The sequence below is a fragment of the Cibotium barometz genome, chromosome 51 (genome assembly GCF_041138505.1).
Source record: "Cibotium barometz isolate CiBa-2024 chromosome 51, ASM4113850v1, whole genome shotgun sequence".
NCBI lineage: Eukaryota > Viridiplantae > Streptophyta > Polypodiopsida > Cyatheales > Cibotiaceae > Cibotium > Cibotium barometz.
Genome location: NC_141096.1, coordinates 9,087,018 through 9,159,106, shown reverse-complemented (window position 1 = coordinate 9,159,106; position 72,089 = coordinate 9,087,018). Strand labels below are relative to the sequence as shown.

The window sequence follows — 72,089 nt, the reverse complement described above, 5'->3', positions numbered from 1 at the left end:
CAAGGGCACACACATCCTTCAAGATTCTCTGGTCGCTAGATCTCCATCCACTCTGATCCAAACCTCACATATAGCCCACCCCCTAGACTGAAAACATTTATGTTTTCATATCTTATTTGCTACAACTCGCCTTCCTGCCAATCCTCTTCTCCACCTTTCCAAGACCACATGCCACAAAGCCACTATATAAAACCAATCCCAACCATGCATAAAGAAATTTTGTTGTAGCCCACCCCCAGGATCAAATGGACGAGGCCCGATACGTCTCATAGTATGCTTCAATAGGCTTTCTTTCTTGACCAAGCTGACAAGGCCCGATACGTCTCATAGTATGCTTCAATAGGCTTTCTTTCTTGACCAAGCTCCAAGAACTCATTCATCTTATCCTCTTGATCATAACCTAGGGGAAATAATCTCATTATAGCTTGCTATGTAAAAATATTTATCCATAGCTTGCTCGTTATAACTTGCTATGTAAAAATATTTATCCATAGCATCTATCTAATTCTGTATAGCTTCAGCAAGATTGTTCCCTTGGCTGTAAAATCGGGCATATTGTGATTTATGCAAGCTTTGTAAATATCATCGTCTAATTCTTTAAACAACATGCACACCACATTATGGGTAGATTTCCCTTATCAACTCATGGTTGGTTTGAAGAAAAGTTATTTTTTCTCAAAATTTGTACAACCATTTAAAGCTTTGAAAATTTGACAAGTTAATATAGAAAATAACATCTTTACTTTATTAAAAAGATTTATTACGTCATTAGGGAAGTTCTCAACCCCTAAACAAACAAAACTACTTGTTTGGTCCCATAATTACAAACTTTTGGTGAGGGAGGTACATCCTCATATGATTCACCTAGACAAATATTTGTCTAAGGTAGACTAGCTTTTACCATGAATCTTATATCCTTTCCTAGATTTATCATTTTCACGAGACGATCATGGCTAAACATAGATTCAAGACATAATAGGGTAAATAATCAATGTCTATTACTATAATAAACTTTGTTTCACTTTGATCCCTAATTTGCCTGCACATGAAAAGACGATGATATGGATAGCCAAAATAATACTCTCTATATGTCCAATAAAAGGTAGCTTACTAGAGGTTTATCATTGGCTAAATGCTGAAACGTGACCTCAAGAATCTCTTGCTTCTTGCATGGATGTCGAACTCTAAGCCATTATTAGAACTTTTAACTTTATACACTTAAAATTTTCATAGAATACTATAGAAAAAAACATCATATATTTCATTATATCAAGTTTATTTACATACAAAGAGATTCATAAATCTCATCAATCCTACTCCTCTGCCCAATCATCACCAACTCTCTCTTCAACCCTCATTTAGACAGCCATACAATACTCTCTCCTTGTCATGCATCAATAAACCTTGGTACACAAATCGGGGAGAGGCAAATATCTTGTGTCAAGGAGGAAGTAAATGACAACACGGTAAACTCACCTAAAACTTCTAAAGTTCCTAGGCATAGGCCCATACAACCTAAGCTAGGCTAGCATCCTCATCTTGAATAGATGATAGCTAGAGAGATATTCTCCTGGCTCATTATGTCTTAATTGCAATAAGTGGTAATAGTGTTGTGAGTAAAACAACAATGCCGTCACTCAACCCAGGTCCAAAAATACATCTCCTAAAAATGCCAAGCTAAAGCAAGCATCTCGAATCAATTGTGACCTGATAATAAATTCTTGAATGCGAAAGATATCATATCATCCGCTTGGAAAAATCTAGGTATTATGATTCCTTTTATTGTACCATCTAAAAATAAACTAAGTAAAGTACTGTAAGTTTCATTTTCACAACCATGCTCTTATACCAAATGTGATACACCTACCCCTACTAATAAAAGAGAAACCACAACGGAAGACTAGTCTAAGGGTAGAGCAAACTCATTCAAGGCCTCCATATATTAATATCCTTTTTCTCATAGCTTTCTCACATAGATGGACTCGAATAAACCTTACAATAGGAATTGAGCATAATTCCTCCAAGTAAAGATATCCACTTCATAATTCTCACAAATAAGAGGCATTGGCAGCTCCCCTGGGCTCAACGTGACATCTTATTTCTTGATTATAAAGGGAACGGTTTGTCCTTAATTTTTCTTTCCCATATTTTTTTCCAAGTTTTTAAGTTTACAATCAAGTTTGGTCCGTGTGTTTAGAAAGCACACATAATTCAGGTCCCACGTGACCACCACCTGCTTTCCAATGTTTAAATGCTTTATCAATTTTGACCAATTCTATAGACTCAGCCTAACCCCATCCAATCCCATGGGTTAGCATGTTACCGCCCTCCACTGGGCCTATTGAGCTTGTGTGAACTCACACACCCATAATTGAGATTCCTTTTTCATTATGCACACATACTTAAATGAAAAGTAGGGCTCCCACCACACACACTCCACGGCAAACATTTATTTTCAAATAAATGTTACTTGAAAAGAATAACATTAAACTCAAAAATATGTTCAATACTACAGCATTATGCAAAATATTCATCCTCATCTCTTCACACCATGGTCATGTCCCTCAGACTAAGAAGGTATGTATGTACTACTGAGCTCGAACACTCCTAGACCACTCTGCTAACTAGAGGAGCCCACAACTCTCACATCATCTAAATTCATTTATGCTAAAATCGAGGGAGACGCTTCTGGCAGCCTTACCACTCCTAAGACAAGAATGCTCAAGCCAACCGATCTCACGGGAGCCACATGAAACTAATCTGCACGTCTAGTTCCCATACCTTCCTTGCCCAGTACAACCAGAGTCGTGCCTTGTTGTCCACATCACACTGGCCATGTTAAGAGAATACCCATGTTTGACTAAGATGGGGAAACCGTCTTCATGACAAAACTCACCACTCATCATAGGCATCCACAAGAGCAAACAATTTCACAATGAATACAAAGGACAAACAAGCAAAACATGGTCAATTAATCATGCCCCACTCATGAGCCCATAGTTTGGCTCTGATCATACATCCTTCGGTCATAAATTCTAGGCGAAGGGTCTTTGCCATTCCATGACAATATCTAGCTATTTGAGATTACTTGAATTTACAAAGAGTCCTTTTTTAGAATAACTAACGGTTGAGATTAAGGTAAAGATTGGATTAAAACTCATAGTGGCTTTGCATCTCGTCGTCTAAGATCATATAGAGGAAAATTACTTATTTATACTCATATCTTGTGTGTAAAGTTGAATATACTTATGGTCTTTAAAGACTTACAAAAGGCTCACCTGAATTAATAGGTTCATTCTGTTGGCCAAAAACTTTATACCTTAATACTAAACTAGATTCTTGGGTCCAACTACCCCTCTTTCTCTCTCATAAAACTTATCTGGGTTAAGCCTTTATCTTAAATCTCTACTTTGGTCTAATCTCTAGACTAAGGAGGGAAAATTCTACTTATGAATTTGGTCTAAGGGTCTTGTTACTTGACTTCAATACATAAGATCCCATATCACTCCCTAGAAATCTTGATTGAATCTAAAGGTTTCTCTCTGTAGGTTTAAAAATGAGATTCCCTTCATCATTTTTATCCTTTGTTTTTGACTCAAGGAAATCTCCTAAATTGCTTTCTAAAGGAGAATAAACATCAAGGATTAACCTTCTAAAGATAATATCTTATCTATAGAGAGATAATTTCTAGAAAAATCTTCTCTTCAAGCCATCATTTTTATCCCAAAAACATGTTTACAACCAAGGTTGCATATACACACGTGCACATCGGCCCCCAATGGTCTATGTAATTTTTCTAGGCTCAAAAAACTTGGTACAAACACCAAGAAAAATTTGTACCTCAACTACTGATAATTTTCATCATTTATCCCATTTTATCTCTCTACAACATCACAAAGATTTTAATGTTTTTTCTTTGCATTAATAAAGTGCATGTCAGAGGCAATTGATACTCCTTAGCTCTATAGGCTTGTCACTTTCATCATTTTATTCCACCTCCTAGTAGAATGGGGGTGTAAGCAGCTCCATTCTCACAAAGATTTTAATGATTTTTCTCTGCATTAATAAAGTGCAATTAAGAGTGATTTGACCCTCCTTAGCTCTATAGGCTTGTCACTTTTATCATGTTATTCCACCTCCTAGTAGAATCGGGGTGCAAACCTACTCTTTAGTAGAGAGAGTCCATGGGTTTGTATCTGGTGGTTGTGTCTACTACGGAATGATATCATCCTATATGGATAAAGTGGAGGGAGCCTCCTCTCCACCTAATGTTATTATACTTTTTGGATAAAGTGGAGGGGTTGTTCAAAAAAACCACATCACAACTCTCCACTACAATCTTCCTTGCCTCAAGGTCATTAGAGCCGGTAATGCTTTGATTCCGTATTGTACTTAAGAATATGCACTTGTGGCTCTTTGAAACCCATTTAGTCCTTAAGGAGTTTGGAACATGCATATAATAGTCACATCTAAATGTTCTATAATATGATATTCTAGGTTTCTTATCAGAGAGAGTGGTTGTTAGGGTATCACCTTATTTGCTACCTTTTTGTAGCTTCTGTCACTTTAGTGTTAACTGTCGGGGGTCAATCTGGCTAGGGCAAACAGCACCCCAAGTCAAAAGTAATTATGTCAATGCCTAAGCCCAATGGGTTTAGAATTCACTAGCTATCAGCTAAAACAAAAAGCGCACATGAAACCACAAGACTACTCACTCAGATAGTACACAATGTAATAATGCTCAAGGGCTCTGTATTACTATTAGACTTGTACAATGCTATGTGCTCTAAATTCACTCTCTACCTACTGATCCCTTCTATCTCTCTATATATCTATCTTCTAACTACTTACTTCTTTGCTATCTTGGAAGGATCTTCTTCTTGTCCCTTCTAGCCCATTGCCTACTATTACAAGACTCATTCTGTTAACATACTATTACAACAAAGTACATATGATTATAATGAGCACATGTGTGCAGTTGTCTGTGCCTGACTGTTGGTGTGCCGATATTTTACTGTCAGCCTATGTCTTCTGGCCAATTCTTTATGTCCCACCAACTAGCTCCTATCGGATGCTCAACACCTAGCATGTGTGGTGGCTTTGTGCCAAAAGCTACCTGAGAGGTGGATTGGAAGGTATGATGAATAGGTGGAGGTCGTTGGGGGGTTGACCGTGCTGACCCTTTATTCTGTTGCCAGTATCTGTCTGCTTCATGTGGGCCACATCCAAACCCCCCATGTTATCCTGGGATTGAATCAGATCAAAGATTCTTTTTGCATCAACATGGGATGCTTGGTAATTTAAAGAATGAAAGAATAGTTTAGTAGAGATTTGTAGTCATGGGTTTTTGTAGTCATGGGCTGGGGTCCACTTCTGCTCTGCAGGGCCTCTCGTTCTTCTTCACAAATGTCCGTTTATTCTTCATCTTACCCTGTAGCAACTGCACCATCATTTCAGATTTGCTACTACTGAGGATCTTGGGGCCTGGGATGCGGATCATTCCTCTAGTTTATACTTGTGCGGAGGAATTCATCCAGCTTGTAGGGGTTGATAGACAGTCCCAATCTTCATCTTCATACTATTGTTTGAATTTGCAAGCGAGCAGGCAGCATATTCCAGGGTCCTGTGCTCTGGCCTTCAACTGTTCTGTGCTCTGGCCTTTAACTGTTTTGTTTCATGTGCCTTCTCTCACTGATGCGCCTCCTGAAGATTACTCTTGAAGAGATTAAGCAAACTGCTACCAGAGTATGTTTACTTGATTGTTTGTGGTGGTGGGGTTGCTGATCTCAACTACTGCTTGGTTATCAGTAACTCCTCATGCAACTTTTGGTGTTTGCTTTGTTCCTACATGAGTTGTGTACGGAGCTTTTGCAGCTCCAACACCATTTGGGAAGCTTTCTCCAACCTGGTGTCCTTTATTTGTAGTAGCTCCAACCGGATCTCCATTTCCTTTTTCCCCTCCAGTTTTGTGTATTCCTCTTCGGAGCTCTTTTATCTGTTGATCCGACTAGGTATTCCCTTTAGAGGTGGTGGTTGCGGAGGTGGTGGTGGTTGCTTCCAGTTGTGGTTCCTTGTGGCTGTGCAGAGGATGACCCTCCGTCCCTCCATTTCTACCTCCAGCTCTGTCTTAGTCCTGTGGTGGGATTGGAGGTAGGAGATGGCATGTGGGAGCAATATCATGTATTCTTTCAGTAGTTGTTGATTTTCCTCCCAGCATACTTTTTGTGATGCTATCAGTTTCTCTTCCCACTGCTCCGTGAGCTCTACAGGCATCTGGACTATAGGGACCTCTTCTTTATCCTCCAGGGTCTCTTGTATTCGCAACTTCCCTTTAACAAGAAGGAGCTCCTTGCCGTCTTTTTCCCTTTAACAAGAAGGAGCTCCTTGCCGTCTTTTCCTTCTGCTAGCTCCACATTACGGATCATTTGAGTGGCATGATCCAGAATGTGGGCTTCTTTTTTTGATACTGCATGCTCTCCTTATTGCATCTTGCTTTGGATATCCAGATTGGTTGTTCAGAGTTCATCACCATCTCTAACTTGTCTCCCTTCCTCCTCAGAGTTGTTGCTTCATCCTCTAGTCTTGTGATGGTGCCTTGCTACTACTGCTACTGCTACTGCTGCTCTACCGGAGCGAGTCCTGCGCGGCTGCTTGTTTGCTGATTCTATTGTTAGACTTGGGCGGCTAGCAGCTGCACTTGTGCTTCTACTTGATCTATCTTGGCAAGTCTGTCTTCATTCTCCATCTTGTCCATGACACAGTTTGCAATGTTTTCCAATGTTGTGGGAATGCTTTATGTTGCTGAGTCAGTTGTTGGCCTTATTCTGCTTAGTCTATCACCCAACTTGGTTGATATTTTGTGGCTTCCCCCTTGTGCTGGTTCTTCTGCCACTTTCACTGCTTGGGGATAGTCCGCTTTTCACCAACTTCTTGCATATGTCCTCAAGTTGATGCCTTTGCTACTTCTTGTTTGCCTGTGTATCCTTTTGCTTCTTTGGTTTGAGAGTGGTAATGTCCTGAGAATATTCAAACTTTCTCTTGAGGGAGTCCATTTTGGAGGTTTTTTCTTGTGTTATTTTTGCAGTTTCTGTGGCAGCAGTGTTTCCTCTATCCTTGGCTATAGATTCAATTGTGCAAGGTATTTTTGTTCTGCCTCATTAGCCAGCTTATGCCTATCAACTTCCTCCACTTGTCTCTTCCCGGTTACTTTTTCTTCCAGTCTCTACCTCTGAGACTCCTCCTCTCGTCTCTTCCTCGCTGCTTCTTCTTCTAGCTTCTATTTTTTAGACTCTTCCTCTAGTCTCTTTATCACTACTTCTTCTTCCTTCTACTTATGCACCCTTTCCTGGTTTGCTATTTGATTCAGTATTTTTATGAGGATCCGCTTCAGCACCTGATTTGTGGACTCCACTTGACCATTTTCTTGTTGCAGATAGTAAACCGTTGATTTTTTGTGAAGGATCATGTGCTGCTGAGTCAACTTCTAAATCACCTTGTTGATGAAGTGTCCTCCTCGGTCACATTGCCCAGCTCTACTAGGCGTTGAAACCTCGTCATGATGTTTTTGTATAGGAGCTTGGTTACTACTATAGCTGAATTCTCTTTAAAGGCTTTTACTTCCACCCAGTAGTCAATTGCCCCACAAGGATGTACTTATTACCAGTCCTTCTTGTTGTTGCTGAGGGTTTGAATGGTCCCATGAAATCCATTCCCCACTTTTGAAATGGTTAGAGTGGGAGGATTGGCTAATGGAGCATCCGATCAACAGCTGATGGGGCTGTCCGAGCCACTTACACACATCACATTGTCGACCATGATCCCATGCATCTTTAAGGATAGTGGGCCACCATAAGCCTGCTTGCAAGACTTTTATGCCCGTTGTTTCTCTAAAATAGTTTCCTCCTGATACTCCTTGATGTGCGTCCATGAGGACAGCTATCTGTTTGTGATCTAGCACACATCTGCGAGCCACCTGATCAATTCCTTGCTTGTACAATGCTCCTGTTATCTCAAGGTAGTACCTGCTCCAGAGAGCCAGTTTCTTCTGTTGATCTCTACTTATGTCAGCCGGACAATGTGCCTTCTGTGTGTGATGAACTTAGCATATCAAAGTACTAGCTCCTTTGCATGGGTGCTGGACTAAACAATAAATAGGTCAGCTGCAGGAAATGTGCCTTCTATGTGATAAACTACAGCATATCAAATGTTGGAATTAGGGTTGCAGGAAAGCACACAAAGCTTGGAGAAGAAGAAGCAAGAATGCACACAACACAAAGTGTATTAGATTTTATCTATGTACAAAAGATAAGTTAGCCCTAGAATGATGGGCATATATACAAGCCCGGGGAAAAAACCTCCTAAAGAGGGAAAAAGTGCCCCGGCGTTCCTAAGTGTGTTCACACACATCACTGCCTATATATATGGCAACAAATCCCCCCTGGGAGTGATGGTGTGAACGAGAGCTGGCACTCATGTATAGGGGAGTTCCATGCCCAAAGTAGATCAATCCACAAAGGGGAGCAAGCCCAAAGCTTTGCAGAAAGCGTTGAACTTCTCACGAGGAAGCGCCTTTGTGAAAAGATCGGCGAGGTTGTCCTGTGTTGGCACATAGGCCAAGCTGATCTCTCCTACTGAGAGTATCTCCCTGACATAGTGATAATGCACCTCAATGTGCTTTGTGCGAGCATGAAAAATTGGGTTTCTCGCAACAACTGCCAATGCGCTCTGACTGTCAGTGAAGATAGAGGTGGCAAACTCCTGTCCAACACCCAAGTCAGCCATAAGCCGTCTGAGCCACACACACTCAACCGTAGCTGCGAAAGCTGCCCTGTACTCAGCTTCACAACTCGAAGTGGCCACAGTAGGTTACTTCTTGCTCAACCAAGATATGCATGAGCTACCGAGCATGAAACAAAAACCACTTATAGACACACTTGTGTCATAGCAACCAGCCCAATTTGAGTCCGAAAAAGCATGCAAATCTGGCGGCAACGATCCCCCTTGGGATAAAACAACCCAAGATGTATGGTGCCACTCAAGTAGCGAAAGATGCATTTAACTGCCTTCCAATACTGAGACCCTGGGCTATGCATAAACCTGCTCACCTGTGAGACTGCAAACTGAATGTCCGGCCTCGCAATGCATACATAAATGAGGCAACCAACAGCTGTCTGATAGAGTGTGACATCAAAGTGATCTCCAGCATCATGAAGACTCAACTTCAAACCTGTCTCCATTGGAGTAGCAATAGGCTTGCAGTCTTCAAGGCCAAATCTCCACAACAATGTCTCAATATACTTTGTTTGACACAAAGCAATACCTCCATCACATTGCTTAAACTGTATCCCCAAATAATGATGCAAATGCCCCAAATCTGACATCTCAAAAGAGGCATTCAAATCAGCCTTAAAATCAGCAATATGACTCTCATTTGGTCCTGTGATGAGCAGCATGTCATCGACATAGAGAGAGCAATGATTAGATGTACATCATCCACACGTTTAGCATACAAAGTGCTTTCTGTTGGACTATTCTGAAAACCATGTGCAGTCAAATATGCATGTATCTTTTCATACCAAGCTCGTGGAGCTTGCTTTAAACCATATAAAGCCTTTTTCAACCTGCACACTTTGTTTTCCTACCCTCTTTGAACAAAACCACGAGGCTGCGATACATACACCTCCTCATGCAAATCTCCATTCAAGAACGCAGTCTTTATGTCCAACTGATGTACATTCCAACCATTATAAGCTACCAATGCACAAATGCTACTACGAATGGTAGTCATATGACAAGTGGGAGCAAAGATCTCATCAAAATCAATGCCCTTTTCTTGAGCATAACCCTTTGCAACAAGTCTAGCTTTATAGCGATCAACACTGCCATCTGGCTTTCGTTTCAACTTAAAAACCCACTTACATCCAATGGCCTTTTTACCAATAGGCAAATCACACAAAGACCATGTACCATTCTTCATTATAGCATCATATTCACTTTGCATTGTAGCCAACCAATTTTCTGATTTTTGTGCCTCATCAAATGAAAGAGATTCTTCCTCTTCACACATACTAGACACAGCCAAAGCATAACAATCTGATGCATAAGAGGCATGTTGAAAACCTGAACGAGTACGACTAGACATAGGTGCATCAATTTTACTATCACGCAAGGTTTGCACCAGCCATTTAGGCATACCTCTAGCCTGCTCATTTTCAGCCCTATCCTCAAAAATTACATCCTGTAAATCTGCATCAGAAATAGGCTGATCTATGATGTCGTTTGAAATCTGCATAGGCTGAATATTTACCTCATTAGGACTTACATTTGAATTTCCACCTGTAAACAGAGGCAACAATGTATCAAATACATCCCGTGAGCTCACACCTATCTCTTTGGTACATGATAACAAAGGCTGCACAGCATCTTCCACAAAAACAACATCTCGACTAATCAAGATACGCTTTGACTGCGGATGATACAATCTGTAACCCTTGCTCTCAGCACTGTAACCAACAAAAATGCATTTGACAGCCTTATCATCCAATTTTCTGCGTTGTTGCATAGGCACTAAGGCATAGGCCAAGCAACCAAAGACACGCAAGTGACCAATAGAAGGCTTCCTGCCATGCCAAGCTTCGTATGGAGTAATAGACTGCAAGGCCTTAGTGGGACACCTGTTGAGTACATATGCAGCACACATGACAACCTCAAGCCAAAATGCATGTGGCAAAGCTTGGCTCTTGACCATACATCGTGCCATCTCCATAAGTGACCTGTTTTTTCTCTCAGCAATGCCATTTTGCTGAGGGATATACGGCACTGTACATTGGTGTTTTATCCCACGACTAGCCAGAAATGCATCAAACTCTTTAGACATGTACTCCCCCCCTCGATCAGAACGGAGGGTGTCCACATTACAATTGGATACATTTTCAACCATAAGCAAAAACTGTTTGAAGCACAAAAACACTTCGGACTTTGCCTTCAGTGGATATACCCATGCATGCCTTGAGTAATCATCAATGAAAGTCACGAAGTACAAGTGTTTACCAAATGACGGAGTTTGCATAGGCCCACATATATCACTATGTACAAGTTGCAATTTGCGAGTGGCCCGCACAGAACCATCCTTTGGAAATGCAGAACGCTGCATTTTGCCCAAAATACAACCTTCACAAACATGTTTCAATGGTGCCTCAAGAGGGGACAATAAAGCAACCATATCAAATTTCTGTAAACGCAGCAAACTAGCAAAGTTTAGATGACCAAAACGAGCATGCCATAGTTTTGCATTTGAAACTGCCTTTTCATCAGAAACTGCATTTGCTGAATCTTCCATACACTTGTCATAAGAATTGAGCCTATACAACCCACGAAACAAGGTTCCAGATACAATAATCATATCAGCAAAAGTCAAATCATGAACAGTACATCTGTCATCCACAAATTTGACTACAAGTCCAAGTCTAGCAAGCGCAGAGACAAACAATAGATTCTTCTTTATCCCTGGCACATACAAAGTATCTGAAAGTGTGAAAGCGCTTCCATTTGTAGCAGTACGCATAATTTTACCAATGCCCTTCACTGGTGGGTAAGAAGCATAATTGGCACATGTGACAGTATTCCCATTAGGGACAACCTCAAGACAAGTGAGCATATCACGATGCGAGGTAATGTGCTTTATAGAACCACTATCAAAATACCATACATGAGAGTCAACAGAAACTGCCAAACATGCATCATGTACAGATGGGTCATACTGGCAATACACGCTAAACGCCCATTCTGTATCATGCACAACATTTACAGAATCTGCATTTGTAGAAGCATCCGCTATTGTGGCTGCATTTGACTCTTTCTTCTTTGCCTCTTTAGCCTTTAGCTTAGGGCAATTCTTAATGACATGATCATTTGTCTTACAATAGTTGCACCTGATCTTTTTCTTGCCTTTATTAAGAGCCTTCTCAAACTTATTGTTACTACCTCTGGAAGGAGAAGAAGTTACAGACCTATTTAATAGGAGAAGAAACAGTGGAAGGGACTGCCTTACCACTTCTTCTCTGCTGGGCAGCAATAAATGCCTGATCAACTGCACGCTGCCTAGCCCTGTTTTACCTGGACTACGCTTCTTGCAAGAGCTTGTTGAGTAAAGTATCATGCTTCACAACATCAGGTCTGTCCTCAGTAACTAGTCTCCACGTGGAACAAAAGTCTGATATGACTCAGGTAAAGCATCAAGAACAGTCTGCACAAGAGAATGATCAGGAATAATCTCACCTACAGAAATCAACTGTTCCTTGAGATCTTTAATCTCAGCAAGAAAAACATTCATGTCATCATCTTCCTGCATAATCTTCGATTCTAGTCCATTACGCAGGTAAGAGATTTTTACCTCGTTACGACCTGCATACAAATCAGCTAGAATATCCCAAGCTTGTTTTGCTGTTTTAGCTGAACGAATATGTGGGGTGATGTTACGTTTGATAGAAAGTGCAATCAAGGCATGAGCCTGCGCATCTTTACCATCCCAACGAGCTTGTTCACCAGTGGGTAAAACAGCAGCAACAGTAGAGCTGCTAGAACCTGCAACATCCTCAACAGATTCTACATCCACAGAACCTGGACATACATCCATACCCTGCACAATGTTTCACACTCCTTTTGCAACCAAAACATGCTGCATCATGTATGCCCAAAGTGGGTAGTTGCTGTCTCCATCCAATTTGTCATCAGCAGATAACATGCGAAATACATCATTGCTGTTATCAGCCATGGCCACTGACTGAAACTGATGCAAAAGCTACCTGGTAATGAAGCAAAGACTGAACAGAAAACAACTCGTGCTATGTAGCACGGTCCACAATAGAGTACGTATGCCTGTTTTGCAGAAAACTGCACTGTCAAAATTTCTGCAGAAAATGACGAAAACACCTGTGCAGAACTTGAAATGCAAAAATGGAGCCCGAAACGACCTCAGATTCGATTTCTGAGAACGCCAAACCCTACGGTCTTATTTGCAGAGTATAGAGACCTGCAAGCGCTCATGAAAGCTCACCTCAATCGAAGAACGTGAGTCGGAGGGTGTCAGTGGCGTAGCCCTGGGAGGCGATGCCTGCTCTGATACCAATTGTTGGAATTAGGGTTGCAAGAAAGCACACAAAGCTTGGAGAAGAAGAAGCAAGAATGCACACAACACAAAGTGTATTAGATTGTGTCTATGTACAAAAGATAAGTTAGCCCTAGAATGATGGGCGTATATACAAGCCGGGAAAAAAAACCTAAGAGGGAAAAAGTACCCCGGCGGTCCTAAGTGTGTTCACACACATCACTGCCTATATATATGGTAACATCAAAGTGCCAGCTCCTTTGCATGGGTGCTGATTGAATAGGTCTACATCTGGAAACTCATCAGCCACTCTCTTGTATCTATTCTGCTAAGGAAATTTGCTACTCCATTTTGGTTTCCGAGGATGTGCACGATGGTGAACTGAAATTCTTGCACTAGGAGCATCCACCTTGCTACCTTCCCAGTCAGATCTGGTTTATTCACCAGATACAGTAGGGCTTGATGATCGACATAGAACACAAAATGATTTCCCAGTACATAGTGACGGAATTTATTGACTAAATAAATCAATCCCAAGGATTCCCTCTTATTAGTGGTGCATTTTTCTTGGCTTTTGACAGCATCCAACTAGCACAGTAAATGGGTATGTACCACCCTTCCTCTATCTGCTTGCATCAGCACACTGCAAATTGTTGTGTCTGATGCATCCATGAAAACATGGAGCATCTTGTCCCATTCTAGTGGTTGGATGATCGGTGCACTGGCGAGCATTTTTTCATATTTTGGAAGGCATCCTTTTGCGCTCTTCTATCCATAGGAATTCTACTCCCTTCTTTATTAGGTTGTACAGTGGTTGTTCCATGAGTAAGGTACTTGAGGAATCGGTTGTGCCATTTGATTTAGCCCAGGCATCTACTAAGCTCCTTCAGGTTCTGTGGTTCATTTAGCTTGCTAATGATCTTGACCTTGGCTGGGTCCACAACAATCTCGTCTTTGGACACTATGTGTTCGAAGAGTGTTCTGCCCCTCACCCACCACGAATGCACACTTCATTGGATTCAGCTTTAGCTTTGTCTACCTGCACCTTTCTAGGCACAGGAGTAGCTGGTAGAGATGTTCTCCACACTTCCCGAAAGACACTAAAGTCATCCACAAACACACGCATGAATTTAGTTAGGTAATCATAGAAAATTTCTTGTACCATGTGTTGGAATGTTGGTGCATTCCGGAGTCCAAAGGTCATGACATTTGATGTGAATCATTAGGAAAAAAGGGAGCTCATTCTGGGGCCTTTTACGGTTTGGAAAAATAAGCTCTCAACCAATCAACAGAGGGCCAACGTAACGTTGGAAATTCACAAAAATAAGAGAAAATAGATAAAAGAAACAATACTTTATGTAGGTACAAGCGTGCTACATTAATGTGGAGATTGGTTTTTTATTCTCACAAGATCTTTGGACATGAAGATAGAATCTAGTCTGACATTTTCTCTGACAAGGGCCTTCCCGCTTCCACCTTCCTTTGAACTTTGAAATGTTGTGCTGCCTTTCCTTCGAAAGGTCTACCATTCTACACCACTGCCTCATTGTGCAGCAGCCTCTTCTTATCCAAAACTGCTCCATTGATCCTGTTTGGCTTAGAGTAAGATGTTTCTTGTCAACTGTCTGTCTGCCCAATTTCTCTTTCTTGAAACTTCACTTTGTTATCTTGTTTACATTACTTTGCTGTTGTTACAGATTCACAAGGTCTCCATGGTGAATAAAAACTATGGCCGTTCTTGTGGAAGACGCTCTGTGGATGATAATGCTATGAAGGCAGAATTATACCACACATCATTACCCCGTCGACCTGCTTCTTCTATTTCTTCGGTAGAGAATTCAAGTACAGTCAAAACGGAAGGAACTTGGGAAAGGTTTAGTGTTTCGAAAGGAGCATGGGTGCTCATGCAACCTAGCAAAAGAAAGAGACCCCAGACAAAAAACATTTTCTTGGCGTCATGGAAGGGAAGAGTACGAGATTTTAAAATCACCAGAGGGAAGATATCGGTGAAAGAAGTTTTGATTAAGCATGTGTACATGCATAAAGAACTTGTCTTGCGAGACTATCCAAATGATCTTCTGCAACACAGGCCTAATTGTATATTTTTCTAATGTGGTTTTGTTCTTTATGAGGTGTATGGATTTTTAAGATGAAGCTTTCTTTCTTTGCTTATTGACATTCTTGTGTTATTTTATTTCAGATTTATACCCTTCATCGTATGAGACATGGCAAAACATCGATTGTATTCTGGGATTTATAGATATTTTGCATGGATCGATAGGAGAACAACAATACCAAGGTCAATGTGCAACAGAGCTAGCTCAATCGAGTATATTTTTTACTGATCATTTTTATCAGTTGGCTGGACAATGCTAACACACATGGTGTGTTAAGAAAACAAGATCATCTGACTTATCCTAGTCTCATTAAGCACTGCTATTAGTTTACTTTACCCTATTGATTCATATTGCTTTTTTGCAGGTGCTTAAAAGAAGAGAGAGTTCAATAAAATGCAAAGACATTGAAAATTTAAAAATTGAGATAACACAGACTCCATAAACAAAGGTATTATATTCAATAAAGTAAAATTTTGTACAAAAGTGTTTAATTGTATATGTAGAACATATTCTTGACAACCATTTTCTATTTATCTACAGCCTGATCCAGAGGTTGCTCTACATGGTCCAAGCTCTCCGTATCATCTTTTTTTGGAGAATCTGTTTTCTGCTACTCCATCCTGTCCTGTACAATCTCTTGGTGCTGCTCCATTGTCTCCTCTACTACCCCTGGAGAATCTGTTTGCTGTGCTGCTCCATCTTCTCCTCAATAACATCAGCAGAAGCAGGTCCTTGTTCCTGTGGCTTCTCCTCATCAGCACTAGGTCCTTGTTCCTGTGGCACCACATCAGCATCATCTGTGTCATCAAGGTGTATGACATCTTCTCGGACTTTAGAGCTCTCAACCAACTCGACAGTAGCTGGTACAATAGGTTTGGGAGAGGCATACTTCAAAAACTTCCAAATTGTATCAGCTCTGAAACTATATACATAGTTCGAGCTGAAGCTATCTTCTCTCATCTGCAATGGCATATGATGATTTAGAACACTTTGTACCAATATCAATTATTTTGAAGCTAAATGAAAATTATTTTTTCTTACAAGGTCTGGCTGTCCTATCTCAAAATAGCTTGAAAGTATATATTTGGCACTGATCAGCACTCTCTAGTAGCCCCGCAACTACTTGAATCATCTTGTTGTGGTGTCTGTACAGTTGGAAAGATATGTTAGAAACTGTTAACATCTGAACAAAACAAAATTATTCAATAGGTTCAAAGTCATAGCATGAAATAGACATCAGTAGGGGAAACGACTTTCTACCTCTAAATTTATTGACTCTATTGAATCCAAAAGATTGACATTAGGAGGACAGTGATCCAATGCATCTAGAAACCTTCTAATACAACTGCAATACATATAATTCCGTTAGTGTGCATTAAAACAAAATAATAAAGTTTAAAGTTAAAAATAGCACACACACCACTTATAATTTCAGCTCTCTGTGTGTGTTTTTAAGAGAGTTGAATATAAAGCATTGCTTCTGCTGGATATCAATAAAAGCAAAGCTCCAGTGGTCACTGTGTAAGGAAAAAAGCATTAAGAAATCAAAGGCTACAAGATTTCTCAATCTTAAAGAAGAATCCCAAAAGCAGTCACCCACATACCTGTTATGGTATGGAAGTAAGCAAAACATCGATAACATCAAAATTGCAGTGTCTGAAACAATTGAAAATATCCATGGGAGTTTCCTTTGCATCTCTTAACCTAGAGGAAATGGCAGGATCAATAATATGAACTGTATGTTGTACAGCGTGGTTAAGCCAGCTTCTCATCATGCTGCATTGGACCAAACAATAATTAGGGTAGGGTATAAAGGAGGTACAAGAAGGATTGTTTTGCAAACAAATGTAAAATAAAAGACACTTACTAGAGCATTGCAAGAATGATAGTATCTGAGCAATACTCATTCTTATGAGCCAATGCTGCCAAGCATGGTTTTGTCAAGTCAAAATTATTCACTGAAGTTTCATCCTCAATATGGACAACTATGTTAGGGCCCAGCTCCTGCAACCTTCTCTGTATCTGCAGCTCCCTCTATACAGTCTCCACATCTATAACAGATTTGGATTCTTTTATTTGCTGCTTCAGTGACTCCTCATAAGTAGCTTTCCCTCTGTGGGTTACTTCAACAACCTTAACCTCATCTACCTTCAACTTTCTTGTAGGTGGAATTAATAATATGTCTCTCATCTTTATGTCCTGCCATACATTGCATCTTCAAAATATTTCTCCAAGTAATCCTCTGCCATTTCCTGTAAGGAAAGAATGGCAGTCCTGTTCCACCTGAAACCAAGGTGCCAACTATCACATATGTCTTTCACTAGTCTCTAAAAAGGTGCCTTGGGGATTGCAAAGCCTATAGCTTTCTATTGCTTCCTGATCTCCTTTAGCACACCTGCACCATGTTTCAATCTCTTGGCCTTTTGCTGGAGCAGGTTCATTGGCTTTTCCTTCCTGCCATGTGCAACTCTTCTCTTTGGAGGCACACTAAATTCCTTGATACCTGCCCCAGCTGCTGCTGCAAGCCCTGGCCCCTTGCCAGCACTCCTTGCAGTTGACTTGGTTCTAGCCATCACTCTGACAAGCTGCACACAAAGCAATGGAAACAGATTACAGCCATGGAGAACATGGAATGATACAAAAAGGCAATGATAGGGGTGGATGAAGCAAAATTTATAAATTTGCAACAAAATGCGATTTCGACAGTTTGAAATTCCTAATAGCTCACTCTCGCGTTTTCCTGCAAATACTTGAAGTAACATGTTGGTACATTCCTACAATGATTTCTCTGTCTTTACAACTAAATACAATACATTAGGAAAAAAGGAAGCTCATTTTGGGGCATTTTAGAAGAGAGAGAAAATAGGCTCTCAACCAATCAGGAGTGGGCCAACGTTACGTTGAAAATTCAACAAAAGAAGATGAAAATAAGAAAAATAAATAGTACTGTATGTTCATAGAAGCGTGTCACATTAATAAGGTGATCCAATTTGAATCTTTAAAAAATTTATTTTTTGTGCAGAATTTGGTGATTCTGACATTGCAAACGCGTTCGGAACGGCCCAAAACCCCAAAAACGACACTTGAAACGCTGGAATCGGACATCCGGAGGCCCGGAAACGGCCAAAAAAGGCCCAAAAGTGAGATTTGCAACAAAACGCGATTTCAGCTGTTTGAAATTTCTAAACCCTTCTCCTCGCGTTTTGCTGCAAATTTATGAGGCAGCCTGTTGGAACATGCCTTCAGTCATTTCAACTAGCCCAATTCAAAAGTCTTTCTGCTTGTGGTATTTATTCTAATATCTAAGCTACATCACATCCCAAAAGTATGTGTTATACTATTAAACAAGAAGATAAGGATATAGAGAGTCTTACTGACCTGGAAGCTATCTGTGGGTGTGCTGTGCTTGTTGATGAGTACCCTGTGCTGGGGATGAACCTGTGCTGCTAGTCAGGATGCTGATGGTGCAGAGTAGGGAGGTTAGGGAGGCAAGAGAGCTGAGGGGAGGGCCAAGACAGGAGAGATTAAACAGGAGGGAAAAGATTAGTGCAAAATACAAAAAAGGCAGCTACTAAATGATGGAGCCGTTTTTTCACACGTGTGGATGGGACCCAGATCTCTTGGAGTTTGAAACTTGGCACTGTGTGAATGGGACACTTTTTGCCTTGGAACTTGTGCCAATCATGATTTCATAATCAGTTCCATAACCACTCTTCCCTCCCCGTCTTTCATCCTTGCCAGCACCCTCCCATCATCCTTTTCCTTCCCTCTCTGATCCCTTCCTACTCAACACACTCCATCCAGACTGCAACCTGCCTGAAGACTACTACCACTGCTAGATCTCCAGGTTACCTAGGCTGTAGCTCAAGTTTGGGAGAGAGCAGAAGATTCACCAGTGCAACTCCAACAGCATGGAAAAGAAAAAGAAAGGTCAGAGTTCTATATCCTTTTCAATGTTTTTTGATATATATTTCTTTCATCCATAGAATTCTTGATGTCCAGATATCTGGGCAATTTCCATCCACCACATCCCATATCCCAAATTTCCACATCCTAGTTTTATATTTGCAACAAAACGCGATTTTGGCTGTTTGAAATTCCTAAAGCTTTCTCCTCGCGTTTTCCTGCAAATTCATGAGGCAGCCTGCTGGAACATGCCTTCAGTCATTAAAATCAACCCAATTCAAAAGTCTTTCTACTTGTGGTATTTATCCTAATATCTAAGCTACATCACATCCCAAAAGTATGTGTGTTATTCTATTAAACAAGAAGATAAGGATATAGAGAGTCTTACTGACCTGGAAGCTATCTATTTGATTGGAGATGGATATCAATAGAACCTAGAAGTTTGCAACAAAATGCGAGGAGAGTGCTTAACATTTTCCAAATAGCCCTATATCGCGTTTTCCTGCAAATTCCTATATTTCTTTTGGTTTTCATTTCTTCCTCATTGTTTTGCTTTCTTTGGCCCTGGGGAATTCTTCCTAGTATCATCTACTGTGTCCAGGAATCTTTCAGGTGATCCTAGCATTTGATTGGAGATGGATAGCAATAGAAATGAAAAATTTGCACAACAAAATGCGAGGAGAGTACTTGACATTTTCCAAATGGCCCTACATCGCGTTTTCTTGCAAATTCCTGTGTCCCTTTTGGTTTTCACTTCTTTCTCATTGTTTTGCTTTCTTTGGCCCTTGGGATTTCTTCCTTGATGATGAGAAAAGTTTTTGCTTTGGACTAGTTGATTCTCAGGCCCCTCCTTTCAAGAGAAAGTTGGACTTTTCTGCTGCTATACTTAGACCACAACAATTACCAGGTGAGTCATGTGTGCTCATGAAGGGAGTTGTTTGGTGATATCCTATACATTCCCTGATTGCATATGTCAGCATATAGAATTCATGATATATAAATTTTGGTTCAGGAAAAAGGAAGAGACTGGAGCAGAAAGTTGAGTCTTCCCTCTCAAAACAAAAGGAATCAGAAGAGCACAAATCTCCAGATTTGCTCCTATTTGACTTTCTTCACAAATGCAAGGCTCAGAGGAACTTCCACATATACCACAGTATTTTCAAACAGGGAGTTCACTATGAGCTCTGTACTGGAGCATCACAGAAATTTTCTTTCAAATCATTGGGATACCTTCAAACAACTGACAGAGGCAGGAAGAATTGTGGAAGGTGAAAAGGTTTTTGTGCATATAAATCATATTGTCTCCATTGACAGGCTGAGGTACCATATGAATAGAAGATTTGACAACCTGCCTGAGAAATATAAATTCAACTGTAGCTTGCACACCAGAAAGTGTAGAGTGCTTGAGGAGACCATGGCATTCCTTATGTACATTGTCTTTAGTCAGTACTCTCTAGAAGAGCAAGGGCAGGAGGCTGAAGAACAAGACACATTTGAAGCAGAGAAAAAAGAGGATGTTCCTGTGGCAACAGAAATGGCAGAGCAAGAATTAGATATCACTCTCCAGGAAAAAGAGTCCAATCAAGATCAAAAAGAGAGTTCCGATTGGTAGGCCCTGGGAGTAATAGGATTTAGTCATCAAATGTAGCACAAACATTATGTTGAAGTTGAACTGATTTGTACAAAGTCTTTGATCCTCTACCTTTCCCTTTTGCATTTGTCCCATCACCGTACGACACTTCAATACTCTTCCCACACTCAGTAGCTTCTAAAAGCATTTGACACTCAGTACACACTTAAAAAGCGTTTGACACTCAGTACACATCAGTACCTTATTGGTAAGGATCAATAGTGTGTCTAGCATAATTAAGTAGTATTGATTGAATTTTTTGTGTGTAGCTCATGGATGTATTGATGCTTGTTTAATATAGATCACATGTTTCACAAAAGAAATACTTTTGATGGAGTCTCAAAACATATAGGCATAAAACCAAGAGTCACTTGTTCCACAAAATAAAAATCTATTGATTGAGTTTGAAAACATGTGGACATAACACCAATAAGTTACAAACTGCTATTCATGTTTACTTGTCCATTTATGGTTTCTAAATATCTTCGAATCCCTCCATTGTCTATGTCTCTCTGCTGCCATTGAATTGTCCAAAGTTTGTCTTCGTCTTTGCTTTTGGGCTAGAATAAAAGCAGGCTTGACTTTGAAGCTAGCAACTTTTCTTTTAGCATGCAGCCTCTGTAGTATGCCTCGATAAAACCATTGGAAGACTTCCTTCAGACTATTTGCCTTTTGACTCCCTCCGTAGTGTTGTGTGTGTCTGAAAAATGCATTACGTGCCATGTAGTGAGACTTCTCCATGCCTTGGGTAGACCAAATTGCTGGGCATCCATACTTTTTGACAAAATAGGGAAGGTGGTTGTAGATGATATGCTGTTTTCACAGAGACATAAGAATGCATAGTAAGTTATAAAAAAAAGAGGATCACACTTAAGTAAAAGAAGAAGACAGAACTTTACCATGTAGTGAGTTATATTGCAGGCTGTCCATGCGTCTTTCATTGACTTCCCAAAATGTTTAATTGCCTCTTCAAAGTTCGTGTAATCACTTTTTGCCCATGTTACATTATCACAGAACATGAAGAGTTGATCAAGAGACCTCCACACCACTGCCTTCACATTTCGTGCTTCTCCATCTGCCTCATGATCTTTCACGGCATTATGGACTTGCTTCCACAATCCATAATTAATCCTTGAAACTGTTCTACCTTGCCTTACTTGCTTACTACTGTGTTTGGGTCGAGACAAGAATCTTCTTGCCTTAACACCACCAATAGAGGGCTTGATTGGTACCTCCTTGCCATTGGTAGACTTTTTAAAATCCTTTGTGATATGAACATCACCTCCATGCAGACCTATATCAGATAACACTTTTTCCAATGCTTGAAGAGCATCCTTTCTATTTTTTTCGGGACGAAGTTTCCAAGCAAATCCAATATACAAAAATACCAATTTCTCAATAATTCGACATAGACCATGCAATGAGCATATGTGAACATTACATAGTGGAATGTCAAGAATGGCCTTGAAGTCAGGGTCAACTTTATCTCTATTAGGTGCTCTCTTCCACCATTTGGAATCCATTACTTGAGCTGATTCTTTGCAGTAAAGACAAGGAGACTTTGAGTTGCCTCCTTTACTAACGTTATACATGCACTTAAGTGTTTTAAGATCCCCCGCCGTGTGTCACTCTACTTGAAAATCACCTTTTCCTGCAACATGGAGATTCTCTCCTCGCACTTGTCTTTTATTTATTCTTGGTATTTTCGTGTGGTGAAACACCCAATCTAGTGTTTCATGGTCTTCTATCTTTACCTGTGATTATAGAAAACAAAAGTTTTACTATAAAAGATTTGAAAACAATGACTAAAATCAAGTACGAAACAAAAAAATGATCATGCCTGGAACGAGCCTAACCACCATGTGTTTCTGCGAACTGCACACTAAAATACTTCGAACTCGCTTCAGTCAATGATGTATCAAGTGCTCCATTCATCAATGTAATAGTAATCCTTTCCATTTTCTTTTCCTTTACAACCTCACACTCATCCAGTTTGATAACAAATTTCAAAATGCCTTTGCACTCCTCAAATGTTATTCCATAAAACTCGACCATTCTTCTTTGAAGTTGTTGTAGATCTACAAATATATTGTTCCAAGGGTATACACAGTGGTTCCTTTACCACCATGAAATATTTCTTCAATATGCTTGTCAATCTCATAGTCTTTTTGTAACATGAATCGTGGAAGTGTGGCAGTATCCATGTAAATATTTTGAAAAAGTGCAATCATCAAGTTCAGTGTGATGGATTCTTTATGAGAGGCCTGCACACGTCGTCAAAAGAGATGCGGAATCTTCGGGAAACAAAAAAAAAACTAAGGAGATATTTAATGCAAAATCATGTTAGTTAGACAAAAGATTATCTTATTCCTTTCTGAACTGACAGTTCTGTAGTCCTTACTGACAGTTCTGAGCCACGTTTCCGTATTTTACTATTTTTGAGGTCTTTTAGGAGAGAAATAAATCAAAAAATAGTGAATTTCTTACAGGGCCCCAAAATGAGCTCCCTTTTTCCCTAATGGCTCCCCACTTCATGATAAATGCGATCTTCTCCATGTTTTCAAGTGTCATTCTGACCTAGTTGTATCCAATGAATCCATCCAGGAAAGAATACATTTCATGGCCTGCCATTGCATCCAGCATAGAGTCACTGAATTGCAAAGGAAACGGGTCTGGTATTGTTGTTGCATTTAGCTTCTTGTAATCCATAGACTCTGAGTTTGCCATTCTTTTTTGGCACGATCACAATGGGGCTTCGTCGGGTTACCTTTTCTATTGGTTGGATGAATCCTACAGCCAACAGTTTGTCGATTTTCTCCCTGACTTGTTTGGCATAGTTAGGGTTCATCCTGTATCGTTGTTGTCTGATTAGCATTGCATCCTCCTTCACGTTTATTTTGTGTTGGTAGTAGAAGCTTGGGTCGATGCTGGGCATATCTGCGTAGCTCCAGGCAAAGACATCTTTATACTACATCAGAAATTCTTGGAGTTTGTTCTACATTGCTTCTTCCAGTTTTGCACTAATTTTTACTGTTTGTGGTTTCTCCTCTATTCCTAAATTGAGCTCCATGATCTCTTCTTCTTGTACACAGATGGATTGCTTCTACTCCCTATCCTTGTAGCGCATTGCTTTCATCCAATCCTTTTACCCTTTGGCTAATGGGTCTTCTTGTGTGCTTCATGAGGCTTCAGCTTCTTTTGTTTGCTCTTCTAACACTGCTTGTGTGTCAGTTTTCTTCTTCTTTTTCTGAAGTTTTCACTTCTCTCATATGCTCCTCTGACACTGCTTCTATGTTAGTTGCTATTTCAGTTTCTTCCGCTGGCTGGACGTTTAGTACTTCAACTGAGTATTTGGACACAATTTTTTCTACATCCAACTGGAATGGGGATATCAGATGTGGGTTTTCCCTAAGGATCCTTTCCTCCTCATCTTCTTCACTACCTTCCAACATGTTCAGCCCTTTTGCGTATAGCAATCTAGCAGCTAGATTGACATCCCTCTTTGGATTTGTTGAGATTTTCACCTTCTTTTTTTCTTTTCTGATTGTGATTTGTTCTCTGTGTGGCCAATCGTGTTTGATCTTGCCTTGTCGGAGCCATGGTCTTCCGATCATTTTCCATACGAAGAAAAAGAAAAATGATATGGAAATCATATCCCGCGATCTGAATGTGTTCTCCTTGGACTACATCAGGAATTTTTTGAGGTCATTTTTGGACCTTGTAAGGAAGTTTGACCAGAATATTCCCTCCAAAAAGGGGCACCGGATAAAATTTTTGCAAATGAACTCCAAATTTGTCAGACCTCACATATTTAGATTCTACAATTCAAAAGCTATCCGTTGATATATAACACGATAGGGTTCGGAGAAGGGACAAGATAGATACCTAGAAGATTCCTTTTTGCTTGGGAAAGATTCACGGTTATAGTTACGTGAATCTTTCCCAGGCAAAAAGGAATCTTCTAGGTATCTATCTTGTCCCTTCTCTGAACCCTATCGTGTTATATATCAATGGATAGCTTTTAAATTGTAGAATCTAAATATGTGAGGTCCGACAAATTTGGAGTTTGTTTGTAAAAATTTTATCCGATGCCACTTTTTGGAGGGAATATTCCGGTCAAACTTCCTTACAAGGCCCAAAAATGACCTCAAAAAATTCCTAATGCTCCTAGGGGCTGGACTCTACGTTGGTCTACCATCTTCACAGCAAAAGGAGCATGGTCATAGTTTGTGAGGCCGAGTTCCTTTGCCGTGACTTCTGACAGTAAGTTTACTCCCGAGCCTCCATCCAGTATCGCTCCATGTATCTGCTTCCCATTTAACATTACTGTTATTTGGGATACATCATTGTCTGTCATTGTGGCTTTTATTGGTTCCACTGACTTGCAGTCTGCTTCTGACTCGCTACTGGAGGAGTCAGACAAGCTGCTCTGTTCTTCGTTGGACCCAAGTAGATTGCTTAGCAATTTCTTCCTATAATTGGGCACTAAGGATAGCAGTTGATCCAGGGATATGTCAAGTTTTAAACCCTTCATATTCTCCCAGTGGCCTCTACTACTTTGCGAAGGAAATTGTTTTTCTTGCTGTTGTCTTCTTTCTGCAACACCTGAGGTTTCCGCATTAGGATTTCTTCTTGATGCTGCCTAAGTTCTTTCTATGGGCTTGCCCATTCCCACTTCGTTCTGTTGCTTTTGTGCAGTTGTGCCTGTTTCATGAGCACATTGTCTTCTGCTGACCGTGACTGTGTATGCTCTTCTTCTTTCTCTAGTTCTCCAACTTGTTGATGTTCCTTATATAAGGTTTACCTTCTCGCAAGTTCCCTTGTTCTCCCATTTTGGCCATCATGCAAGGATTTTCTTCCCGCTTTGCTTCTTCTACTGAATCCTTGCGAGGCTTTTCTTCTCGCAGTTTTTGTTCTTTCCTCTCCTCCTCTTGGGAATTGAAAGGTTTGCTTCCAATTCTCCTTCTATGCTTCTTGCACCTCTTTTTATAAAGTCTTTGACTTGGTTTTGTTTTCCCTAGTCTACATTGTTTTTCTTTTGACTAGCTGGTTCTTCTGACATAGCCAACCTCTCTTTCCCCTTTTGGGATCTGGTGATGGCTTAGAAGGACTACTACTGCATATTACTAGAGAATAATTGATTCCCAACATTCTTCTCCTCACTGACCAGAAGGGTTGTAAGGTCCTGGAAGTTTGGGAAAAAATTTTGAGTTCGGATAGATGTTTGAAACTGATTATAACTAAGGTATCCCACGCATCTTTAGGTGACGTTGCATCCTATATAGAGTTCAATACACTAATAGAGATCCAATACATAACCTTTCTGGTTCTTTCATGCCATGCCTTAAAGACATATACATGTTATGGACTAGGATTTTCTTTCAGAAGCTCGGGCTCCTTCTTGTCACCTATAATAAACTCCCAATATCGTTTTCCCTCGAGAAGGTATGTCATTCTTGTTACTTCAATGCTTGGAAGTTATTCTTGTCCAGATTCTCTCTCAAAATTTGAGATAGGCTGTTAGACATCGTTACTTGTAGTAACTTTCACATGCACCAAACATGATATTATGTGTAGGCTAAATAGAACTTGCAATAACTTCTACATTCACAGCAATCTCCAATAATCTATCTAACAGAAACGTATACAATTACCATGGTATTATAAACATGTACAATTACCATGGTATTCTAAACACGTTATACAACCACATTATGTGAACCAATCACATCAACATACATCTGTTAAAAAGGTCTAGATCCCAAAATCTATTTAGGCACTTCAAGTCAACCCACTGTGCACCAGAATCTACGTGAATAAACTCACAGCAAGCTCGAATAATCTATATGACATAGATATATATAATTACCAACGATATTGTAAGCGTGTTATACAACCACTTTATGTGAGCCAATCACATTAACATACATTTGTCGTAAAGGTCCATATCCCAAAATCTATGTACATGCTTCATCTTAACCATTGTGCACATTAGGCTATGCGAAACATACACAGAAACTTGCACAACTAAAGACTGTCGATACTCCTGCAAAGTGTCTGCAAAAACCTTACATGGCCAAATCGAGATCCATAATGACTTCAGGCCTCTCTAGAGTATACACTGTATTTTTTCTTCATCAAAAAAGGCTCCCCAAGATATGAGAGTGTCTCCTACTACTGTTTGTCCTTGACTAGCAGCAACTACCTACATAGATTTTCTTCTAAATCTGAGAAAAAGAGGTGAAGCTATTCTTACCCATGTACCGCTTCTTTTGCTTGCCTCTTGCACTTTGCTTGTCCTTGACTAACAACTACTTACAGTTTAAATTAGAGAAAAAGAGATAGAGTTACCTTTACCCATGTAAGGATTCCTTTGCTTGCCTCTTGAGCTCGTTGCTGCGCAAACCGATGCTCTAATACCATAAGAAGAATGTCAGGGAGAGTGAGCTTGAGCTCCTTATAAGCAAGCTTTTTCACGCATACTCCCACAAGAATAGACAAGCATACAAGAAAGAGATGGATGGCTAAATTTTTTTCTTTAAGAGATGGATGGCTAAATTTTTTTCTTTCTTCTTACTTCTCTACAACCATAACATAAAGATAAGAATATATAATATAAAAGAAAGTGCTAGCACTAAACTATGTCATAACTCTAGTAACTGTACCCTGTACAACCATAACATAAAGATAAGAATATATAATATAAAGGAAAATACTAGCACTATAACTATGCCATAACTCTAGTAACTGTAACCTATAAACCACTGACAAAATATCAACCATAATCTCACAAACCATGTACCATATTCTCACCAACCATACCAACAGTGACATAAGTGTAAAGGTGTCATCCATACAGCACTAGTTGAGCTCCATATCCCAACTTGTTGAGATGGGGATCAAGAGCATTAGCTCCCAAATGAAAAGGAAGAAAAGGGAGGAAGAAAAGGGTTGGAAGTGGGGGGGATACATGTTATTCCAAGGTCATTTACTTCACTAAAGCTTCTTAATATCGATATATTTTTATAAGTATTACTAAATCCAATTCAATTCAATTAATTCACAGATTTTGACTGATTCAGAACTTAGCCAGCTCTATCATATGCATGCAGCGATACATCTAACTACACTTTCATGGTAAAAGCAAAGAAGAAATCTGGAAGATCAGTTATACTAAGCAAGGGTAAAGCTTGCTAAATAACAACTATCCAGTTCTACGTGAATGTGCCCAATCAGCTTATGAACAAGTCTTGTGCATGGCATAAGCAGTGGCTACTGTGCATGAAGAAAACATTGATTGGCAAGTGGATGCAACTAGACTCGACTAAGGCAACAACCCATTGGTAAAATCTCTCATCTATAGCGTGAGCCTCTTATACAAATGTACCATACAGTGTTTGTGAGTCAAGCGATTTGGCACTCTGAGTATATGTTAAATGCGTTTCCACACACTTTGGGGTCATATACCACTTCCTCGTGAAAATTGACGCAACCCACACCACCCCCCCTCCCCCCCCCCCCCATTACAGAAGAAAGGTTGAACACATCCTTTAATGAGAATTATGATGCTCAGTCATTTGCAAATCCCTTGCATGGTCAAGGGCATACACTGATAGCTTGCATTTTTTGTCGTGGAGTGCCACAGAAGAATTTGTGCCAGAGGCTTTTTATGTGCTTGCACTTGAGCCCTTCATCAATTGCCAAGCCTTTGATCTCTGATCCGGGTATCTCACGACTCTGGAAAGTGGTCCGAAACCCTCTCTGAACAGGCAGTGAAAACGGCCTCGTGTCTCATAATATACTGGACAGTGACATATGTAATGTAACTCTGTCTCTGGCTCCATCTGGCACAATTAACAAATCCTGGCCTCAACTGGTACTACTCTAAATTTGCAAGTCTCAATCTCTAGCTGGTGTGAGGATATGCGCATCTGACCAATAGCACACCGTACCCCATGAGAAAGATTAGTATCCATGTAGTTGGGTCTAATCACAAACCCATCCTCCGTGAGCTCGAGAAGATGATCTTTATAGAAAGCCATCTTCGTACCAAGCTCGTGTGTCGGTTGTATCCATGTCCTCCTAGTGTCCAGCTCAGTCAAGTCCTGCCTGATAAGTCTGGTAATCTCTGCCCGTGTAAGAGAGAGCGAGAGTGCATCCAAGGAGTACTAAAATGGAGGTAGCATGTCCATACTAAAGCCATGCAGCTGGAACCAAGCTGTCATCTGTGCATACCAACATGATCCGTCTCCCTGTGATGCCAACTGTCGTGAAGACTCCAAGGCTAAGCGAGCATATCTGTCTCTAGCGAGAACCCAAGTGCAATGTATAAAGGAGACTGATCAAGTGAGTGCCTCTACTACCAATGGGGGGGCAGCCATCTCTGCACAGATAATATCATGTGGTACGGAGGCCTTGGCCCTAATCATCCGGGAAATCATAGAAACCAAGGGCCTCTCCATACATCTCCATCCATCAGTGCTACTACCAGCTCGGCTGTGGTGATCCACTGAGGGTCCCCATATCTCCACTCCATACAACATGGCTGAAGTGACCAAAGTGTCAAAGAGCCAGAGCTTTGTTCGAGGTTCCTGAAACTAAACCTACGAACACATCCTCTCTAGTCTCCCCAATGCTGCATAAGCTCTGGTCAATGTGGTCTCCGCTACTCTCCTCAAGGAAAATAGTGGGCCACTAAAAACCACACCAAGGTAAGTATATGCATCTGTATACTCCACTGTCTCCTGACCATATGTAAAGGTGGGTGCTGACCTCCTAACCCACTGTGCTATGGTGTTAAACACCATCACCTTGGTTTTACCAAGATTAACAGACAATTCGCTGTCATGTGCAATGCATCCAAATGACGCTACATCCCCTCTGGAGAATCTGAGATCAACACAATATCATTAGCATACAATAACAGCGGAATCCATGTCCCTGCTAGCTGTGCTCCTCTGTCACCCTCCCGCTCTACATAGTCCGAAACCTCATCCACATACATCCCAAATAAGGTGAGAGAAAGAGAGTAGCCCCGTTTCACCCCAATAGTGGAGTGAACCATCTCAGATATACCCTGAGTAGTACGTACCTGCCCCACAACTGTCCTACATAAAGCCATGATTCCCCAAATCAGCTCTGTGGGCACTCCCATCTCCTGTAGTCTGCGCATCAGTTTGGCTCTCGGTACTGTGTCAAAAGCTTTGCGGAAATCCACAAAGCAAGATATGGTCAAGAGTGGAGAAACCTCTCCTAAACCCTGCCTGCTCTGATGCACGAATGCCCTCTCTCTCAGCCCATCTACTCAACTCCTGCTCAAGAATAGATGCATATAATCTAGCCAATGTGTGACCAATCATGATGATACGATAATTCCCAGGAAGCATGGGATCCCCTGACTTGAAGATACACAATCGTGGACATATTCCAAGTCTCAACAAAACCCTCACACATGGCTCGGTTAAACATCATAGCAATAAGCCCTGCAAGCATATCTCTGGCACGAATAAAGTGCTCTGCTGCCAAACCATCATGATCATATACTCTCCCAGTCCTCATCTTGTCAATAGCTTTCCTTATCATTTCAACGGCTGACAGGGGTGGCTGTCCTGGTGCTGTGTACAGGGATGCTACAGACTCCCCCCAAATCTCTGTGGAGATAATGGCTGGTGATGGTGAATGCTCATGGAATAGTCTCCATGCCTCGCCTGAGTCCCAACTCATAAATAACTGATACAAATCTCTCTCTATCTGAGCAAGATAAGCATTCTTCTTCCGTCGCACTAGGCGCCGGAAGGTAATCCGTGACTGTCTGTGAGTGGTAACACCCATGAGCACCTCTCTCTATAATCTCATCATCATCTCTCTGCACTCATCATCATACCAGCTATTCTGGGACCTGTTCCCAGATCATCTCTGTGTAGGCTGACTATGGGGATATGCCGCTGATGCTGCAGCATGAAGCGTCTCTATCAATATCTGAGTGAGCTCATCTAATGACCGTCCCAGCTCCTCGGCACATAAGCGTCTGTATATCTCATCCGTGTACACGGTGTCAGTCTCCCTCGTAAAGGTATAACGAGTGTGTGTGGAGACCTGTCCCAATGGAGCTGTGCTGAACTGAAATGTGACAAGGACAAGATAGCATGATACATTGCTACTCCAACCGGCCTAGTGCCTACCATAAAATCCTAAAAAGAGGGAATGAGACTGGGCTGAGCCATAACATAGTCCATTGTACTAGCACCATGCCGATGTGGAAAGCAAGGGAAACCGCCCGCTATCGAGAATCTCTTTAGGCCATTCAGGATGGCCAATCCATGTGCAGTCCCCATGTCTATCAAATACCGCCCATACTCAGTGTGTTCCTCATCTTGTGAGAGTCTAGATAGGCCCATATCCCTATTATCAAGCTCCCTCAACATCTCCTCTAAGAGGTATCATAAAATACTTTCTGGTTATAGGCAATCCTGGCATTGAAGTCCCCCAAGAGAATGATGTCACCATCCCTGGAGAACTCCCAAATGTCATCATCCAAAATACAAAAGAGAGACTAGGTGATGCATACACTGATGTACTAGGAGCAAAATAGCATATAGCAATGTAGAGATATCTGCTCGTCTCTATCCTCAGTCTAACCCACATGTACCTAGCGTGCTCATCTCTGCCGACTATATGTATTAGTGGCTGCAGCTCCTCTCTAAACAATATTGCCACTCCTCCTAAGCCCCGTCCTCTATGCTCTAAACGAGTCTCCTGTCTACAAGCTGTCTCCCATCGGTATCCACTAACATGTGGCATGGACTGTTGAGGAGCTTGATGCGTCTCAGAGTAGAAGATGATGTCCCTCCCAGACAAACTATCCTCAAAAGCCCCTACATCAAGGCGTAGAGATCCATTACAATTCCAAGTAGCAACTTTGAGTGTAGTCCCATAGGTCTCGCGCCGTCATAAAGAGTGCCTCTCCATAATCACCACTCTACCATCTCTATAGAAGGCCACTTTCCCTTTCTCTTGGGCATAACTTCTTTCATGTGGGCAAGCTGCGAGAGTGTGAGATCATCTCCAAGAAATATTCCCGTCTTCTTGAGTGTAGGACGTCTCTTCAAGAAGTCCTTCGCTTCCATGGAGGGGAAACGAATGATAAGTGCTCTCTTCTTAAAAGATTCGCCACTACCTTCTCTCTTCTTTCTTACTCTCCATGCCTTTGTGTGCGTGGCTTCAATGCCCATCATAGAGAAGAGCTTCTTGGTTTCCCCTTCCGCATCATCACAGTCTTTTAGACCAGACACTCGTACATGTAAGGCCTGGGTCTTCCTCCTTTGCTCCTCTTCAAGGGTCATGTTGATGATGGTGGGAGTGGACATGGGTGACGATTCTTTACCTTTCCCTTTCTTGGCGACCTCGATCCATTTCTCCACCTCATCCATCTTCTTTTGTGTCTCTGTGATCACCTCCACCCATGAAGATGTCTTCTCTTTATGTTGCTCCTCTTCTCGAATGATCCTCATTTGTTCCTTGATGGTATTCAGCTCTTCAATGAAGGAGGGCTGAAATTTTCGATCCTCAAGCTTGCCTTGTGAAGTGGCTTCCAACTCTTTTTTGAGGGCTGAGATTTCAGCCGCTTGACTTTCAACATGCAATTTGGCCTCCACTTGTTCCTCCTTTAAGGCTGAAATCTCAGCCTCTTGCCTGGATGTTCTCTCTTCGAGCTCTTGGATTTTGTCAAATCCCTTCTCAAGTTTGGAGAGGCGGTTTATGATTGCGGTAACGGAAGAGTCGACCATCTTCTTGTTTTCTTTGATAATTGTGCTGAGCTTGTCCTCCACCTTCACGAGCTCCTCTTTAACTCCGGTCTTGGCCATGACTTTTTGCAGTACTTCCCACAGCCAATGGACTGGAATTTAATCCATGACACCTACACGCAGCACGAAACAGCAACAGGAGGGAGGTCAAGCCATGTAGAGAAAAGATTCAGCAGTAGGGCAATGGCGGGGCTGCGTGTGCAGGTGGGGGCAGGAGAATGCACAGGTGGTGTCAGGTGTGCATGCGGGGGCAGGAGGTGCAGCAAAAAAGGGGGGGGGGGGGGGGACAGGCAGAGGGGTAGCGTGCAGAGGGGGGGAGGCCGGGGCTCACAGGACAGGCGGAAGGTAGAGAAGAGGGGGGGAGGCGGGGGCTGAGAGGACAGGCGGGAGAGAGAGAGGAGAGGAGGCGAGGGGCTGGCGGGCAGGAGGAAGCGAGGCACAGGGGCTGGCAGGCAAAGAGGGCAGGAGGCGCAGCAAAGAGGGGGGGGAGGGGGGGTGTGTAACGGGCAGAGGGGTATGCGCAGAGAGAGAGAGAGATTTCAAATGTCGCTAGGTGGACCTTGCACAAGGGATCGAGTTAAGATTTTGGAAGGTGCTTCATGATTTCTTGGCTTGCGTTTCTTTTTTAGTACTTTTAAGCACAAAAATTGATGCTAGTGGAAAAACATGCTTTTTTGCTTGCCAAAAGCGTTTTTGTACTGCCAAAGTAAGGAATAAAAGTATTAACCAAGGTGCTCTTCGTGCAAAAAGCAGCAAGAAGAGACCATTTGTACAAACTTTCGCTACAAAACACCAGCAGAAACTTGTTACGTAGATAACAACGTTCACCCCTTTTCAACCCATTGCATACTTCTGGGTCCAGCTCCTTGCAGTTGTCTCATACTTTACCCTGTCCGTCTTGTACATGTGAGCAATCTCAGGAACTAGAGGGTCATCCGGGTTAGGATCAGTGAGTAAAGAGCAGATAGAGAGAAGAACCTGAGGCATTGGAATAAAACGTATCAGCTCCGTCCAAATGTATACCAAGAAAAACAAAGTTAAGCATAGCTTCACAACATATCCACCACTGATGATTACGTGTCTGTCATGCACAAATACGTATGTGTACTCATACATGCGTATACCGTACAAGTACGTGAACACATGACCATGTATGTGCACGTGCATGTATGTATGTATGTGCACATGCATAATGTATGTATGTGCATGCGTGCATGCGTGCGTGCAGATGCACCAAGCAAGCAATAACATGCACATGCACATATACACCTCACACCACTCAGGCCGATGCTTGCATGCACATGAATAAAGAATGCACACATATATCTCACCTTTGAAATTGTCAAGGCTGGACTCCACTGCTCCTTCAGAATGTCTAAACAGATACTTCCATTACTATTGACGTTTGGGTGGAAAACTTTAGTTCGAAAAGCAACCTGCATAAGGTACCATACAAGAAAGTAAATTTGTTGGCGCAAAATTAGTGCATTGAATGAAACTAATGAATACTCAATAATCAAAATTCATATTAAAAAAACAAGAAGTAAATAATAGATGTCATCACTAGAGCATTTATTTTCTGCAGGGGTTATTGCACTATTTTTTATTATGCATGTACACAATCATACATGCTTTGTAAAGCAAGTTACGAATGGCAGTCCTTACCATACCCTAGAGGCTAGAACCATGGCTAGCTGAACTCCAGATTTTCAGAACACCCATTCCACATACCATCAAAGGTCTTCTCATGTACTATGGAAATGGAAGATGAGACATACCTTTCCAGCAAGTGTGTCCTGCCACCACCACCTTCTTGCCCACTTGATCATTCTGCCAATCAATTGGGAACCTCATAGAGATTCACATGCCTTTCAGGACAGGATTCTACATCTACGCATAATTCCGCTGCATGTTACATTGGTATCAGATTCAGCTTGTCCACACACACCGCATCCTAGCGTGAGCATCCTTGGATGGTCAAACTTCACTCCGGCACGACCACCGACTTCAGAAAAATGTCTACAAAGGAGAGTACACATCAACAAGAAGACATCTCCCTCGAAGGAGACCATGCAGCAGATAACCATAGCTCTACTCTGAGCACAAAACCAACTTCTCATGGAGCGTCTCCAACTCTTGGAGGCTACCGTAGCAAGACCCACTCCACCAACTACCCCCAACCTCATCTCCCTCTTCTTTCAGATGGAACAACAAAGCCGAGAGGATGAGGCCAAACGGCGGGAAGAAAAAGCTGAAGCCGAAGAAGCAAGAAAGCAACACGAAAAAAGCAGACAGACGGGACTATGAGGAAGCTCAACGCAAGCTTGAAGACAGGCGTCGGGCTGACGGTTGACCTCGCAGCTCAGGAGCACCAACGAAAGCTTGATCAAGAGCAAATGATACTCGAACACAAGCGGGAAAGGAAGGTCATGCATCTGCAATTTCAACACACCCTCTCTTCAGTTTCTTCGCAATACGCACCATCAACCAAACTCCCGCGACATCAACGACCGTCACCCGGACTCAGCCCAATTTTAGAAAGTATGATGGTACATGTGATCATTTAGCTGTCAATCAATTTATTTATCAGTTTAACTTTGGCAAAGCTAATAGATCCTTAGGATAAAGACTATGTAGCGGTTCCCCACCTTTTTTTTTTTTTTGAAAAAACGATCCTTCTATTAGTTAATGAGAAAACGCCATAAGGCTACAAAGCTCACCTCACAAGGAGGGATAAAAAACACACAGTGAACACCTGAGCTCCACCCCCGTGGCTGGCCGCTCTCTGGGGGGGGCTACCTAGTAGTACATGTGGGAGGTGAGAAGAGCCAAACTGGAGGCCTATAGTTCCAAGTGACATCCTCGCCCCTCGCGATGAGGAAAGGGCCAGGCTGCCAAGTGCAGAGGAAAGCCTTGCGGCGACCTCTCATGCGATCCGAGTCACCCTGTGAAGTTTCCCCCAGTCTCCTCTCAAGGTGTGAATGATGTCCACCCAGAGGGCCTGTATGACCTCCGCCGGTGGAGTTGCCTGGCGGTCAATGGCCTCCCTGCATCGGGCTCTCCATATGTGCCAAGCCGTCATGCTGCTCATCATCTCCCATCTATGCCCGTCCCCCTCCTGGGAGACTGCCGAAGAGAAGTCTGGCGTCGGAACCACCGCCATCGCCCTGTCAGAGACCTGAATGGTCGCACTGCCAGGGACGTCCTCATATCCAAGGGCCGGGCCGCTGTCCGTGGCCCAAGCCACCGCCTCCCACGTCACCATCATCTCACCTAGCGAGCCTGCAAAAACCATCCTGAGAGCGCGCTGCCAGACCTGCTGTGCCTGTGGGCAATCCCATAAGCAGTGCCGCTGCGACTCCTGTGCATGGCCGCACCGAGGGCAGGACGCTGGGTGTCTGCCAAAAGCTAGCCAGGCCCCCACAGCCAGTCCTCTATGCGCTATAAGCCAGAGAAAAAGCGTCACCTTCCGGGGCCGAAAGCTGGCCCAAAGGCGCTGCCAGAAGTCCCTAAGGAAGGCAGGGGAGAGCCCCTGTCGCCGCCAATGCTCGGCCGCCGCCAGGGTGCCCGCTATCCTGTGCCTCTGAATCCGTCGCCCCAGCCTCGCTGTGTACTGAAAAAAGGGGATGCCTGGGCTGGTAGGGGCCGAGTAGGGATCTCGCCAAAACCACTCACCTGGATCCCACTGAAGGCGAATAAGAGGCCTGCTGTCCCAAGCCCATAATCTCCAAGAAAAGTCCTCCCCTATCGAGGCCGGTGAGGGGTCTACATGCCATTGTCTCTGATGAAAGCCGACCACCCGCACCCTCTGAAAAATACAACCCTGGAGCTCATCCAAATCTAGTCGTGTCCTCTCAAGCTGGCCACCCTCTCCCACCTCGAAAGTGAGTGGGGCGACTCTCTCTGCTGAGCCGCAGACCGCTAGAAGGATCTCATGCCGAGTAAAGACGCCCATCCACTGTGGAGGTGGAGGGTCCTGTACTGGGGTCTGCCACTCCCGGGGGATGGCCGCCTCAATGTCCTGCCTCATCAACTCTCTGCCCCTCATCCCGCTGAGTCTCCTCTCCTGAGCCTCTAGAGACAGCTGCTGAAAACATATCCAGTCGTCTAGGGACTGGGCTGGGCCGGAGCTCAATGGGCCCCACGACACGTGAGACCGCGATCCTCCGGGCACCGATGAGGAGCGCCTGAGGCAGCCATTGATCTGGAACCCCTTGATCCGACTTCCCAGTGGTCATAGTCTGGAAGAGTGACGGCCTCAGATGCGCCCAGGCCCTCAGAAGGCTAGCTGCAAAACGCTCCTCGAAGCCAAGGCCCACTCCTCTGGATCGCTGCTCTGTAAAGATCCACCTGATGTTGGGGGTCCAGAGGCCGCTAAGAGAAGGAGTGCGGCTGAGAATCCTGGAAACAAGAAACTCCTTCCACGGCTCAGCGCCTGGTAGGAGGCCACGAATCACCAACTTGCCAAGCAAAGCTCGGCTTTGGCAAATAGGATCAACAATGCCCAGGCCGCCTCTCTCCCTCGGCTGAGTGATCACAGTCCATGCCACCTTGGCCCTGGCGGGCCGCCCGTCTCGCCATCGGACCAAAGAAAGTTCCTGATGAACCTCTGCACCTGGCCAATGCACGCCCGAGAGAAGGCCCAGCAAGAAGTGATGTACCACATGGTAGCAAGCAGAACCTGGTTGGCCACAACCACTCGGCCAGCCAGAGATAAACGAGCGGTACTCCAATACAGAAGCTTCTTCCGAATGCTCAGAAGAAGGGGAGCTATCTGCTGCTCCGGAGATATGTCAATGCCCACATAGCATCCCAAATAGCGCACTGTAGTGCCGGGGGGCAACCACTGAAAACCATCAACTGGCCTCCAAGTCGGGGGGGGGGCATAGAACTGACCCACAACCCACACGACTTGTGCCAGTTGATCAAAGCGCCCGAAGCTCTGCAAAACCTGTCCATGGCTGAGGCGAAGCGGCGGAGGTTCTCCTCTCCTCCCTGAAGATAGACAGCAGTGTCATCCGCAAACTCCGAGTCTAGGAGCTCCTCCGAAGTGCGGATGGGGAGCTGGAGGCCCCGCAAACCTGTATCCTATGCCGTCAAAAAAGTGCTCATGGCCTCCGCCACAAAAAGAAAAAGAAAGGGCGCCAAGGGGCACCCCTGCCGCACCGAGCGCGAGAGCTGGAACCTCTCTCCCCGCACGCCCTGTATCAGCACCTGGCTATGAGCCGATGTGTAGAGTGCAGAGACCCCACGGATCCACTGAGGGGGGAAGCCCATCCTCTCCATAGTGCCTTCCAAGAAGGCCCAGTCCACCCGATCATATGCCTTCTCGAAGTCGAGAAGGAGCACTGCCAGATCCTCCTGCCGAAATCTAGCCAAAGCCGTAGCCTCCCAGAAAGAGAAGATGTTATCCAGGATGCTCCTATCCTGGATGAAGCCTGTCTGCGTGGAGTGGATGATGTCCGGAAGGTGAGGCTGAAGCCGCCTGCTGATCGCCTTAGCTAGGACCTTGTAGGCCGTGCCTAGCAAGGTGATCGGTCTCCACTGTCTAATCTCCAGTCTGTCTCCTCCCTCTTTGGGGATCAAGTGAATCAACCCCTCTGCCATGCTGTCCGGCATGTCTCCCAACTCCATAATCTCCTGGAATGCCAATCTGAAACCCCTATGCAAGAGACCCCAGTACCTCTAGAAGAAAGCCACTGAGAGACCGTCCTCTCCTGGGCATTTGCCCCGAGGAAGTGCCTGAAGAGCCTCCTCCAGTTCCGTATCCGAGAAGGGGGAGAGAAGGGAGTGCTGCAAATGGGACGGCACAACCGGTCTCATGAAGCTCCAAACTGCCTCCCGAGCCTCTCTCACCCTGTCATCTGCTGGCTCAGCAGAGAGCAGATCCCTGTAAAAATCTGTGGCTATCGCCCGAACCCTGGGGGGATCCACCACAACCTGGCCATCAGCCTGCCGAAGACGCCTGAGACCCTCTTGTCTGAAGCGAGGCCCTGTCGCCTCAAAGAAATCTCGAGTCACTCTGTCTCCAGCCTGTGTCCAAAAAGAGCATGGAATCGAAACTCCACCCTCCTCTCCTCGATGGATCTGATCTCTGTGCGAGCTGACTCCATCTGCTCTGAAATCCAAGGGCTCGTAGGATCCCTCTCCAGGAGTCTCTGAAGGGACGCTAGACTCCTCCGCAGGCTCCTCTCCTGCTCTCTGAAGGCCTCCAGACGGTCCAGGGCAGCCTGTCTGAGCATCCTACTGATCTCCTGCAAGCCCCTGGCAAGATCGCTGTGGCTGCTGATCCTCTCCTGAACTGCAGCTCCTGCCAGACCTGCTCAACTCTGGTCGCAATCTCGGGCTCCTCTATGAGACAATCTGGAATCCGGACGCTCTGGCCTCGCTCTCCTCTCGTAGGGCCTCGATCTGGAGAAGCACTGGAAAGTGGTCTGAAAACGAGGAGCCTGCAAGTATGCCCACAGTGCCACCTCTATCACAAGCCCACTCATCAATGTAAAACCTGTCGATGCGGGAAAGGTTAACTCCTGTGGCCCGTCTATCCGAGCGCGAGAAAGATAAACCCCCCTGCAACCTGCCAAACTCCGAGAGAGTCCACGGATCCTGGCCTCTCACCTACAGCACTAGTTCCTCCCAGGCAGCGAGCTCCGGCCCATGAATGGTCTCCTGGCTGCCCCCCATCCTGTCCTCTACATCCTCCAGCATGTTGCAATCCCCCCCTAGGCACCAATGGTCTGCCATGGGGAGGGACTGCCTAATGGTGCTCCAGAACTCGGCTCTCCCGGTCGCCCCATTAGGGGCGTAGAAGTTGAGGAAGCCAATGCGGTCTTCCCCAACCCGAAGGATGATCCACTGCGCTCGACCCTGGACCAGAGTGCCAGAATCCACAACCTCGGATAGAAGCTGTGTCATGACCCTGTGTTTTTCTCTGGACAAGATGCAGATGTGCACGGGGACATGGTGGACAATGTGAATGGCATCAGGTGGGAGTGAAGATGGAAGCCCATGTGTGGATAACCCCATGTGTGAAAGGGGGCAAAGCAATTTTAACTTAAAAGGTTTTAAAAACCTTTAAAGTAATTTTTAATGCCATTTATGAAGAAAACGTGGCCCATAAGCTATTTTTTGGGGCCACGTGTGCTTTTTGGGGAAAAGGAGGGGCTGCCAGGAAAAGGAGGCGCCTAACTCTTGTTGGGTGGTGTGCTTCTTCACTGAGAGGGGCTGGTCGCCTGAAGACCCATGGGCTGGCTTTTTGGTTGGAAAGCGGGCTGCTTGGCTGGGCGCACAGAGCTGCACACTGAACACCCTCTCTCATGCTCGTGTGAAGGGCTGTTGGGCAGAAAAAGCAGGCAGGCGCCTATCTTTTGTGGTACGACTGCTGCAGGTACAGCCGGCTGCAAGTACAAGCGGCGTTGATTCAGTTGATTGCTGCGCTGTGGTTGACTGGTGCAGGTGAAGCCGTCAGGGAACTCTACAGCAGGTACAGGCGGCTGTACGACTGCTGACAGGCGGCTTGTTGTAGGTACAGATCTGTACCGGCTGGTACAGTCGGGTACAGCAGGCGTACAGTTTCTGTCCAGCAGGTACAAGTGGGCCAGTTCAGGTCAATTTCGTACTATTGCAGGCGGCGCTTCACCAGGGTTCACGCGGCGCATAAAAAGCTAGGCCATGTGTGTGCTTTTTGGAGAACGCCGTGTTTTTACAGAAGGCAGAGGTTAGTTTTCCATGAACATAGACATCGTGTCGATGGCGTTCATCTGATGGAACTTTCAGCTTATCTTTGCTTTGGATTCAGGACTGTTTTGGGACAGTCTATGGGCTGTTTTTGTTTGGTTGCAAATTCAGCTATGTGCTTGGGTTTTTGGCTGCAAGTACAGGTCTTGTGGTTATGTTTCTTGGCATGGGAGTGAAGCAAGCTCGCATGGCTGCGTGCCCATGGAGCATATTGTTTTCTTCCTGCTAGAAAGGAACAGTGGGAACTACAGCTATGGGCATCTCTATGTTGCCAGATGTTTCATGAGGGAACAGGCAACTAGATGTATGGAAACAGAACAGGAGTTTCAAAGGGAAACATGTTTTTGAGTTTCTCCAGGAGAAAGGTCACATATGCAGGCAGAAGGTACAGGAATGGACACATGCTTGGTACAGCCTTGCTACTGATTGAACAGGGGACAGGGAATCCATGATAGAGATGGATAGTACCCTTGGAAGGTAGAGAGGGATTGTACAGGTGTGTCAACTGTATGGTATGCTGTGCTGTGATACTCTTTTGAGAAACAGTTTGGGAGTCTGTGTTGTGATGCAGAAGCACTGGATGTGTCAGGGTGTGATGCTGTTCATAGTGTGAGAGGCTATGGATGGTTGTGGCAGCCTTGATCATGGGAGAAAGCTTCTGTATGCAGGCTCAATGTGGGAGAGTCTTTCGATATGAACAATGGCTGGAATTGTTTGTGGATGCCGTGTGGACAAGAAGCCAGATGCAGGTTCTTTGCAGGCTTCAGGAGTTCTACTGGGACGGCTGAATTACCAGCCTTATATTGTAATCAAAGCTCTTAAAATCAATTAAAGAAATACCGCAAGGGGCGCCACTGCGATTTGGGGCCAATCGGTGTCCGTGTACTATTTGCAGGAGCACTCTAGCTCCCCCTGTTTGTTTTCCTTTTCTAGGTCCTCAATGGTGTTGAAGTGTTTTATGTGCAAATGAGTGCTTGTTTCACCGCCCGTCAGGCCGGTTTCAAGGTTCCGTTGCCGGGACAATCGCCAACTTTCTCAAGGAGGCGAGTCCGTGGTTGCTTTGGTCGGGACACATCGTCAACTTTCTCAAGGAGGCGAGCCCGTGGTTGTCACATCAAAAGCTTCAACATGAGGAAAGTGAAAAAAAAAAAGGAAGTGCAGGACACAGTACAAGATTTTGTGTCTTTGCCTATATGAGGTGAAGAGCAAGAGCTGAAGATGAAGCTCAGGAGAAAAGACACCAAGGACAAGAAGTAGTTGGCCAGGAACAAGAAGCAGTTGAAGTGTTATGGTGCAGGAGATGCGTTGAAGGCTATGGCTTTCGACAGTTTGTCATCGGTGGTATCTTCATAGAGGCTTCATGGGTTCGGAAGACAGTTTCTTTCTATGTTTAGCAGTGGTGATCTACTATGCTTCATCGAGGACTTGTGCTTATCACTTGGGTGGAGTGCAAGCAGGTTTTGGGTGCCTGAGGATGTATCAGATGAGGCTCAGAAGGAAGTGGATGAACTTGACGAGGTTCTTATTCCTGAGCATATACTGGCACATAAGGAAAGAAAGGTACAGGGTAAGGTTTCCCGTCGCTATCCTCTGAAGTTCAAGAGCTGTTCACTGATGGATACCAAGTGGATGGAGGAGGTTCACTGATGGATGCGAAGTGGATAGAGGAGGGTGACTTAGCAGATTCACCTCAGGAGTTGCAACTTTATCTTGATGCCTATGAGTTGGAGTCGACTCTTGTTACGGCTCATTCAGGTTCAGCAGAGCATAGGTCTGGAGCATTGCCTGATGCTCAAGAGGGGGATAGCACCTCCGCTCCCTTGTTACAGACAGGCTCATTTATCATCTAGGAGTCGCTTGGTGACATCTTTGTATTCACCTGAAGGTACTGAGGCTGACAGTACATCTGCTTATGGGACTTCTATGATCTTGTGTTCTAGACACATGAGATGGTAAAGTTGGGTATGGTTCACAGTCGCGCGCACCTGGAACTCTAACTGCAACTATGGATAACTCTATGAAGGGCATAAGACTTGCGAGCAGTCCTAGAGTTGGTTTGGTTCATGGAAATATGGATCGAACTCTGTTTGTGCATGTATGCATACACTTTTTGAGGTAGAGGTATTTTTGTATTCTGGTGCCATTGGATCCTGGTACCATTGAGAATACATTGGGAAATACTCTCTATTGTGTCATGTGCTGCATGTATGTTGGTATGATACATCAAGTGCTATATTATGTCAATGGATGCACCATTGGGTGTAACTCCTGCGGGATGGCCATGAGACATATGTGGGAAAGTACTTAGTGGATGTAGTGTTTGGATGCATTGAGTGCTTTCATATGCTCATGTTTTACCTTCAGTCGTGGGTCCTGCGGGATGCCCATGGGCGTAAGGCTTGCGAGCAGCCCTTAGACTGTTACTTTGGAGGAGGTAGAGCATTTTGAGAAGCATATTGTTTGCGAATGCATATCTGTGTCATGCATATGTGTGTCATATGTAAAATGATGCATGGTTTTGTTTTTGGCTAACACAGTTAACGTGTTTCCATTTGGTTTTAGACTTTTGCTGTAGGTTCTGAAGGAACAAGCAAGAGGACAGTGTGGCTTATTGTGCAGGATGATTATTTTATCACCCAGATGCATTGGAAGGCCATTGTTTTTGCCATATGGGATGTCTTTGCTCATAAGATGCTTTACTGTGCCATTGAGTGCAATCGAGGACGCTTGCCATTTTTCAAGAGGGGGGTATGTCATGACCCTGTGTTTTTCTCTGGACAAGATGCAGATGTGCACGGGGACATGGTGGACAATGTGAATGGCATCAGGTGGGAGTGAAGATGGAAGCCCATGTGTGGATAACCCCATGTGTGAAAGGGGGCAAAGGAATTTTAACTTAAAAGGTTTTAAAAACCTTTAAAGTAATTTTTAATGCCATTTATGAAGAAAACGTGGCCCATAAGCTATTTTTTGGGGCCACGTGTGCTTTTTGGGGAAAAGGAGGGGCTGCCAGGAAAAGGAGGCGCCTAACTCTTGTTGGGTGGTGTGCTTCTTCACTGAGAGGGGCTGGTCGCCTGAAGACCCATGGGCTGGCTTTTTGGTTGGAAAGCGGGCTGCTTGGCTGGGCGCACAGAGCTGCACACTGAACACCCTCTCTCATGCTCGTGTGAAGGGCTGTTGGGCAGAAAAAGCAGGCAGGCGCCTATCTTTTGTGGTACGACTGCTGCAGGTACAGCCGGCTGCAAGTACAAGCGGCGTTGATTCAGTTGATTGCTGCGCTGTGGTTGACTGGTGCAGGTGAAGCCGTCAGGGCACTCTACAGCAGGTACAGGCGGCTGTACGACTACTGACAGGCGGCTTGTTGTAGGTACAGATCTGTACCGGCTGGTACAGTCGGGTACAGCAGGCGTACAGTTTCTGTCCAGCAGGTACAAGTGGGCCAGTTCAGGTCAATTTCGTACTATTGCAGGCGGCGCTTCACCAGGGTTCACGCGGCGCATAAAAAGCTAGGCCATGTGTGTGCTTTTTGGAGAACGCCGTGTTTTTACAGAAGGCAGAGGTTAGTTTTCCATGAACATAGACATCGTGTCGATGGCGTTCATCTGATGGAACTTTCAGCTTATCTTTGCTTTGGATTCAGGACTGTTTTGGGACAGTCTATGGGCTGTTTTTGTTTGGTTGCAAATTCAGCTATGTGCTTGGGTTTTTGGCTGCAAGTACAGGTCTTGTGGTTATGTTTCTTGGCATGGGAGTGAAGCAAGCTCGCATGGCTGCGTGCCCATGGAGCATATTGTTTTCTTCCTGCTAGAAAGGAACAGTGGGAACTACAGCTATGGGCATCTCTATGTTGCCAGATGTTTCATGAGGGAACAGGCAACTAGATGTATGGAAACAGAACAGGAGTTTCAAAGGGAAACATGTTTTTGAGTTTCTCTAGGAGAAAGGTCACATATGCAGGCAGAAGGTACAGGAATGGACACATGCTTGGTACAGCCTTGCTACTGATTGAACAGGGGACAGGGAATCCATGATAGAGATGGATAGTACCCTTGGAAGGTAGAGAGGGATTGTACAGGTGTGTCAACTGTATGGTATGCTGTGCTGTGATACTCTTTTGAGAAACAGTTTGGGAGTCTGTGTTGTGATGCAGAAGCACTGGATGTGTCAGGGTGTGATGCTGTTCATAGTGTGAGAGGCTATGGATGGTTGTGGCAGCCTTGATCATGGGAGAAAGCTTCTGTATGCAGGCTCAATGTGGGAGAGTCTTTCGATATGAACAATGGCTGGAATTGTTTGTGGATGCCGTGTGGACAAGAAGCCAGATGCAGGTTCTTTGCAGGCTTCAGGAGTTCTACTGGGACGGCTGAATTACCAGCCTTATATTGTAATCAAAGCTCTTAAAATCAATTAAAGAAATACCGCAAGGGGCGCCACTGCGATTTGGGGCCAATCGGTGTCCGTGTACTATTTGCAGGAGCACTCTAGCTCCCCCTGTTTGTTTTCCTTTTCTAGGTCCTCAATGGTGTTGAAGTGTTTTATGTGCAAATGAGTGCTTGTTTCACCGCCCGTCAGGCCGGTTTCAAGGTTCCGTTGCCGGGACAATCGCCAACTTTCTCAAGGAGGCGAGTCCGTGGTTGCTTTGGTCGGGACACATCGTCAACTTTCTCAAGGAGGCGAGCCCGTGGTTGTCACATCAAAAGCTTCAACATGAGGAAAGTGAAAAAAAAAAAGGAAGTGCAGGACACAGTACAGGATTTTGTGTCTTTGCCTATATGAGGTGAAGAGCAAGAGCTGAAGATGAAGCTCAGGAGAAAAGACACCAAGGACAAGAAGTAGTTGGCCAGGAACAAGAAGCAGTTGAAGTGTTATGGTGCAGGAGATGCGTTGAAGGCTATGGCTTTCGACAGTTTGTCATCGGTGGTATCTTCATAGAGGCTTCATGGGTTCGGAAGACAGTTTCTTTCTATGTTTAGCAGTGGTGATCTACTATGCTTCATCGAGGACTTGTGCTTATCACTTGGGTGGAGTGCAAGCAGGTTTTGGGTGCCTGAGGATGTATCAGATGAGGCTCAGAAGGAAGTGGATGAACTTGACGAGGTTCTTATTCCTGAGCATATACTGGCACATAAGGAAAGAAAGGTACAGGGTAAGGTTTCCCGTCGCTATCCTCTGAAGTTCAAGAGCTGTTCACTGATGGATACCAAGTGGATGGAGGAGGTTCACTGATGGATGCGAAGTGGATAGAGGAGGGTGACTTAGCAGATTCACCTCAGGAGTTGCAACTTTATCTTGATGCCTATGAGTTGGAGTCGACTCTTGTTACGGCTCATTCAGGTTCAGCAGAGCATAGGTCTGGAGCATTGCCTGATGCTCAAGAGGGGGGTAGCACCTCCGCTCCCTTGTTACAGACAGGCTCATTTATCATCTAGGAGTCGCTTGGTGACATCTTTGTATTCACCTGAAGGTACTGAGGCTGACAGTACATCTGCTTATGGGACTTCTATGATCTTGTGTTCTAGACACATGAGATGGTAAAGTTGGGTATGGTTCACAGTCGCGCGCACCTGGAACTCTAACTGCAACTATGGATAACTCTATGAAGGGCATAAGACTTGCGAGCAGTCCTAGAGTTGGTTTGGTTCATGGAAATATGGATCGAACTCTGTTTGTGCATGTATGCATACACTTTTTGAGGTAGAGGTATTTTTGTATTCTGGTGCCATTGGATCCTGGTACCATTGAGAATACATTGGGAAATACTCTCTATTGTGTCATGTGCTGCATGTATGTTGGTATGATACATCAAGTGCTATATTATGTCAATGGATGCACCATTGGGTGTAACTCCTGCGGGATGGCCATGAGACATATGTGGGAAAGTACTTAGTGGATGTAGTGTTTGGATGCATTGAGTGCTTTCATATGCTCATGTTTTACCTTCAGTCGTGGGTCCTGCGGGATGCCCATGGGCGTAAGGCTTGCGAGCAGCCCTTAGACTGTTACTTTGGAGGAGGTAGAGCATTTTGAGAAGCATATTGTTTGCGAATGCATATCTGTGTCATGCATATGTGTGTCATATGTAAAATGATGCATGGTTTTGTTTTTGGCTAACACAGTTAACGTGTTTCCATTTGGTTTTAGACTTTTGTTGTAGGTTCTGAAGGAACAAGCAAGAGGACAGTGTGGCTTATTGTGCAGGATGATTATTTTATCACCCAGATGCATTGGAAGGCCATTGTTTTTGCCATATGGGATGTCTTTGCTCATAAGATGCTTTACTGTGCCATTGAGTGCAATCGAGGACGCTTGCCATTTTTCAAGAGGGGGGTATGTCATGACCCTGTGTTTTTCTCTGGACAAGATGCAGATGTGCACGGGGACATGGTGGACAATGTGAATGGCATCAGGTGGGAGTGAAGATGGAAGCCCATGTGTGGATAACCCCATGTGTGAAAGGGGGCAAAGGAATTTTAACTTAAAAGGTTTTAAAAACCTTTAAAGTAATTTTTAATGCCATTTATGAAGAAAACGTGGCCCATAAGCTATTTTTTGGGGCCACGTGTGCTTTTTGGGGAAAAGGAGGGGCTGCCAGGAAAAGGAGGCGCCTAACTCTTGTTGGGTGGTGTGCTTCTTCACTGAGAGGGGCTGGTCGCCTGAAGACCCATGGGCTGGCTTTTTGGTTGGAAAGCGGGCTGCTTGGCTGGGCGCACAGAGCTGCACACTGAACACCCTCTCTCATGCTCGTGTGAAGGGCTGTTGGGCAGAAAAAGCAGGCAGGCGCCTATCTTTTGTGGTACGACTGCTGCAGGTACAGCCGGCTGCAAGTACAAGCGGCGTTGATTCAGTTGATTGCTGCGCTGTGGTTGACTGGTGCAGGTGAAGCCGTCAGGGCACTCTACAGCAGGTACAGGCGGCTGTACGACTGCTGACAGGTGGCTTGTTGTAGGTACAGATCTGTACCGGCTGGTACAGTCGGGTACAGCAGGCGTACAGTTTCTGTCCAGCAGGTACAAGTGGGCCAGTTCAGGTCAATTTCGTACTATTGCAGGCGGCGCTTCACCAGGGTTCACGCGGCGCATAAAAAGCTAGGCCATGTGTGTGCTTTTTGGAGAACGCCGTGTTTTTACAGAAGGCAGAGGTTAGTTTTCCATGAACATAGACATCGTGTCGATGGCGTTCATCTGATGGAACTTTCAGCTTATCTTTGCTTTGGATTCAGGACTGTTTTGGGATAGTCTATGGGCTGTTTTTGTTTGGTTGCAAATTCAGCTATGTGCTTGGGTTTTTGGCTGCAAGTACAGGTCTTGTGGTTATGTTTCTTGGCATGGGAGTGAAGCAAGCTCGCATGGCTGCGTGCCCATGGAGCATATTGTTTTCTTCCTGCTAGAAAGGAACAGTGGGAACTACAGCTATGGGCATCTCTATGTTGCCAGATGTTTCATGAGGGAACAGGCAACTAGATGTATGGAAACAGAACAGGAGTTTCAAAGGGAAACATGTTTTTGAGTTTCTCCAGGAGAAAGGTCACATGCAGGCAGAAGGTACAGGAATGGACACATGCTTGGTACAGCCTTGCTACTGATTGAACAGGGGACAGGGAATCCATGATAGAGATGGATAGTACCCTTGGAAGGTAGAGAGGGATTGTACAGGTGTGTCAACTGTATGGTATGCTGTGCTGTGATACTCTTTTGAGAAACAGTTTGGGAGTCTGTGTTGTGATGCAGAAGCACTGGATGTGTCAGGGTGTGATGCTGTTCATAGTGTGAGAGGCTATGGATGGTTGTGGCAGCCTTGATCATGGGAGAAAGCTTCTGTATGCAGGCTCAATGTGGGAGAGTCTTTCGATATGAACAATGGCTGGAATTGTTTGTGGGTGCCGTGTGGACAAGAAGCCAGATGCAGGTTCTTTGCAGGCTTCAGGAGTTCTACTGGGACGGCTGAATTACCAGCCTTATATTGTAATCAAAGCTCTTAAAATCAATTAAAGAAATACCGCAAGGGGCGCCACTGCGATTTGGGGCCAATCGGTGTCCGTGTACTATTTGCAGGAGCACTCTAGCTCCCCCTGTTTGTTTTCCTTTTCTAGGTCCTCAATGGTGTTGAAGTGTTTTATGTGCAAATGTTTTTGTTCCACCGCCCTTTGCTATCTGAAGGCCGGTTTTCAAGCTGCTCACTGACTGAGATGCATACTCCACCCTGGTTCCCCTGGGAGCCATATGCCGGTGACCAAAAAGTGTGACTCCTGCCTGGCAAGATCTTCCCGCAGGTGCAGGTACGCCCGACAGAAAGGTGGTATTCCTGGATGAAAAGGATATCGATGGGTCCTCCAACGAGAGCCCTCTAAATCTCCTGGCGAAGTCTGCCCCGACCAATGTAGCAGCGATGTCCACCGAGACCCTGGATGTTCCATGAGAGGATCCTCATGGATGAGCTATGGCAAGTGAAGCAGCCGCCACTGGCTCACCCCTCTCAGCCGGCCCGGATGATCTGCCCTCCACTCTGTGAGTCTTGGGCGCCGGCTTGGAGGGAGAATAGTCACTGTCTGTCCGAGTGCGGAGTCTCTCCAAAAAGAGGGTGACCTGTCTCCGGGTCCAGCCCCACTCCGCCTTCGCCCTGTCCAGGGCATAGGCGTGAGACCAATCCTCTGCATATATGTATCTAAAGGTAGGCTGCACCCTCGGGGCGGCATGGAGGAGAATCAGTAGCACCGCCTCAACAAAGGTGTGGACGGGATCCGCCCGCCATCTCCTATACCAAACAAGCTCATGCGGGCCGAGTGTAATCGGGTCTGCAGTAGGTCCGTGAGCCCCAAGTCACTGAAGTGGTGAGAAAACTCCAGTATCTGATCACGCAAAACTTCCTCTACAGAGTTGCAAACCCATGCTGTGTCTGGGGCAACACTGAGAGGAAAGGAGAAGGCCACCATGCTGCTCACCACTGAAGGAGAGCGAGAGGGATGGCACACCACGCAAACTCGCAAGGGCGCGACCAATGTCTCGAACGGGCCAGCATCCAGCTGGAGGCACCTGAAAAAACCGTAATCCACTGGGAGCCCCATCACTCGCGGGGGCCCCCCAGGGGAGGCTGGAGAGAACTCTGTGGCGGGCGAAGCTAGGATCGCCATCTCCACCGGCTCGGAGTGGCGGTGGAACAGCCGCTGGACTGAACTCTGGCCTACCCAGCTGCGCTGCCCCGGGGCAGTGGGTGGTCTGGCGGAGTATCCTGGAGAGGCCGAGGGAGGGATGGGGGCTCGCGGAGAGGAGGGGGAGAGCGAGGAGAGGATGGAGAGGCATCTGCCAGAGGATAGGTGTCAGGGGGGGCCGTCGGGGGAGGCGGGAGGGGGGAGGCTGAGGGGGGCGAGGGGAGGGTGGAAGGAGTGCTCTCCGGGTGAGGGGAAGAGGAGCCGGGGGTCGCAGAGTGCGGCCTGGGATCCTCAGGAATCTGCTCCATGAAGGGGGCGGGGCCCCCCGCGGGGGGAGGCGGGAGCGGGGTCTCCACGTGGGGGGCTCCACCGGCGGCCTCAACGGGCACTGAGTCTGAATCCTCGTCCATCGGGGTGGGACCTGTTGGCCGCCTATCCCTGACTGGAGCATAAGTGCGGGTAGGTGCCTGGACGCCAACCGGAGTCGCCTGTCCGCCAGCCTGTGCTGCCTGCTGGCGTCTGCGACTGTCCCTGTGGGCCGGGCGTTTCCGCCAGCGAACCTCCTGCCATCCGCCAGCCTCCTGGGTCTGCGCGGCATCCTCCGCCGGGGCCTGCTCGTCAGATGATGGCGCCTGCTGAGACGAGCCAGGGATGTCCGGTCTCTGAGGTGGATGGCCACCCCTCGGGTCTGCTGGCGTCTGCGACTGTCCCTGCGGGCCGGGCGTTTCCGCCGGCGAACCTCCTGCCATCCGCCAGCCTCCTGGGTCTGCGCGGCATCCTCCGCCGGGGCCTGCTCGTCAGATGATGGCGCCTGCTGAGACGAGCCAGGGATGTCCGGTCTCTGAGGTGGATGGCCACCCCTCGGGTCTCCTGCAGGGGGTCCAGAGGCGGCAGAGCGTGAAGGATGAACCCCCTTGCGGGGACAGGCGCGTGCGAGATGGCCCATCTCCCGACAGGTGTAGCACTGGCCGGGGAGGCCCGAATACTCCACGCGCTGTATCAGATGTCCTCCAGAAAGACAAGGGAGGAGGATCGTCTTCGGGAGGGACTCCGGTGACGGAACCACAACACGAATGACCGGGAGTCCTGCTGCCCGAGCTATCACTGAAGCCGCTGTCTGAGGCGTCTCCACCACCTGCCCGAACGCCTTGCCAATGGATGACAAGAGGGGCAAGTACTCCCTACGGAGTCCAGGAAAGCAGATAGTGATGGGGAAACCTGTCGCGCCTGCTAGCGGGTCAGAAGCGGGGTCGAAACCGTGAGTCCATCGCGCCAGGAACGCCCGGGGTGAGCGGAGGGCAATGGGGCTCCGAGCCAGCACCAACTGAGCTGCCTGGGGGGACTCGAAATCCACCTGGTAGTAGCCACGTCCCCAAAATCGACGCTGGCGATCTTGGCAGGCACGCCAACGAGGCTGCCTTGCAGAAGGTCGCGAAGCTCTCTCCGCATCGGACGGCTACCCACTATCTTGCAGACCAAGGAGGAGGCCTCAAGAGCGGATACTGTGGAAACAAACAACTGATGATCTGCAGCTGTGAACTCGAGACGGAGACCGGAATCGGCAGGGGTAGTCGGAGCGGCTTCCATGGAGTCCTCCAGAGGGAAAAGGCCAGAAACCGGGGTCACCAACGAGAGGGACACAGCCCTACGAGGAAACGGAGAGGCGGAAGGTTAGAGGATAGCGGGGGCGGAGCGGGGGGGGGGGGGGAGGGGGGAGCTGAGGCGGGGGAGCTAGCGGTGGGGGGAGGGGCGAGACGGAAGGGGAGGAGAGGGAGAAGGCGGGGGGGGAAGAGCCGCGCAGCGGAGGAGAAGGCGTGGGGGGTAGAGATGGCGGGGGAGAGAAGCGAGGCGGAGGAGAAGGCGTGGGGGGTAGAGATGGCGGGGGGAGAGGTAGCGGGGGAAGGAAGCGAGGAAGGAGGCGGGGGGGGGGGGAGAAATGGCGGGGGGAGGAAACGAGGAAGGAGGCGGAGTAGGAGAAGGCGGGGGGGGGGGGGGGGGGGGGGGGGGGGGGAGAGAAGGCGGGGGAGGATGCGAGGAAGAAGGCGGGGGAGAGATGGCGGGGGAGGATGCGAGGAAGAAGGCGGGGGGGAGAAGGCGGGGGAGGATGCGAGGCAGAAGGCGGGGGAGAGATGGCGAGAAAGGGTACGAGGAAGGAGGCGGGGGAGAGGACGGAGGAGAAGGCGGGGGACAGGCGGGGGGGAGAGGGGTGCGCGACGGCGAGAAGCAGCGGGAGGGGGAGAGGCGGAGCTCGCAGGAGCAGATCACGTCGACTTCCACAGCTTCAATCTTTAGAAAAATGAAAGAAGTACAGCGGTTCCCCACCTTACGGGACTTGGTGGCAGCATTGGTCTAGTTTATATATAAACCAAACCCCAGGTGTCACAGCTTTTCGCTGGGATATCCACCTTCTTCCATGTAGGCATCACTGGAGGCTATCTTCCTCCAAAGGAGCAAAGGAAGTACCAGTCAGAAAACCGATGGTTTTTATGTCATACCATTGGGCATGGTAAGAAGGATTGTCAGAAATAGCAAACAGAGCAAGCCTCCAAGCCACCTTCTTCCACAGTTGCCACATCTCCTCCTCCTCCTCCAACACCGCCTACTACCACCAACGCAGTTCAATTTTTACCTTCTATGCATCCTAGGTTATCTGTGGTATTTGATGCTAAGCAGGAGGGTGAGAGTGATGCTGCACAAAAAAGCTTGATCCAAGCTTATGGCTCTGCCAAGGGCCGCCAATTTGTAGTCCTATTTGACATGGGAAGTTCTGAGGACGCCATCTCTCCCCGGTTGGCTACCAAAATGAGTTGTACATTAGTATCCTATCATTTGGATGTGTACGGGTTTACACCTAGTCTCCGCACACCCACATTTCTCAAAAAGGCACAGCAGTTTCCTTTTCAAGTTCAAAAGGCCTCATTCCAACGAGATTTCATTGTCTCACCTCTTTTGGGGTGTGACATGATTTTAGGAATCCAACAGTTTCGCCAGTATGAACTATTCCCAATTGGGGACAAGACACTTTTACTATGTGTAAAGGTTTTCCTAAGCCCGTCGGATAGAAGCATACTCAATATCCCTTTGATTTCTCATCTCCAGGCCCGACGAGCTATTCGCAAGGGAGCATAAGAAGCACTGATTTATGTTCGTGCTTAGACAACCTCTGCCTCATCGATAGCGGCTATCTCATCTTCATCTCTAGTCCTGCAATTAACAGACCTCCTGTCTCGACACCAAGACATTATGCTTAGGAACAATCTCCCACCCAGTCTCCCACCATCTCGTCCTGAGAACCAGCATATCGATTTGGTCCCTGGGGTAGAACCTCCGAGTAAGTTTTCTTTCCTTTCCAAGACTTCAGAGGGCGAGCTAGAAAAGTAGTTATCTGAGCTCCTCCGAGCCAGATTCGTTCAGCCATTTTCCTCACCATTTGCTGCACCCATCCTATTTGTCCAAAAGAAGGACAAGTCTGCACGCCTTTGTGTAGATTACAAGGCATTAAACAAACTCACTGTCAAGAATAAGTTTCCTATGCCAAGGATTGAGTACATTTTGGAGCGTTTAGATGGTGCAAAATTTTTCACTAAGATCGATCTCAAGAGTGGTTACTATCAGGTCCGCATTTTTGAAGCAAACATTCCAAAAATAGCTTTCCGAATCGAGCGTGGTCACTACGAGTTCGTAGTCATGCTCTTTGGGCTTACCAACACACCGGCAACCTTCAATAAAATGATCTCCAAGATTTTCGCAATACTCATTGGTAAGTGTGTTTTCATATTTCTTGATGACATACTTATATTCTCAACCATTGCGGAGCAGCATGAGAAAGACGTGGAGAAAGTCTCAACCACTGCAGATCAGCATGGAGATAATGGGCTCCACATCAACGCCAAAAAGTCAATCTTTGGCATTACAGAGGTTCAATACTCGGGCTACATCATCGGTTCCTCCGGTATTCGATTGGACCCCTCAAAGGTTCAAGAGATCTTGGATTGGGACATTCCTAAGGCTGCCCAATAGATCCATTCACCAGTTTTCCGACCTTGCAACACCTCTCACCGACTTGCTCCAGGAGGTGAAAACTTGTAGACAAAAAGTCACAATTACAAGCAAGGCGCTTATGCATTCCATACACTCCAGAAAGCACCCTCAAAAGCGCATGTTCTAAAGTTAGCATCTTAGGATGAACCTTTCAATATCATTACCGATGCCAGCAATGTAGCCATAGGCGTTGTTCTTCACCAAGACAATAGACCCGTGGCCTAAATTGGATATCGCCAAAATGAATTATTCGGTTTAGGACAGAGAGCTTTTAGGTGTGATCACAACGCTTAAACATTGGAAGCCTTTTCTTTATAGACAAGTTTTCATAGTCAAAACAAACCACCAAGCACTTAAGTGGCTTCACACCATGCTAAGTGCCCAGTGAAGTGATCGGCAAGCCAGATGGAATCAGATCTTCCAACAATTTGGAGGCATGAAAGATCAATATGTTAATTCCCGCTAGTTTGGTACTCAATATAGTTTGGCCCTCAATTCTGAGCCTGGCCATTATTCAGTGCAAAACAATTGGTTGTTCTACAAGAACCGTCTCTGTCTCATTCGAGAAAAGCGAGCAGCTCTTCTCCATGATACCCATGACTCCTTAGTTGGAGACCATAAAGGTATCAACAGTACCCTCGAGAAATAGGAACGGTTCTTTTATTGGCCAAATATGAGGCGTGATGTTTATTCACATGTTCAAGCCTATAAGATTTGTCAAAAAGAAAAGGTTCCACATATGAGAAAGACTTGTTTGCTTCAACCTTTGTCTATCCCCAACGGACCTTTTATCAACATTTCTCTGGACTTTGTAGGGCCTCTACCAGCATCCACCGGATCTCGCAACACTCAATGTTTTGCCATTGTGGATCGCTTTAGTAAGTTCTACATGTTCATCCCATGTAAGCATACGGCCACAGCTGAGAACAGAGCCCACCATTGTGGATCGCTTTAGTAAGTTCTGCATGCTCATCCCATGCAAGCATACGCCCACACAACTGAGGACATAGCCCGCCTTTTTCTCAAACATTGGTATCCCATTTGTGGTTTGCCTAGCACCATTACATCAAACAAGGATTCCAAGTTCACCTCGCATTTTTGAAAGACATTATTCGAGAACTTTGGAACCAAGTTACAATTGTCTAGTGCATCCACAGACAGACGGCCAAACAGAAATCTATAACCAGTTGGCCTTTGATGTTCTCAAGTCATACTGTCATGACCGACAATCCAAATGGCAACATTTTCTTCCATTGGTTCAAGCCATCTTAAAAGATCCAGTGTCACATGTACTCCGTATGAGACAACCTTTGGTTGCCGTTTCTCTTCTCTTTTGACGAGAATGTGTCTCCACCTCTAGAGCATAACAAAACAACAGAAGCATTCTCTGAAATTATTGAGTCAGTTAAAGACGCTTGACCAAAGCCCAGGAAGCTTATAGGATACTGTCTTGATTCACGGGAATAGGAGTATTCCCGACATTCCACTCATCTCCCATATCCAAGCATCAGAAAAGAAACTGAATGTGTGTTGATTTACGTCCGTAACCAGTAGTCTGTTGTTCAACCAGCAACCCTTTTGACGCAAAGAATGGAAGGTCTCCTTGCAAAGTTTCAAGATATCATGCTAAAGAATGATCTCTCGCCTCATCTCCCACCTAGTCGCCTTGAGGATCATTGCATTGAGTTGGTCCCTAGGACAGAACCGTCCAATAAGTCGGCTAGGTGCCTGCAATCGGCCAAGACAACAGATCAGGTCGGGTAGCAAACAGACAAGTCGGCCAACACCAACAGAATCAATCCACAATCCTCCACACCTCAAAAAAAATGAACAAAATACATGGAGAGTAAGAAAAAATAGAAAAACACCAAAACTAGGCAAACACACCCACAACAGAGGCCTTGGTGTAATATGCAGACAAAAGATGACTGCTAACACCCCCTCTCAGCTCTTGGATGTGGAACCAACCCCAGTGAGCTGGAGTGCAGCCGGAGCATAGCCTCAGGTAGGAACTTCGTGTGGAGTTTCACCGCATTGTCCTCCGTCGAACAATAAAGAAGCAAGATGTCACCAACCAAGATCTTCTCACAAACAAAGTGATATTGTATCTCTATGTGCTTGATCCGAGCATGGAAGACCGGGTTCCAAGCAATAGCGATACAACTCTAGTTATCGCACTCGATGACAGTGGACTCCTTCTGTGGAAACCCAATCTCGCCAAGCAACCTCCGCAGCCACACAACCTCGCAAGCAGCACCACAAGCAGCCCGGTACTCTACCTCTATAAACGACAAGGCAACAGTCGGTTGCCTCTTGCTTCTCCATGAAACAGCTCTTGAACCGAGGGTAAAACTGTAGCCTGATGTAGATCTTCTCGTGTCTAGATCTCCTCCCCAATCTGAGTCACTCCAGCCTTGGAGTCGGACTCGGTCTTTCGTGTCACCTCCAGTGTCGTAGAAGAGTCCAAGATCCTTCGTACCCTACAGTACTGCAAGATCCGCGATCTTGCGTCCCAATGAGACTTCAAAGGCATCTGCATGAACGAGCTTAACAACCCCACAAGAAAGCTCAAGTCCAATCTGGTGTTCAGCAACCAAATCAATGAACCAACCAGCTTTCGATACAGAGAGGCATCAACCGACTCACAAGGATCATTCACTGTAAGCTTCGTATTCGGGTCCACCGGTGACGTGATAGGCTTACAGTTCTCCATCCCAAAGGCCTCAAGCAACTCATGGACATACTGCTGCTAAGAGACAAAGACCCCCTCTGGGTCTGGCAGATCTTCAATTCCAAGAAGAAGTGAGGTGAGCCTAAATCGGTCATCTCAAACTCCTTTGACAAGGCAGCCTTCGTCACTGCAATGTGCTCCACATGATTGCCAATGAGAATGAGGTCATCCACATAAAGAATGATCAACGTGACCATGCTACGCAGTGCATATCCGCCGAAAGAGATACAAGTTAGGATCTGCAATTTATCTCTGAAATCTAGTCCGTAGAAAGAAGGAATCAATCCTTTGATTCCAAGCCCTGGGAGCCTGCTTAAGATCGTACAAGGCCTTCTGCAACCTATAAACCATTCCCTTTGATCCTGGAACCTCAAAGCCTGGAGGCTGCTCCACATACATCTCCTCCTGCAAGTCACCATTAAGAAACGTGGATTTCACATTCATCTGATATACGGGCCACTGCTGTGAAGAGGCAAGGGCAAGAACGGTCCAAATCGTGGCCATCCTTGCTGTCGGTGTAAAGGTATCCTCATAGTCGATGCGCCAGGCCGCTGAGCATAGCCCTTAGTCACAAGTATGGCTTTGTGTTTGTCCTCCGATCCATCTGACGTATACTTGGTCTTAAAGACCCACTTGACACCAATGACTGATCGTTTTAACGGCCTCGAAAACCAACTCCCAAGTTTTCTTCTTCTCTATGGCATCGAGTTCCACCTGCATAGCTTTCCTCCAAGTATCCTGTAAAAGGGCTTCCATGACGAAAGTGGGCTCTTTGTCCCGCATAGACATCAAAGCATAGTTTATCTGTAAGAGCTCCGCTGAATGACTTTCGTCTTGAACTCTCTACGATCTTTGAGGTCAGTTCTTTGTGGTCCACTCAAAGGAAAGCTTCGTGACACCTCACTCCCAAAGGATGTCTAACAACCACCTGGGTACTCGTACAGAACGTGGAGCCTCTTGCTGCTATGGGGGCTCATCTCCAACCGCGGGGTCAACCTCCTCAACTGACTGAGACTGTCCAACTGGAACAATCGACTAGGAATCATCATCAAACTCGTTTGGGTCTCCAAGAAATGGCAGCTCATCACCAATGAAAGCTAAAATATGCTCATCAAAAACAACATCTCTGTTGACGATAACCTCGTTCTTTTTCGGGTCATACAACCTGTATCCTTTGGAAAGAGAGTTATATTCCACAAAGACAAGCTTCTGGGACTTTGAGTCAAGCTTCCCCCACTGCTTCTTTCGAATGTGAACATAGGCATCACTCCCAAACACACGAAAATAGAAGACAACTGGTATCTTGCCAAAATAAGCCTCAAAGGGAGTCATGTTTAGTACTGAAGTCGTCGGAGATCGGTTGAGGCTATGGACAACCGTAGCCACAACCTCTCCCCAAGGTGGACGAGGAAGATCATGATGCTCCAACATTGTCCTTGCCATCTCCACCACAGTCCGGTTCTTACGCTCAACCACTCCATTCTCTAAAGGCGAACCTGTATTGGCCAGCTCCCGCTTGATGCCATGTTCCGCACAAAACTACACAAATGCATTGAAAGAAAACTCTCCTCCTTTGTCGGACCGAAGAGTCTTTATCTGCAAGCCAGACTCCACCATCACATGCCACTCCTTGAACCGAGCAACAGCTTGGTCCTTCTAGAAAAGAAAATAAACCCATGTGAATCTGCTAAAATTATCAACAAGCACCATAAAATACAAAGAACTTCCCAAGAATGAGTTCTGCATAGGTCCACAAAAGTAAGTGTGTACCAACTCCAAAGGTTACGAAGCCCGCCTTGCTTCGAAAAAGATTCCATGTGCTGCTTACCATGAATTCAAGAACTACAGGGTCCCTGCCTACTGCCAACATCTGGCAAGCCAACCACCATCTAGTCCTAGAAAGCTCGCCGCAACACATCCACGTTCAAGTGGCCAATCCGAAAGTGCCACAAGTCACCGATCTGAGTGCCTGTAAGATAAGAGAGTGCTGAGAGTTTGTAGATACCGTTCTCCACTCCGCCTTTCCAAACAACCTGGCCTATTTCTCTGTCTCGTAGAGCAATAGAATGCTCCTCAAACTCCACCCGAAAGCGAGTCTTACAAACCTCATGCATGCACTAGCAATAGATGAAAACCAAGTGTAGGGACGTAAAGAACACGAGAGGAATGCTTCCCCCCTCTACCATCGAGAATATGATCTCCATCTTGCTCTCACTCTGAATCGGTGTAGTGGAATTGCCGCTAATGCAAATGCGACCTGACTGCAATTTAAGATCCTATAAGAACTCACAGAAAGGAATCATGTGCCTGGAAGCACCACTATCAAGAATCCACTCCCGAGTATCCCTAGCAGTGAAGCCAACTGCCTCCTTGCTCGAAGAAGATGAAGCATCTGTGTCCAAAATCTCCAAGTACACAAGCTAGTCTTTGCAGTTGAAGCTGAAGAATCAGCACTCTTCCCGTTATTCCGCTTGGGACACTTCCTCTAATAGTGGCCTTTCTCGCCACAATCGTTACAGGTCCGCTTGGCCTTAAGTTTCTCACGGTCTAAATTGGACTTCTTCTCAGAAGACTTTTCCGACGAAGACTTCCCTATGCCCTTGTTGTTGTAACGGCCTTTTGACCGTTGGCCAATCAAGGCCTCAGAACCTTCGCCTTGAAGAGGGTTCATAAAACGCTCTTCTTGATCCAAGATCATTGGCACAAGCTCCTCCCAAGTGATGATGCTGAGCCTACCACTAGTGATCAAAGAGGAGTAAAATGCTAAGTACTGAGAGGGAAAATGGAACAAAAATGTGATAGCCATGTTCTCTGAAGATCTCTTTCCCTACCTGAAGAACCTCCTGCTGAAGAGCCTGCAACTTGATGTGCTCCCGCATCGTCGACGACTTTACAGGATTCATCGCCCGCATCTGAACTTCCAAGGAGATCCTCTTCATGGGTGATACCCTGTTGTACAGAAAAGCCAAATGCTACCAAATCCCTCTAGCCAACATCGTATGCTTTAGATAGTTAATCACCTGTGATGTGCAATTTACGAAGATGAAAGAACGAACACGTGCATATAATTGTACTTGAGCCTAACGTTCCTTCCGTATAGAGGGTAACTCCCTATCTTCCAACTCCGACCATGGAACATCAACAATGAAATCAACCAAGTCATAAGACTCCAAAACGGACTCCATCATTACCTTCCATATGCCGTAGTTATTCCCGTCCAACTGTCGGTCCGCCGAAAACGTGGAGAGTGTTAAAATCTTCGCGTGCTTCTTAGCCATCTCAAACAAGTCTGCCATCTCAAGGGTTCACAAAGTCTTGTAAAAGAAGGGTGGGTGGGAAAAAAGAAGAGGAGGCTGCAAATAATATGCAAGGTGGCTATCCAACGGTGATGGCCGCCTTCTACCCGATCTCCAAGTCCCATACAACCCAAGCAATCTCCAATCACCACCTCAAATCAGCAAACCCTCGACGTCCCACTGTCTCCAAGCTTCAAGCCACCTAAAGCTCTGATACCATGTCAGAATGCACAACAGAAATGAAGACAACTGCTGTAGAGAGCAAAATGCACATGGAAAAGAGAGAGAGAGAGAGAGAGAGAGAGAAGCTGAGTAACTCTGCTATATACACATAAGAAGATCCCAGAACTACAACGAAGAGTGTGGGGGACAAGGGACCATTTTATACGGCCCCAGGCTGCTCGTCGGCCAGTCTAAAACAGGTCGACAACAACACATGCTCACAACTAGCACTAGGGGTGCTCACGACCAAAAAAGCCCTGGTCAGCCAGGTACCTGCAGTCGGCCAAGACAACAGATCTAGTCGAGTAGCAAACAAACAAGTCGACCAGCAACAAAATCAGCGAACAACCCTCCACGCCTCAAAAAAATGGAAAAAATACATAGAGTGAGGAAAAATGAAAAAACACCAAAACTGAGCGGTCCACCCACAACAGAGACCCTGGTGTAATATACAGACAAGAGATGACTGCTAGCAGAACTAGAGCAACAGCTTTTCCATTGGATTTAATCCTCGCCCTTTGCTAGACCTATTTTATTTGTGCAAAAGAAAGACAAGTCCACATGATTATGCGTGGACTACAAAGGGCAGTCAATAAGCTCATAGTTAGCCCAGTCCTAAGAACTGAGACTCGAAATTCCATACAGGAAACCGAAACCGAATGTCTGTATCTAGCCTCTTGAGAAACTATTTTAACTTCAACTTTCCCAATCAAGCTGGGTAAAGCCCTAATACCAATGTAACATGCAACTCGTCTGATCATGTAACGCACAACAAGATCTTTATACCTTTATGTTAGTTAACATGAAGCAATCCACTTTTATCTTTATTCACATGAGATAGAGCTGAAGATAGAGAGAATACAGAGTCGACACTGGATTGGGTCCCAATCTACCCACTTAAGAGCCCCCTATTTGAGGAGCTGTAAAACTCTCAAATGGGCATGTATGTGACTTAGCAGACCTGGACATACCCTGTTCACATCGCTGCAAATTATACCATCCTGGAAACACTTAAACAAGCAGGTTAATCAACCACAACTCAAAATCCAACCCACAAACTGAAATTTATTGCTGCAGCCATGAACTTTGCTAGCTAAGGAAAGAAACAAATGCTGTATAACAATACATCTATGCATGCTTTAATAGCCCCATACAACAAGATAGAAAGACTCGAACTTGAACTGCAAGGCAACAAAGAGTGAACTGTCTCACATTTGAACTGCAAGTCAACAAAGAGTGACCCATCTCACATTTGAAAAGAACTTCATTTCACATTACCTTTGGGGGTTTGAAAGGGTAGTCTGGGGGGAAGTGGATAGTGACCAGAAAAACGCCTCCAGCGTAAGGGCTATCCACAGGCCCCATGATTGTGGCCTGCCAGTGGAACATGTCTTCTGCAACTGGACCTATCAAGGAGGAAAATGATGAATTAGTGGCACTATCACATACATTGTAACTGACTAGCAAAGGGAATAAGTAAGGTATGCATTTTCAGACACCCAATACTGTTAATCCAATCAAAGGAAGGCATGAGGTTGGCAAGGGAAGGGCAGAACACACGCCCTCATTCTTAAAATTACACTTACATATATACATAGATACATACACATTATATAAATACATGTTATATGCATACACATATGTACATAAGTATGTGAATACATACATGCATACATGTTATGTACATACATATATGTTATATACAAACATACATACATACATGTTATATACATGTATAGTGGGAGAAATTAAACTCCAGGTGCAAAAAAGAGACCGGACCAATGGGAGAAATTATACTCCAGGTGCAAAAAAGAGACAAGGATCCAATCCAAGCAGACAGACGATGTGTCAGGTTGTGTGGTACGCATGAGGGCCAATCGGTTAGAGAGCGCAGGGCTGCGAAACTGCAGACCGGCGTCGATCCCCCCGACAGTGAAAACGGAGCTACGTTTCTGTGGCCCTAGAAAAGACCTTTTCTTTTCTTAACAAAAAAGAAGAGGGAAAGGCCACACCTGCGCTGCATGAGGTGGGAGGGTCCTTCTGCAAATCCTTGAGCTCCTTCAGAATCCGCTTGGAAGCCATTGCGTTAGGAGACAAGTCTGCGTGCAGAATGAAGAAAGCCTGTGTGACAGTCTGTGTGCGCGCGTCTGAGAGTGAACAGACAAGGCCTCGCGTGTTAATTATAGGTGGACCGTGGAGCGATGTCCGGCCTTGTCCGCCGCGCAGCTCCTTTTCACACCAACTTTAAAAAATCGACTATAAACAAGTGGTATCCCAAAGAGAACAAAACTTGGCTCTTGTGGCAACAAAACTTGGCTCTTGTGGCCCAACACGTCCTTCCTTCTTTAAGGTGGAAACCCTAACTTCCCAAGTTTGGGCTTGCATACCTTCTCTCATCTTGCTACGACAGACATCGATATACTTGAACATGGAGTATACACGCTGCTCCCTTACACCCCAACACGGGTCCAGCACAGCTCCTCAGACAAGAGGCCGATGCACCCCCCTTTGCCTTCACTCGATCTAACCTCCAAGAGGATCTCTTCGCATGTGGAGAGGATCTCCCAAGGCAGACCCAAGAAGGTGGCACAGAGATTGAAGTAGAGAGCACTCCTAGGGGACCAAGAAAGAGAGATGCTACTGCTAACGCTTCACAAGCTTCCCTCAATACTCAAGAAGGAGGAAGAGGTGCTGCTCGATGACTGAGTACAAGCCCGTCACATCTTGGAGGAGAAGATGGTCACACTAGCTTTGGTACGTTTCTACATGTTTCCCTTCCTCCATTTCTGGTTTTAGAATGGAAGGAAACGCACAACACCCAAGCTCTTGTTGGTCTTTATCACAGTCCTCACCCCCTGGCTGAAATTTTTAGGGCATGGATGAGAAATAATTGGCTCTGATGAGAGGTGGTTTAAACCCAATATCTCCCCAAAAATTACTAATGTTTTCTCTTCCACACAAAAGTTATGGCCCTCAACACCCCGGATGTTGTTTGTCGACCAATGGTGGTGGATGATCATAAATTCGCCTCTCTCCCTCTTCAAATAGACACCTGATTTTTCCCCTCATGGTCCCAAGCCCACTAGGCGTCTAGTCTGGATAGAGCTACCTGATCTTCCACTTTATCTCTACCCCTTGCTCAAACTACTGTGCCAAAGACCTCAAATAGACCTAAACCTGAGATGGCATCCTCAAGCGCTAGTTGAAGTGGATATTAGCAAAGACCTCCCTCCAAAAAAAAAAAATCTTAGGAGAGAGGTTGGCTCCCTTAGCAACATGTGCTATACAAGAACCTCCCCAATGCTTGCTTCCACTGTGGAGCACAAGGACGCTACATCAGAAATTTCCCTTTAAAATTGGATAGCAGTGTTCAAACCCCATAAGGAGAGAAGCAGGCAGACACCCCCAAAGAAGTGGATACCCAAGGTTTTTAAGTTGTCAATGAGAGAGGTAGAGCCCATGCTCATTAGCTTCCCAGAAACCCTCCTAGATAGAGAAATACCAACTGCTTGTGCCCCCTATTGGTAGATTTAACATACCCGACCCAGCCTACTGATGAGCTAGAATCTAAAGATGATGTGGAAATGGTTCAAAATGCCCAACCTAACCCTCCACCAATAGTCCCTGAGGAACTATGGATTTTTAGGATCCTAAAACCCTCCTCTTTGAGGAACAAAGCCCTCTAGTTGAGGAAGAAATTCTTCCTGGGCAACGAATCAAGTCAAGCTCCCAGAATTCTCTCAAATAGGATATCTCAAATGTAGTTGCTTCTCAATCAGAGGCCTAGAAACATAGACTTTCCACTATGGGGTAGCTCCAATCATGGTAAAGGATTCCTCCCCCCCAAACCCAAAAGAAGTGAATAAGATGTCTATAATGTCTAACAGACCTATGGAGACCTAGATATTTGTATACACTCAATCCCCACCTCTTGGCATGTATCCCACATCTATATTTGGTACACATTTGTAAAGACCCTAGAAACCATTGGTGCAAGTGTCTTTGGTAGAAACCCTAGCTTAGATGCCGATGGGGTGGTTATTATGACCATTGATAGCTAGGAGATGGTAAGGGGTGCAAGCGTTAGTTAGGGGCCAACGGTATGGAAAATATTCCAATAATATTCCTTAGGATACTAAGTTCATTATTGTTGGGCATTATTAGTGGGTGGTGGACAGTTGATTACGTCCAACCACGTAATTATTCGCATTGTATATGCATCTACCACACCATTTATAGTACTATATATAGACATAGTTATCACAAGCTAAGGTATCCAATGCTTGTGAGTATCCACACCCTTTACACTTAGTACTTCCTCCGTCCAGTCTATCTAGATCGTCATCTAAGCTCTACTTGAGAGCGCATGGGCAAACAACACCATCACATTGTACCTATCTCAGAATTTATCAAATTCTCTATCTATTGCATTATCTATTATATTTTATTTTACTGTCTATCTTTTCGCTGTGCTACATTCTTATATCAAAGCTTAGGTGCTTTTAGCTGAAATAGTACATAAAGTCTAGTCTTTCTTTGCATAGAATACTAGGAGTGATAGCTTCTACCTCTACTACTTACTGCTACTGCTACACTAGTTCTACGCATTCGTCCACTAGCCTTTACAGAAGGCAAGCGTAATGGGGAAAACTAAACTCTTTGGAAATTAAAAATCAACACCATTCTAGACTCTTATGAGCTCCTAGCAACTGTTTTGCGAACGGATGTAGAACTAATGGAAACCCTTGCCCCAATAACAGTGCGAACACACCTCCACTAGGTGCTACACTTCTTCGAGGACCAAAGAGGCGTAATGCTGATGCACTTTGTGCCATCGTCATCAACATAAGTTATTCTATTCTTACTCTGATTCAAAATGCAACTAAGGCATCGGAGGCTTAAACAATATTGAGGAATCAGTATGAGACCCGGAATTAGACCAAGATTCAGAGCTTGGAGAATCAGCTTGCCTGAGAAGTTTGTTGAAAATGTTACTGAAGCATTTATCACACGGATCAAAAATCTGTGGGATTAAATGACTACTATGGTGGGGATTACAATGACCAGTGAGAAACTAGCTCGGAGGTGCATCCGAATTTTTCCACAAAAGTAAGATGGGTTGGTTACAACATCAAACACTCAGGTTAGTGTTCCACCTCTATCAATTGGAGGAGATGTGGCTGAAGATCCACAATGGCAGTGTTGCCGCATTTTTCGGCCAATGCTAAAGGCAAAGGCACATCATCTTCTGATATGACAAGAAGAAGAAGCCAAAGAAGAAGCAGTTTCAAGGGAGCTGCTATTACTGTGACAATAAGGGTCACGCTATCAAAGATTGTAGAAAGAAACAGGTTGATGAGAACAGCACCTTGAAGTCTTCAGAAAGGAGTCAGTTAACAATACCGAGATTGAGCTTGAACTTTGGGTTACCATTGAAGAGGTATGCTCATCTGCTCAAGCTACGCCAATTGTTGATGATTCATGGATTTTGGATAGTGGAGCATCCCAACACATGACCAGTAAAAAGGGCTGGTATAGTTCTTGGAAGCCTCTATAGGAACCAATCAGTGTTGTTTGGGGATAATGCTAAATGTTCGGCTGAAGGGTCTTGAACCATCTCTTTTGTGGCAGCCTACAGGTGAAGAGAAGAAGCTGTTAAATGTGCTCTATGTACCTCAAATCAAGTGGAATCTACTTGTTGTGATGTGATTGATCATGGACTTGAAGTATGCTTCGAGAAAATAGAAGCAAAAATTCTAAATATTGCTAGCAAGGCAGTTGGCAAAGGAGTAAGACACAAAGATCTGTATGAGCTGAGTGCCCTTACAGACTGCATATAAGAGCACAAGTAGGCTTTGGCGCATGAGCGATTTGGTCACATTAGATTTGCAGTGCTGAAGCAGATCTAGAAAAAGGGAATGGTAACTAGTTTAGCTGTATTTTAAAAAATGCAAGAACCATGTGAGGCTTGCATAATGGCAAGCAACAACGCAAGGCATTTCCACAGGAATGCAATAGTACGGCAAAGACTCCTCTAGAGCTAGTACATGCTGATCTTAAGGGTATCACACTGTAAGAGGCCTACTTTGGTAAGAAACCTTCAATGTCTCATTTCAGAACATGACTCTATGATCCAGAGGTGAAGAAGATAATCACTAGCCGAGATGTGGGGTTTGTGGAGTAACCACACTCAGTAGAGGAGATAGGTCCATCCACTCTATCATCAGCCCGGGAGAAATAATCCACCATGAGCCCAACCCACCAACCATATTTCCTCTTAAGGAGGAGGAGTATGTGTAGCTCAACCACCAAGGTTTGAGATGCCCAAATCAGAAAACAAAGTTTGTAGGTTAAAGAAGGCATTATATAGGCTAAAACAGGCCCCAAGGACATGGTATCACACAATAGACCAATTTTTCAAAAAGATTAGGTTTATTAGAAGTTCCTTTGATGCTAATTTATATGGTATAAAAAAGGCGATATTTATGTGGTGGTATTGTTCTTGTCTATTCTATGCAATCCACATGATATGTGCATTATCGGAATAGGTTACATGTGATATTTATGTGGTGGTATTATTCTTGTATATTATGTGATATTTGTGTAGTGGTATTGTTCTTGTCTACTATAATGTACATTCCATATGATATGTGCATTATCGGACTGGGAAATGGGCTCCATGTGATCTTTATGTTCTTAGTATAGTCTTCGTGTGGTCTATATGGTCCATATAAGTTGGGAATTGGTTGTATGCGAGCTTTTATGTGGTCGATATTGTCCCCATGTGATCTTCAAGATGCATATGGTATGTGCATCATCCGAATGGCTACATGTGTGATCTCGATACACTTAGTATGTTGCCTGAGATTTTTATGTGGTGGCATTGTTTTTCTCATCTATATAGACCATGTGATATGTGTAGTATTAGTATACATATCCACCACCAAGGTGTTGTCAGTAAACCTCCCCCAACTTTCAACCCATTTCTTGATGATGCCACCCTACAAAAATTGATCATCACATTCAAGGCACTATTGAAAAAAACATACTTTTAGCATGCTTTGTGTTGCTTGCTCTTTTCTCACAACATACTTCGTTGTGTGGTGGTTGAGACTCTGTACAAAATGGAAATGATAAGAACCATTTTCCACCATTGACTTTGTTGTGTGGTGGTCAAGATTATGTACAACGTGGAAATGACAAGAACGCTCCTTGTCTGGCACACCATTGACTGCATTCCAATTGTCTTTAGCCTTGTCTACCATAAAGTCTTAAAAATCGGATGTTAAAAATCCATTTCTCATCATCAATTCATTGAGGGATTGCCAGAATTTCACATGTGTAGCTGCATCTTCAACTTTTCTCACAAGTGGTAACAGTAAAAATCTCTTGGTAGCTATGGCATGCATCAATGATAATAACTAATGGTTTGTTATGTTTATGCACCGATGACAATGACCAATGGTATTCAACACCTATCTTGCCTAAAGGTGAAGTTTATAGAGCTCATTTTGCTATGTACTTGGGGTTGTATGTGGCCAACCACTGTCACCCAATCTTCGACTTGATGTGTGTGGTTAAAAGGTACCCATGAATTGTTGAGATATCAAGCTCAACTAGTGCATGAGACATTAATGACCCGCCTGGGTGATATCTTATGCACTTGATATGCCACTAGTGTTTACAAGCTGTGTGATAGCCATTTTGGTGTAGTAGTTATGGCATAGCTATAACGCCAGCTCATGTAGTCAAGTTCACACTATGGATCGAACTTAATAAGTTATAGTAGGAGAGTGCTTTCCCTTATAGTATGTACCACACTTTATAGTAGTCGGGTTCACACTGTACTTTATAAGTTATAGGAGGAGAATACTTTCCTTATAGTATGTACTCCTATCTCTTTATATTATGGTTAGAGAATATAAGAAAATTCAACCATCCATCTATCTTATGTGCTTGTCTACTCTTATGTGTATGTGTTTGCTTGTAAGGAGCTCAAGCTCATTCTCTCCCTTGCATTCTTCTCATGGTATCAGAGCACCAGTTTGTGTGAAGAGATCAAGAGGCAAGCAAGAAGCAAGAAAAGGAAGTAGATATGGGTAAGGGTAACTTTATATCTTTCCCTCCTTTGGGTAGCTATGAGAACTATAGGCAGATAGGGAAGTCATTGTCTTAGATTGAGGCATTCTCCTAGGTGAAAGAAGACCTTGTTGTGTTTAATTAACCTTCATAACTAATATTTTGCATGTTTCTAGCCTCATTTTGGTTATGTAAGTTTTTCGCAACACTCTTTAAAAGTGTCTATTTTGACTATATATGCCCAATTTCTAGTCGGGGCAAAGTTACAAAAAAAAATTAGTTATAAAATAGTTTATGCTGAGAATTTAAGATTTGCACGTTATTGTTGGATGTATGTTTATGTGACAATTCCATATACAATTATAGTATAATAGGGTTACAGTACTGTAGTGTTGGAGATTGTAAGTTTGCCGCTATGTGAGTGTAAAAGTTTTTACAAAAACTATTTGTTAAGTTGCTGCAAGTAAAGATGTATAACATCTTGTCACAAATTGCATAGTCTTGCTTCCTAGTTCTTAATCCTTGCTCTAATCATGTGCTCAACCCATCCTTGAGCTCCCATGTTTTCTAACATGGTATCAGAGCCAAGTTAGTCACCCTCAAGCTATGTGTAGTCCCTAATCTCATTTGCTAAACATCCCTCATTAATTAAGTCACTTTTATCTCTTTTCACCATAGCTCATCTGCACCCACAGCTGAACTTTGCCTTGCTGTGCACAAACCACTTCACCAATGATCAAGCCCTCTGAGAGGCTTCAAGCTATCTCCTAGGCGACCCTCCACATGAAGGCACGAAGCAAAACGCAGCTCGCAGCAGCAGGCGAAATCGTCGTCGCCATCATGAAGAGAAAAATTTGATTTTTTGTAAAAATTGACTCAACCACTACAAATTGATATAATTCCCTTCAGCCCCGAGGGTTTTCGGGCATGGCGAACGTGCATGTAGCATCAGATTTGACTGAAAACGACTGCTTATAGCTCCTCCAGCACCGTGGCAACTACAGAAGGCACTTTGGTCCAAAACAGAGATTAAGTAATGATTTCTTTGCTTAATCAAGTGTTTAGGGTGATGATTATCATGTGGACACATTGCTATTGAAGCATGTTGAAGATTTTTTGAAAATGTTTAGTGAAAGACATCCATTCTTTTACTCCAAGGTTACCCCTTCTTCTGCACTACAAACAGTTTTTTACCTCTGTTAATCAAGTGATTAATGCTAATCTTTGAGGTGATTTTGGACCATTGAGGGTTCAAACCTACCATTGAGGACTTGCTACAGCTTGCCAAAGGTTCATATCAAGAAAGCCCCTTGATTTGCCCCTCCGACGGTACTCTACAAATGAGGGTATTTTCTGCTAAAAAACTAGAAAATTACATTCACTAATACCATTGATTAGTGCTAATCATCTGAGGTTTTTAGGGCCATTAATGGTTCATATCTCACATTTGAGTGTTGCTAAACCTCTGTAAAGCATCAAATCAGATTTGCCCCTTGATTTGAGTGGTCAATTTGTTAATTCAAAATCGGGTATAAATCTGTATCAGCATTGTTTGGGACAATGGGATTTCTGTATTCGTCTCGAAATCCTTCATTGATGGCATGCACACCATGCAGATTGAGCTTCATCAAGAAAAGAAAAGATGTCAGCATCATCACAAGAAGGAAGACAAGGACTATAATCCAATTGGAGAAAAAGCTCTTCATGGGTGTAAAGACACAAAGAAGACCAAGAGCACAAAGAACTACACCAATAAAGAAGGATAAAGCACACTTGGTTGAGGAAAAAGAAGTTTTGGCAAAGGAAGAAGAAGCAAATTTTGCTTCTATTGACTCTGATTGGGCTTTTTGAAGTCTTCTTGATGTATGTTACCTCTGAGCACCACATGATGTAGCTCATGTAACTTTCTTAGTAGTAGTAGTAGTGGGACTTTTGGATAGTTACCTCTGAGCACCACATGATGTAGCTCATGTAACTTTTTTAGTAGTAGTAGTGGGACTTTTGTAGGTTACCTCTGAGCACCACATGATGTAGCTCATGTAATGTTTTAGACATTTGCCTCATGGGAGGGCAAATTTTCTTGGATAGTCCCGTAGTTAGTGTTTGGAACATGGGAGGGTATTTTGGTATTCCTTCACACTTCCTGGCCACGTTGAGGTCCAGGGAGGGTATTGGAATTTATGGCCCCTCTACATGGCTTTAGTAGTGGACCTTAGTAGATTATTTCTCTAAGGTTTAGTAGCTTGGCTTTAGTAGTAGACCTTAGTAGATTATTTCTCTAAGGGTTAGTAGCTCCTTTTTTGGATGGTCCTATTTTCACCTTTTTATATGCCTTAGTGGAGAATCTCTACATCTTGCACTCTACTCTAGGCTTTGGGTGCTCGCTTCTAGGCAAGTGATAAGCATCTTGATTAGGATTAGATCCTAATCTCCTCCTTAAACCTTTTGTACTTCAGCCTATTTAAAGGCTCCTCATCTAATGAAGAAATCACCAAGCTTTTGCCTTATTCACATTGTCATTATGCTCATATTATTTGTCTTTAGCTAATCTAGCCATGTTTAAGCATAGTCTTGCTTCCTAGTTCTTAATCCTTGCTCTAATCATGTGCTCAATCCATCCTTGAGCTCCCATGTTTTCTAACAATTCATCCCCCCCATCAGGCTTAGAGTCAGTTTCTTCTTGAGATTTAGACGACTTAGAGTTGCATTGGTTAGAGTCTTCGCTACTATCAGTGTCAAGGGAGTTTGCCACTTTCTTGCCATCAGGAGTCAAGTGCATAACACCTATCATGTTTATTGGCACTAACGGTGGCATATCTTGCCCCTCAGGCATTACCCAACTTGTGCCTCTATTTTCCCATGTATCTATGGTTGCCGCTAGGTGTACCCAATCCATGTTATCTGACTCAGTCATACCCGGTAGGACATCCATATAAGGAGAATCTTTCCCATCATCAGTCTCTTTTTTGCATGTATAGCAATACTTTAATGGGGCTGAGTGAATAGTGATATCCGATCGATTATCAATGATAACCTTGTTTCCTAAAGGATGCGCGCGACCGTTCTCAAGATCAACTCGAACGACAGAGTCCTGGAATTGTAGGTAGACATGGTTTTTCGACCAGTCATGCACCATTTGTGCTTCCCTCATGAAAGAACGTCCTAAGATCATTTGATATGACATAGGATGTTTAGAGAAATCCATTACGATGAAGGTATGTTTTACCTTGTATCCCAAAACCTTGATCTTAAGGTCCCTTAACATTCCAATAGGTTTAGCAATAGTTCCGTTTGCCATCTTAACCACTATGTTTGTGACTTCGAGGTGAGGTCTTCCCATAGATTCCCAACAGTTTTTAGTCACAATGCTCACTCCAGCACCACCATCAAGGATTCCCTTTAGAGTTAATCCCTTGGTAGTAATGGGGAGGGTTGCATTAGATTCATCACCTTCAAAGTACTGTCCCAACTTGTTAACAGGTATTTCAACGACCGAGTCTTCATCTAGGTTAGGTTGTAGATCCCAATGTTCCCCTTCATTTTGAAGCGTGTCGGGTCTATCCATATTTGTAAATTGTGGTAACCCCGCCTTTAGTTCTCCATTGAGAAATGCTCGAAGAGCTAAGAATAGCTCAGGATCTCCGTATAACTTGGATATGATCGTGGTTCTGATTTCAGAGGACATGAAATCCATTAGCCTGGACACATTCAACGGTACTTTTCGAGATATCGCCCCTTGACTAGGGACTGGTGTGAAGATGGAATCACTTCCTCTTCGATGGGATCAGGCATTCCCTCACGCGAAACATTCTTTCCAGCAAGAAGGGTGTTTGCCCACTTCCTGATGTCCTATCCTCACTTTCTTCCCGAATGATACTAGGTATAGCTAATGGTTTATGGCTCCTGTGAGGCTGAACTTGCGTGCGAAACACTGTGTCTAGAATTTTGATTCTTCTAGGGTATGCTGGCTCTAGTTCTCTTTGTGTTTCTTCCACCAAACCCCTTAAGTGTTGCACTTGTTCAATCTCCTCAACTGGGTTTGGGTAAGTTCCAATCTTTTTCTTGAGGGTTTTTGGCCCACGTGGCTTGTCTTGGGGAGTCTCAGTCAGTTTGGGTGTCCGAGAGGGCATTAGCTGACTTGGTTGTGGGGCCGGGGGAGTTTCCTTTTGTTTCCCCTGATTTATGTATTCACTTGATTCTCCTTCATTGAGCTCCTGAGTGGGTTCCTCCCTTAAAGTAGTGGCTTTGGTCCCCATGGTTTTTATTGAATCAGAAT

At 44.7% G+C, this 72,089-nt stretch overlaps 1 protein-coding gene across 1 annotated transcript; it reads right to left on the bottom strand.

Annotated features, from left to right (window-relative positions):
- Positions 1-33,219: 33,219 nt before the first annotated feature.
- On the bottom strand, positions 33,220-61,903 carry LOC147609301 (ubiquitin-conjugating enzyme E2-17 kDa). The gene is made up of 4 exons (XM_086787406.1): positions 61,747-61,903; positions 61,013-61,140; positions 33,894-33,998; positions 33,220-33,540 (listed from the first exon to the last, which is right to left on the bottom strand). Exons 1-4 carry the CDS (start codon positions 61,814-61,816, stop codon positions 33,397-33,399), a joined length of 447 nt encoding a protein of 148 aa, XP_086643532.1. The 5' UTR covers positions 61,817-61,903; the 3' UTR covers positions 33,220-33,396.
- Positions 61,904-72,089: the final 10,186 nt, after the last annotated feature.

Excerpts from the sequence above, each read along its gene's own strand:
- LOC147609301 (XM_086787406.1), bottom strand. The coding sequence starts at position 61,816 with ATGGCTTCCAAGCGGATTCTGAAGGAGCTCAAGGATTTGCAGAAGGAC. Across the intron at positions 33,999-61,012 it reads ACCCTTTCAAACCCCCAAAG|GTTGCTTTTCGAACTAAAGT; the intron begins GTAATGTGAAAT and ends TACCTTATGCAG. Across the intron at positions 33,541-33,893 it reads CAGCCTTGACAATTTCAAAG|GTTCTTCTCTCTATCTGCTC; the intron begins GTGAGATATATG and ends CCAATGCCTCAG.